Genomic DNA, 72,089 nt, shown 5'->3' with positions numbered 1-72,089 from the left:
GGACTGTCCCAGAGCCACCCTGGACTTGCAAAAGCAGGTTTTCCAAATCAAGATCCAGCCTTGCTGCTGTAGGAGCTTTGTTACATTTTCAGTATGTCCCTTACTGCTAAGCTTTTATTTGCTCTGTCTTAGTTTCCTTTCAAAGTTTCTCTTTCTAAAAGCTTGTGGTTTTTTTGGCGTTTTTTTTTTTTTTAACAAATAATGCTCAACAATAAGCCCTGTGAGCAAACCAATCAGAGGAAAATCCACCCAAGATCTCCAAAGATCTTACCAAGAAGTTTTTGCAAAGAGCTGACAAAAGGGGAGAAAGAACTTAAAATATATTTTATGAATTCAGGAGCCTATGAGATAAATATTTGAGCCTTTCTTCTCCAAAAAGAGGGGTTGAAAGTGTAAGGAAGATGGGGAAATGAAAAATATCATCTGTGTCAGGAATATGGCAAGTCACTAACCAAACACTTCCAAGATTTAATGTCTACCAGAGCCCTAAAAGCTTTCCTATCTATTACAGCTATTTTGAATTCCTTACTGTATTTTGCAAGAGGTTCCCTGGTTTAAAACACCATTCAGATCTTCTGTCACTTTTGTTGCCACTTGTCTTTCAACAGCTGGAGTAATACATGTAGAATAACATTTGCCCACTGCATTTCCTTAGTGCCACTGGGGCACAGACCAGGTCCAATGTTTTCATAATTCTGATGGTGGTGCCCCTGGATGGTGGCTTCTGTCAGAGTCATCACTTAGCCAACATTAACAGGACAAAAATGAATTCCAGGCTGAAGAAACTCAGTGAAATATTTTGTTTCCTGTGACTTTCAGGGTACTGGGAGCAAAGACAGCTGTCCCCACTGGTGCCATGCAGCAGAAGACCAGAGCTGACCACTGCCTGCATCTGCACACTGCAACAGCAAAGTGCAGAGAACTGAGGGGAGAAAAATATCTAGGCCTGAGGGTTCCAAATTATGGGAGTTGAGGAACACAGATTAGTTCTCCTCTGATAATTATACCTTCAAAAATTCTCCTATATTGATGATATTCACTATAATATTCACCCCATTCTTCTGTTGTAGCTTTGCTACTTTAATTTGACATTTCCCCACTTTGGCTTTTAACTCTCCATCCCTTTCTCCTAAAAAGACCTTTCTCAATTTGTTTGTTTGCTTGTTCTCTTCCACAAGATCCTTCAACAAAATCACAGGCTGTCAAAAGCAAAGGCGCTCGCATTTCTGAGCCCTCGCTGCTTTGCCGAGTAATTTATGAAAATGGAAGAGCCTGTTTCAGGCGTAATCCAATTTGTCCTCTCTCAGCATCATAAGCACATTTGGAGCCAGATAAGACAATTATCACATGGATCTTTAATACCTGCAATTTATAGCTAAAAGCTTCATTCTGATAACTTTGTTTCCACGTGTCGCGTGCTGAAGCACAGAGCCCTTCCCGCGCCGCTTCGCCCAGCACGGCCGTGCCGCGCCAGCACCAGGAATGTTTGGGAGAAAACACACTCAGGATGCAAGAGCAGGGATTGCTCTGCTCCTCGGGGAAAGGAGCACAGGGCAGGCAGAAGACAAGGCTCAGCTCCTTGCTGCGTGGTGCCAGGTGGATTCCCCAGGAACAGGTACGGAGATGCTCAGTGCTCCCAGCACCTCCAGTGTGAGGGAGGTTTGGAAAGCACACACACACAGAGATGTTACTGACACGTGTTTCCATAACCACCTCATTTTCTGTTGCCAAACGTGTCCTGAATATGTTACCTTGAGCGCCCTGCAGAGCAGGGACCCATGGCTTAACCAGAGACATTCTGGGCTGAGCCCCAAAAAGTCAATATTTTCCAGAGAGCTCAGTGTAGCTGCTAGCAAGCCTGCAAACATTTGCTTTTTAACATTATGCTTGAATACTGATATCATAATGCATAGCTGCTCATTAAAAAAATAATCTGCTTTCTAATTGAATTACTGGCTCTTTATCATTGTTTGTGACTCAGTGTGCAGAAATGAAGTATTCTAATTATTTCATTATAAGAAATAAGATGGGAACTTATGATTTCATCATGTGGAATGGACAGGGTCTATGTTCAAATGATAAGATCTGATAAGATCAGATAAATACTTAGCTTGTTTCACTCATATGAGTAGGAGTATTTTGAGAGCAAACATCAGACACATTTTAGATCAATTTAATGTGCAATCTTTGAGCATTATTAGTATTTGAACATTATTTGAGCATTATTTGCATTTGGTCAACAGTGAAAAATCAACTAAATTTGACCACACACTGTAGGTTTGCAAATTAAAAAGTGAGGATTTTTTGTCACAAAAAAAAAAAATTAATTAATTTCAAAATGGTTGTAATTCCATAAGACAAAGGCATAACAGTTTAAGGCCACACTACTCCTCATAGCTATGCATCTAGGGCACTACCCTACTTTCTTATCAATCCAAACATAGGAATATTTTATAGCAGTTACGAGTTAAGGCTCTTTGATGTTTATGTGCTTCTTTGGTGAATTTTACTAGGAAGATCTTATATCTAATGCTATTTTAGCTATCTCTTGATATATCCAAGCCATCATAATATCTCAGCTGAGAAGGTCTGTGGTGCATTTCTTCAGGGACTTCATTAGTGGAAGATATCCTGACTCAGTATATGGGCTACTTTTGATGCATCATTCATATATACACTATTCAGCTCTACATCACAGACTTGTTGGGGGTGTATTTTGTGCAGAAAATTATTACAGTTATCCAAACAGTGTTTTAAAATTAAAAGGTTTTATTTGCATATGTATAACACTAACTAAAGACTTTCAAACAATAAAAACCTTGCTATCAGCTCGTGCCCACATGACCAATTACCATTTTCTCTCTAGATAATTTGACCTGAAAATTACCCAGGATGTTCCAGAGCAAACAGTCAGGGTGAGTACAGGAAGCCAAGAGTGCACAGGGGTGGGAGATGAAAGAGGGGATGTTTTGAAGGAAGGAAGAACTGCTCAGATTTGGGATAAGTGAGGAATGGATTGAGCATGGTGCTTCTCTCCTGCACCTTTGCCTTTTCGAGGAACTGCAGCTGCTCAGAGTCAAAGCAGATAAAGCCCTTGTGTTAGCCTGCTCATCCCTGGGGAAATTGGTCACATTTAGCCAGAAATTAAAGTTTCAATGAGTAAATGATGAAATGGGAATTCTACCTTTTCTGGAAGGTGATATTTGGCCCTAGGACAGGCAGAGATTATCCATTCTCTATGCTTCTTATTTATAACTTGAGGAGCTGACAGCTCTTCTAAAAACAGACTGAGGGTTTTTAGACAGTCTGAGGTTTAAAATTAGGCACTGGAACTAATAGGCTGTTATTGTCTCATAATTATATTTGACATGATGCTCTTAACTCTTTTCTGAGACATCACCACGTGCCGAAGGGAGTCAGGATGCCGTAGCTTGGTCTGCAGCAGCAGAGATCAGCCACAGCACGGCCTGGGGTGCCCTGACTGCTGCTCTGCCCACCTCCCTCTGGCTGCCCCAGCGAGGCCCCAGCTCAACAGGAGCGGCCCATGGGGGAGGCTATTCCTTCAGCTGCAAACTGAAATCAAGGGATGCTGCTTGGATTGCCGCCTGCAGACCCTGCTGGGAGGTGCCGTTCCTGATCTGCTGCTGCCTTGCACTGGCAGCAGAGGAGGCAGTGTGCTGCTGGCTCATTTTAGCAGATCCTTACAGCGCTTCCAGCAGTGGTTCAGGTGCCCTGGAATGAGCAGCATGGCTCAGGAGCTGAGTCCTGCCAAAAAAAGGCTTGCTTTCCTTTGCCACCCTCCTGGTGGTGCAGGAAGCTCTAGAGACCTTTCCTTCATCTCTCCTCATGGCCTGGAGATCTGAGCAAGCACATTCTCACCACAGGAGTCAGGCAGGCACCAGCCTCCTGTCAGCAGAAGGAAGAATAAAGGGCTGTAACTCAAGTCCCTTTAGTTACAAGGCATTTAGAAGGTTCAGGTTTGAGGGTTTTTTGCCCAAGCTGCTGGAGCTGTGACCTTCAAGGCATCGCCTTGACAACTTGTGCTTTTTAACAAAGCACAGTCTGGTGGAAGGGAGTTCATTTACATGGGTTTTCATTCTCTGAGCTCTGTCATCAGTGCACCAGACTCGCTTATTGAACTCCCCTGTCGATAGAGCAACCAACTGCAGCACATTCACATCCAAGAGCCCAAATGAAGCACCTGTTCTCAGTTACTTGAGGATTAATTTCTCTTTTCCACTTACTTTCCTTTCTTTCTCTGCTTTTGGCTTCTGCTTCTCCTGGCACCAGCACAAGTACTAGGAGCTGCAGTTGGGGATGCAGCCACCTTAAACAGCCCTTTTATTTGCTTTGTGCCTTTTCTTTATTTCCCTTGCTCTGCTCTTTCAGCTGCCTCTCTGTCATTGCAAGTCCAGTTCAAAACAATCTGTGCAACCTCATGCGAGCCAACATGATTTTTTATGGTAGAGTTGCATAAAGCCAATAAATGAAAAGGAAAAATAATCACATTTCAGGCAGATCTCTTGGGCTTACCAGGTTAGGCCATCAGAAGTAGCATTGAACATGCAAAATGCCCGAGCATATGAGTACCCTAAAGAACCAAGAAGATCCCTCAAATCCACCCCTTCCCACCTGGGCCATGTGGTCCCCCTTAGCCACTTCCCAGAGGAAGAGTGGGGGACTCACTGCAGGCTTTTGCAGTACCAAACACACAGCTTGTGGTCTGACCCAGAACATTATTTTGTTTTTCCAGCTGCTGTGCTGGAATAGAGCGAGGAATGAGATCTTTTACAGTGTCTAGGGATGGATGTTATGGGTTAATTAATGCTTCAGCAGAGGTGATATATAAGGGAGAGTTATATGCATGTTTAAGGTGATTCATGCCGCCTCACTGGATTTCAGTCTAATGGGAAACTTATTTCCCTGTATTTATGGGTAACGTCCATCCATATCCCAGATATCTCTCCAGGGAGCCTTCTCTCCACGGCCATCCAGCTCCTCTGAAGAAATATGGACTCCTCAGTACCCATCTTGGCTGTAAATCTGCAATTAGGGGAACGGTCCATTTACTTCTCTGCCGTGCCAAGATGCTGATTCCTGGCAGGTTCCTGCAGCCCACAAACCCCTCTCCCCTCCCCTGCTGCAGCCCCACAGCCTGCCACCCCCACCCAGGGCAAAAATATCCTTTCACAGAGGATCTGCATGCCCCAAGCTGACTTTGCAGCTCTTCTTTCCCACTTCTCAGAGCCACTGGACACACGGATGGGACAGACCTGAGCCTGGGTTTTGGCTGGATCAGCTGCTCCCCACTCCCAGCACAGCCAGTGCTGCTCTCCCTCATCCTCATTTTCCTGGTCCTTCCCTTGAGGTTTGATTCACTCCTGCCCTCAGGCAGAGCCATTTTCACACTGGACCTTCAGGGCTATCTTTTTTACGTGACATTATGTGATTCATTTCCTGCTGACGTGGCAGGAATAAAACAGTGACCCGACAATCCGTTTAAATTCCTTTTTCTATCTTCTTTTTTTTCCCTTTTCTTTTATTGTTTCTTGGCTTATGCTAAACCTCAAGAAACTGCTGTCTAGTAACCCTCTGCCATCTGCTGTGCTGCTATCAAGGAGGAGCAGAGATGGTTTGTCTTCCTTCTTTTTCTCTTTCCCCTTTGCCAGGAGTTTGCATGCTCACAGCTCCCTTTGGGCATATTCTACCTCCACTGATTGAAGGGCCACAAAGGTCTGGGCTGCTAAATTAATGTGCAGGCACAACAACATCAAACTAGTCAGAGCTCGGCACCATCCTATTTATATTTATATCATATAAATATATTTGTTGTATAAAAACACAGGAATGTCTGCATGCAGTCATGTACAAGAGCATGTAAACAACCTGAGCACAGGTCTGGGGACAGAGAGAGGCAGAAGGGACAGGAGAAATGCAAACAGTTCCTGGAACAGTCCCAGATCAGAGCCCTGGGTACATCATGGCTGGGTCATGATTAAAACACAGAATTTCCTCACACTGAGACAGGAGTGAAAAGGCACCGATTCAGAAGACTTCCTTGTCTGAAATAAGCTTTCAAAAACAGAATTACAGGGAAAACTCAATAAGCTGAATGCCTCAATGAAACCACAGAGGGTTTTCATTGCGTTGAGCCACACCTTCAATCCCCATTTTTCCCACTGGGCAAGTACTGGGGTTGCAGCAGCAGTCTGGAGGTGTCAGTGGTGCTTTTGAAATAGGCTGGGGGCTGGTGCCTGTGAATGTGCCTGTGCCTTATGGAGCACAATAGGTTCCTGACCTATTTGGATGCTAGACATGAATATATAAATATTAAATAACGGTTAAACTGCTACATCAATTCAGTATCTTGACAAAAACCTTTGACTGAGGTTTTTTCGAACCAGAAGGGTTTAGGCTGTTTTCCCTTTGGGACAGTTTTGTCTGAGTGCAGCGCCAAGTTTACCCCATTAGACATCTTTGCTGAGCTGATCTTGTGTGCATGTTGAACAAGGGAAAGTGCAAATATTTCTTAAGGCAACAAAGACAAATCTGAGTCTCATCATGTCCCTGTCACTGCTCAGCCTGAGCTGCAGGAGGTGGCTGGGGCTGAGTGCAGCACCCCAGCATCACCCCACAGGCTACATCACCCCCACATTCACTACCAGATTTTTCTGAATTGGTCAAAGATTTAAGGTCTCTGTTAAAAGATTCTTGTGAGCTGAATTTTGTGGAATATATAGGTTTTCACAGATGTCTCCTGTATTCCGAATCCAAGAACTCACAGATACTACTAATTATAATTAGAGCCAACTTGTAGCTGAGATACCCTTAATAAATCACCCAGGGTGGCAGAATGGGGAATCTCCCTTGTACAGCAATTCAGAGGGATTAAGTGACTTGCCCAAGGTCACATAGGAAGCCAAAGCCAGAGCCAAGATTTCAATCCAGTTCTCCAGCAAATGCCTTAGCCTTTAAGTCTACCCTTTCCTCCTCAACAAAAAGTGAGAAAAAATATTGCAGAAATCTCAAGTTCAAACTATTTGCTACTTGGAGAGCAGCCCATGTCCTGGCTCTTTTATCAGTTTATGTGGAAAGACTCCAAGACATTACTTATATTGACTCAATATTAAATGGCAATAACCACCACAACAGATTTACTGTCTGGCAATGTCTTCCTGTCTGCTACGGTAACAGTAATGATAATTTTTTTCCTCATTAAAATATTTAGGTTCTTAGTCTCTCTAGCAACTTTTTGAATTTTCCTGTTCTTGGGAAGATTAAATCTTTATCCACAGTGTTTTATCAGGGAAAGATCACACCTGGTGCTATTCTGTTGCATGAGGCAGGTTTTGCCTGGGAGTGATTCTGTGTTTGAAGGCACCATTTGACTTTCATGCTGTCAGTGCCACGTGGCAGGAACCCCTGGGCAGGTTTGGGATGCTCTGGGAGGACACAGTTGGCAAACATCTGCTGTTTCCTGGGAAAGGTTCAGCTCCAGTGCTGAAAGAAGTGCCTGACAGTCGTGGTTAGAGGCAATGAGATGCTCTGACACTGCTGTGCTGGCTGAAAACCAGCACGATGTGCAACAAGAAAAAAATCTTAATTATGGACCTACAATGAAGCAATATATTTTATCTTTCTGCTACTTCAGAGGAAGGTCCAAAATGGATAAAATTTTGGGAACTTGGTTTCAGGCATTCATTCATTGCACCAAAACAGGACTTTAAAGCTGTGATGAAACCTGCCTTAGCACTTGGGTTCAGGGCTGAACAAGCCCTGCCCCATCCCAGCCCTGGGACTGCCGCGGGGCAGAAGATGGGCATTATTCCCATGGAAATCCTGCACCTCCTGAAGCTTGGTTGTTTGGTACTGATTGCAGCAGGGCCAGGCTTTCAAGCTGTGTTTGCTCCTTAACTTCTCCTGCTTTGCCTGCCCCAGCACAGTGCACGTGGCTGAAGTGATGAGCCCAGCTTAGTTGGTTCTGAACTGCAATTTGCTCTTGCCTATTGTTACCAAACCACACAAACTCTCATCCAGGCTGCTGCAAACATCAAAAACAGCCTGAGGAGCTCTGGTCCTCCCTTTTGCCCTACAGAAAACCAGCAAGAGGCAAGAAAGAAGCAGCATAAGGCAGCACTTGTTTGTGCTGGCTTCACGTGTGCAGCACCAGTGTGAGGGACCTCTCCCACCTGAGCCATATGCTGGGGGGAACAGTGGGAAACACAGATAAATGGTTTCTCTGACACCTCCCGCATCCAGGCAGGCTCTGTGAGGCTCACCTCGCTCACCACTGCTGTTGCTCTCTCATTAGGAGCAATCACCAGACAGTTTGTGTCCCAGGGGAGCGTGGTGGCCTCTGCTCTGCAGCACCAGGCTGCTCTTTCCCTGGGCTGCTCTTCTCCACTCACCTCCCTTTAAATCTTCATATATATTTGGTTTTTTCCCTCGCACATCAAAGGGGAAAAGAGAGAGAAATGTCAACAATTAATCTCAAGGTTGGTGCTGAAGTTTTGCTTTTCCATGGCAAATGTCAGAATCTGTATCCACCCCTTCAAGAGATGAAATAAGGCTAATGAGCTTGCAGTGCAGGAGGTGTGGTGCTGTGCCTGACCCTGCAGGGACAGGGAAACAGGCAGTAGAGGAAATATTAAAACTAAACACTTACTTCCAGGGTGTCTTTGTTCTTTAACCCCTCTTTGATAATGGGCTGTCTTGCTTCCCTGTGCTGAGCAAGCACAGCACTGGTTCAGGCTGATGCTTAAGTTCACGTTTAAAATTAAACTGTTTTTGCAGGAGTTCAAGTACATGCAGGAGCTCCATCCTGAATAACAACACACTGCAAGGTGGGGAGGAGAAAGAGGAGCACCTATGTTACATGAGGCAGAATCTCATTAAAGGGAATCTCGGTCCAGGCTTTTCCTTCTTTCTTGGCCTTGATTACCCCATTTGGCACCCAAATGTCACCCATTAAATCTAACAAGTTTTGCAGGTGATTAACATCCGTGGGAGTTCTTGGGGAGAGGCTCCAGAGCAAGCAGCAGGGATGCTTGGGCTCAGGCAGTGATTCCAGCCTGGGCACACAGAGGACACTCCCAGTGAGACCCTCCAGCCTTGTCATTACCACAGGATTTTTTTTTTTTTCCTGCATAGTACCACAGGGCGACTTTCCTCCTGTTGCATGTTGTATATGTATAAATGCTATGCAAGCTGGTAACTCTGAGGAACTTTGCAGCACACAATGCACCAGGCTGTGAGAATAACCCCAAAATGCCCCTCCGTGGTGGCAGCACTAAGACGGGCACCACCACACTCCTGTGCCTGGGAAGTGAGTAAATATTTGTACAGTATTTAGAAGAAGTAAGGTAGGACTGAATTATTCATTCCAATTAGATACTTTGCAAATGTTTCCCTTTTCATCTCATCTTAATTCATTTCTGAATGAGTTTGAATTTCATTTGGTGCATTTCTTATAATTGACCAGATGCTGTTTGGGCACAGAGTTTCCAAACAGCCCGGGCTGTCTCACAGGCAGCTCTGTCTGACTCTTTCTCTCCCCACCCCCCTGCTGTTCTTGATTATTATTCCAGCTATATGGCTGGCCATATGTATTCTTTCTGCTTCCTAATTACTTTGAAAATTTTCCAGGGGAAAACTGAACCAGCATACTCCTGCTTGATTGATTTTTTTGATGGAAGATCTGAGGATTATTCTGAATAGGAAAAAAACCAAATCAATTCACCCAAGGAGCTGTGAGGAGTGAACTGCAAGGGGCCAAATCCAGACTGGGCTGCTTTACTGGGTGGAGAGACTCAGAGCTACTCCTCTTTCTTCTTGTCCTCTCCTCTTGATTTTCACATGCTCAACCTTGTAAAAGCCAGATCATCACCAAGCTCTGGGCAGCGCAGGACCCCTGGGTTTCCAGGCGGTTTTGGATTTGCAGGGAAGCTTGTGGGTGGTGCTGGCGAGGGAGGTGCAGCCCCTGCAGCCAGGCAGGGTCAGGCGAGGCGAGGCAGGGCTGGTGCCAGCTGCAGTGTCCTTGGAGCCAGGTTTCACCTTCTCCATGAGCTCTGCTCCTCCAGCGCCGAGCGACGCCGGCTGCATCCCACCTGGGACCCTGCCCTGGGTGTTCCCAGACTTTGATGGGAATTTGCTGTGAATCTACAGTGAGGGCAGCTTTTCTGCTTGATGGTAATGATGGCAGCGTTGCAGGCACTTGCTTGGGACTGGAGAACTTTTAGCTGCTGACTGTGTCTATTCTTAGTTTCCTCTTCCAGCAGTAGAAAATAATGATCCATCAGCTCCAGTGGAGCACTGCTGATTTACACCTGCTGAGCACCCAGCCTTAGGTGTTTAGTTTATCCCACCATTAAAAAAAATAAATCATAGAATCATTCAGGTTTAGATTATGATAATGTGTTTTTTCTGATGGAGCATCTGGGCAGCACATTTAGCAGAGTTTCTCCTCTCCCGCACAGAACCAAGTACTGGCATCATTTTGTACCATGTGATGATTTTTAAAAATGTATTCAGCTTTCGCCTTCTATTATCTTGGATCATTAGCCAGCATCCTGTTATGCAATGTGATCAGTGAAGCTTGGTGCAGTACCTCACAATGTGATATCATTTCTCAAACAGAGCATGCAGTGGGGAAGAAATTAATTTCTCAAAGCTGCGGCATCGTTACTGACACAGGAAAATCAGATGGTTTCCCTGGTTGTTTTAAAGGGTTTAAATGCTCAGGCTGAACACTGAACTGGAGAACACTGGAGAGTTATTTAATAGATCCATTTCCAGGACAAGAGGTCTATTTTCTTTTAGGACATGATTACATTAATGAATGAAACTTTGCTGTGCTCTCCAAGGTTTCCTTTTTGTTTGGAGCTGTCAGAGTAAACTCCAGTTTGTGGACATACCCCAGAGAGAAGGGAGAGGAAGGCAAAGGGAAGAGCAGACCTCCACCCACAGGATCTCTGATAACCTCCTGCAAAACAATAATTTAATTAATGCCTCCAAGGCAGCTGCACTGTTCCTGGGCAGAGTGCAAGCTGGGGATCTGATTAGCCATGGATTCATCAGAGCAGTCAGTGTGCTGCATTCATGGCACAGGGTCCCAGAGCATCCCTTTGCACAGCACAAGCAAGAGGTGCAGTCCCCCAGCCTGCCTGTTCTGCAGGGCACAACACTCTGCAGTCCAAGACAGTCTTTGTCCCAGGGGAGGATGAAAACAGTTGTGTCATTTTCTCCTGAGCAAAAGATAAACTGACCATCCCCAGATAAGCTGCTGGGAACAGAAGAAAATTGCCACACTTTTTTGTTCAAATGCCTGGACCCCTTTTGTACATCCACATTTTAGAAGTATGAATCACTCGTGCAGAGGCATTCCTGCAGATAAAGTGCTGTGCAACACTTTGAAAAATTACCTCCAGAAATATGGTTCAAATGATGCAAATCCAAGGGATGTGCTATGGTGTTGAGAACTCATTAAAACTTTCACTTCAAGAAGTTTCCTTAAAAATTGTTGGCTGTGCTGGAACCAGGCGCACAGCCTAAGCCTGGAAGCAAAATTAGTTTGTTTCTTCCTTGGGAATGGAGTAATCAAAGTTCATTTCAGATAATGTCTTTCACTTTTTCATCCCAAAAATGTTATGCACAAATAAATAAAGTAAATAAGATGTTTGTCCTTGCCTACCAGCCCAAAAGGTGTGAGAGGACATCAGGGTATCTGCTCAAGCTGTGACCTGCTGTGTGTGCCAGCAGCTGGTGGAATTGTCTCTCAGGGGTGAAGAGGACACCTCCCCATCTGCTTTGCATTTATTAGCCTTGACTTTAAATAACAGACACACATTTTGCAGCAGTGCAGCTGAAAAACTCATTTTTTTGCTAGGAGACACGTGAAGCAGGAATCCAGATCAGTGCCCTAATGTCATTACAGCCTCAAAACCTGAGCACAGACACTGCCCCAGCCCAGGGGAGGATCCCTCAACCCCAACGTACCAAACACACACAAGGAGCTCCCACAGAGCTAACCACAGCAAATCTCTAATTATTCCTCATCTAGCCAGGATCACCATAACCTGCTCTCTCTGCTCTGGGGCCAGCAGAGCCACAGGATTTCCGAGGATCGCTCATGGAAGGAGATGAAATGACCCCTAGGGCTCCCCATGCCACTGCTGGGCTGAGCCTGGGTGCCTGGTCCTGGTGGGATGTTTTCCTCACACACCCTGGGCTCCAGGTCACACACAGCCAGCAGAGTGACCCATCAGCACAGCCCTGCTGCTGGCCACGGCTCCAGCTCTGACACCCTCCAGGGGCACAAGGCAGCTGCTCCACCACCACCCCACCCTCCAGCCCTGTTAGTCATTGAAACTTTCTCCAAGGGCCTCTGCAATCTCGTTTTTCCCCCTCATTTGTTCCCTGCTCCTTCAGGGATGCAGCATTTGTGAGCATGTGCCTGCACTGGGCAGTGCTGCACACTCTGAGCACCAGCTTCTGCATTGAGCTCTGCCTTTCTAATGCACACATTAGGGATGCAAATTTTTGCAAATGAGAAATGTTCTCTAACATTATGTATACAGTTTATTTTTGTGGAGATCAGAGAATCTGGCAATGTTACACAGCGATGACATTATTCCAACTCTGAAAATTTAAAAACTCATTGAAATACTGTCAGTTTTGTATTTAGTTTTTCTGCTGCCAGTTGGTGAGAGGAAGAGCAGAGATTACAGGTACATTCCAAATGTTTGTCTTTCCCCTGCAATTTTTCAAAGGGAAGAAACATGTAACAAAAGCAAGCAGGAGATTTCCCTTTTTTCTTCTAATATTCAAGGCCAACCAGACCTTCAGCTGCTTTAAGAAGAATTTGCAATGAAAGCAGCAAAGCACAGATTGCAGATATACCAAAATTTTGCCTTTCTTCCTCTGTCTCCCTGCTAATGTTGGGCAAACTTTACAAATGGTGCAGTTACCAGGTGTCTAAGCAATATGGCATTGCTACTTTGTGCTCCTGGCTGCCCAAAGCTGGGCTTGATGGACACATAACTCAGTGCTAAAAGGAGAGTGGCACCACCTGGGTCTTTAACTCATTTTTCTATAAAATGGAACCCATTTCTATTATGCTGAATAAAACCCCTGCAGCAGAGAGCAGCAGGGAAGGCAGGTATTTATCCTGCAGCTTTACAAAAGAAGAAATCAGCGCAGGAAGTTTAAATTATGTGCCCAAGGCTACACAGAACAGGAGTGCCAAACTGTAGGTGGAAACCAGCAGCCCCTCCCTTCACTTCATGCTGTTGAGGAGTTGAAAGAGGCATTGCTGCCCCAGGCTAGGAAGGCTGGCATTTCCTTGCCTGCAGCCGCTGTTAGAAATACTAATTTAAGTTTCAGTTATTTAGTTTACGAAGAGAAATACTAAAGGGAATGTTTGCAAGTGGTTTCCTGAAGCAGGCATGCAAAGCAACAAAGACTTTACACTGGCATATTTCATGTCTGCATGAAGGACCCAGGGAGTGGCCTAATGAAGAATGATAATTCATTTCCATTCCTTTTACTTATTTTTGCCTGTTTACCCATAAATCTGTTCTTTGTTTAACATAAAAAATAGAAACACTTAGGATGACAGCCTCAGACATGAGAGATTGATGAGCTGATGGGGAGGAGGCTGAACATTTACTCCTTCATTCCCAGGGAGTAGCTCACAGAGGAACTTGCATCTCTTCTGCTTCTAATTAATAGGGTTTGCAGATTGTTAATGATTTTGGAGTGCAGTGTTGTGTCTTCTTTGTGTGCACATCAGACCTATGAGTGCCCTATGGGTAGCTCAGTCTGGTTTTGCAGTAGCTGGGAAGATTTTGGAAGGAACAAAGGTTCTGGCTTAGAGGTGAGATGCACAGGCATGAGGACACATCACTGTCATCACACTGTGGAGGAGGTTTTTCATATTCACCCTGCTGGTAAATCTCCAATGGTTCAATTTACATGGGAGCATCCAGGCTTCCTCTGCAGCTCTTGTATTGTGTGTGGTGGGTGTTTAACACAGCAGAGAAAGGAGTGAAGAAACCTGGCTTGGGAGCACGTGGAACATTTCAGAGAATTTCTCCCTCAGTGAGTAGCCTTTGTTCACCTCTGCTGTCTCTGTGGAGGAAAGCAGCCTCTGGAGGAAGGACAGTCCCTTTGCCACTAAAACCAGCTTGGCTGACAAAAAGTTTGCAGAATCCAGTTCAGAATCAGGCAGATGTTAGCAAACGAAATCCTACTGATATCAGTAAAAATTCCATTGATTTCAGGGGTTGTAGACCTCTTGTCTAGGGCTGGAGTTCAACAAAATCCATTGAAAAGATGTCCTTTTTGGATGCTGTGCTGCACTTTGTTTATAGGCAGACTAAACAGGTGAAATGCTTGTCAAGTCCCTGAAATTCATGATGAGATTCCAGCGACATGAAGTGATGTGGACTTTTGCATCACCCACAACCAGTGTTACCTTTTTTCTCTTTAAAGGCTTTCTTCTCTTTCCTATGATGTAGGAAGAGGATGTAAACAATGTTGCTCTAGGAAAGAGTGAAAGGAATTTGCCAAGAGCCTTTTCTGTACTCAGAATTCACAGATGGTCAAAGAAATAACCTCTGCCAGAAGGATGCACTAGAAAAGCTTTGAAAACCAGGGCCTGTATATCCCGTCTTCTGAGTTCATGAGCTTATTAAGCTTTTAAAACCAATTCTGTAATTCCCTTTAATTCCAATAACCTTTGCATGGACTGTTGACACTTCTATTGAAACTGCCAGATGCAGTTAACAGGAGTTGCCACTCAGTTTTACATGTGCAGGTGCTGCTGTTGTGAGTGGTTTTGTGCAATTAATTCAGCTGTCACAGGGACTTTGTGAAGCCTGTTGTGGATCAGATTGTATCTATCTATTTTAGGGCTGATCAAGAATCCTCCCCAACCCCAGGTAATCCCTGGATGCACCACTTAGCCATTAAATCCCACCCCATTTCCAAGCACAGGGGCCGCTCCCTTTCTTCCCCAACAGTGGCCAGAGCAGCCAGGTTGAGAGAAGGACAGCAGCTGCTCCAAGGGCTGGAGGAATTTCCTTTCCTAGACAGTGGCTGTGGTAAAACTGACCCAGGGCAGAAAGATTCAGGCTGCTTGGGGGTTATCCAAAGTTTATAACACATAATTATTGAGCTCTGGATTCATCTCACCCAGCGTGAAACCTCTGCAGATGCCACTCAAAGAGAGACGACCAGATGTGCAAAAATGCCACTGGGTACACCCACCTGGCCAGCCAGACTACAAAATCTCAGCATCTACACTGTGCCAAGTGCCCAAAACCTCTCTGCAGTAAATCTCCAGAGCCAGTTTGACTTGTCTGAAGTTTCTTCTGCTTTTTGCCCTCTGTTTCAGAGGCAGACTGTGAGCCCAGACCCCGTTTAACTCTGCCAAACCCCCCTGGTCTGACTGCCTGCATCCAAGCAATGTCCTGCTCCGTGGTAGTTTCAAATAGAGATTATTGCCCAAATGCTTTTGCACTCTGATAAATTCCCAGACTGATACATGAGGGTATCCAATATCAATAAGCACTGAGGATCAGCCCAGCGCTTCCCACCGCGGGACAACACCGGATAAAAGCCGAGTTATTATTATCATCACTGTCTCTGGAGTTAAGCCTTGCTCCACTTTTTAAAGCCTTAGATAATTAGGTGGGAAGATAAAAATGCGTAATGGGAAAGAGAGACTGTGGGTCTTAAGCAAACACCTAGGAGGAACAGGAAAGGTGGCTCCAAAACTCTGTCACTGACCTTGAATTACTCTTTGCTGCTCATTGTGGGGGTGACTCATCCTCTCCATGGGTTCCCTTAGGATCATCTACTCCTTGCAGCCCATCAGGGGTCAAGTTTCCACTGACAGCCCTGGATGTGATGGCACTGGCTGTCAGCAGGGCTGAAAGCATGGAGGGCTGACCACCTTAAGCTCCTAGCTTTTATTAATCTCCTGTCATTAATTGCAAGGGAATTTCTCCTGCTGTAATACACTTATCCAATACCATTAACTCTCCAGACATGAACTGTTTCAGAGCAAGGAAGACTCAGGGGTCTCATTGCCATCATGAGAATGCACTTCTAAAGTGAATTAATATATTAACCCTTCCACAGCCCATCTTTTAAATATGTGTCACTTGGAATTTTGCACTGAGGCCAGTGCTATTTTAGCTCTGCAGTGCAACATGGATGAGAAAAAACATCTCAAGGAACAAGTCATTGTGAGTGGGGCAGCCCTGTAGGATTATGGGCTCCTTATGCATTTGAGGAATTAGGGACTCCTCTTGATTTTTCTGAACAAGCCGTGCTCAGACCTGGGCTCCAAGTTTGTTTTCAGCACCAGCTCTGTGACCTTGGGCTAAACACTTTCCTGTGCCTCCACTTCTTCCGTTTGAGGATGATGGTGGGGGTGATACAGATCTCCCTCATTAAGTCCCCCATAAATGTCAAGTATCTTTACATTATTTTCTGAAACCAACCTCCTCCCGGATTCTGGCCTGGCTGTGACCCAGCTCTCCGTGGTTCCACAGCAGCTCTGACCAGGTGAGGATCCAGTCCTGCTGGTGCCTCCAGCAGGCAGATCCCCTCCTCGCGGGGGGATGCTGAGCACAACTGACAGGTGGGTGGGCAGTGCTGCCCCTGTGCTGCAGCCAGGGGTGGTTTGTGTATCTCTCTCCTCCTCTTAATAATTGTAGAATATTGTGAAACAATGTAAGATTTCTCACCTAATGTCTGCTCTTCATTAAAGTCTGTTTAGACAGATGGTTGATAGTAGAGGGGTGAGTCCTCCTACCCTGCAACCAGCATAACTTAAACAATGACTCCTATTCCTGAGTGAAACATTGGAAAACCATGAGCAATGAAACCCTGGAATAACATTTAGTCAGGCACAGCAGGAGTAAGGAGCAAAGCAGCAGAATCAGCATATTTTCCTTTGTTTCTCTACAAACTCTCATGTCAACAGTCTCAGCAGTTGTTCTTTGGAGGGCGTTTATACTGTTGCACATGGCATTACACTGTTATTTATTCTTTCCTGGCATTGTGAGAGGAAAGCAGAACAGCAGACAAAAGCTTCTGGAAGTAATACATCCAAGAGAGCACTTCAGGGAGTGAATATTAAAGCAGGTGAGCTGTGCAACACATCATCTCCCTGAAGCTGTAGATTTTTGTGTAGAAGTAGCAGTGCTGCTGCCTGCATGGAGCTCATCCACTGGCAATAACCTGGTGCTGGTGGCAGGTTAATTTGGGGATTGTCTCCCTGTCTGTCTACACTGTGAAATTAAGAACAGACTCAAGACAAGCTTTATGAACACTGATCACTGGCTGTGCTGGCACAGGCACACCACACACAGCCACAGTGAAAGCTTTCAGCCTGCATTCCCATCACTTATCCTGTCAGGGATGGCATCCACCTTCATCATCAATTAAGTAATGTTTACACACGTTTGGCCTCCAACGCTGGCTTTCACATGAGCACGGCAAAGTTTGGAGGCTCCTCCTCTAGAAATCTTTGTTCTGTTTTCCAGACCCACACAATACAGCCCGTACTGTTTTTGTCAGCTCCCAGCTGGCCCAGTACTGCCCAGCTTGTCCCTGTTTGGCTGACAAATTAGGCAATTTCTTTCCTTCTCCCAGCAAAGCTTCAGTGCCTGCCACCACACAGCCAAGCACTGCTACTCCTGGTCACAAAAGCAGGAGAAGCATCTCCCTGGAGCCCATCTCCCACACCAGTGCTGTGGGATGTTGGGAATCACAGTCCTCAGCTCACTTCACTCTGGATCTGTGATTTTGTACAAGTCACTTGTCTTCCCTCATGCTCTCTTCTCTCCCAAGTGAGATCCAGTCTCTCCTCATAAAGCTGAAGTGCATTACCCTCAATTATTTTGCACTACTCATTTTCCCCCTGTGATAGACTCTTTGGACACAGGTACAGAGTCAAGCCCAAGGACAGAAACTGCCATGATTTCAGTCCCAAATCAGTATCCCTGCAGGTTGGCACCCAACCTGACAGGACACATGCATGACCTACAGCAATGACAGCATCCACATGAGTGGGCTGTCAGTTTAAAGAAAAATTTGCAAATCTTTACAAGTTTCCAACACCCTGCTGACCTCAAAGCGCTCCTCTTCTCCTCAGACCTGTGACTAACACAGATTTACCCACAAAGTGCCATTCTCCAGGTGAAATAAGATCCGGATGAGAAGCAGTTGGCTCCAAATCAACTGAGAGAAGAGCAACAGCCATTGGTGAGCAGCTGGGACCACGGCAAAGTAATGGAAAAAACCCAGTTACCTCACCCTGTGCTCACAGCATCTCTGCTGTTCAAGAAGATGGATGGTCTTGGGGTCATAGAAGCCTCATCTGCTCTGGTAACAGCCATTGCCAAAAGCAAGTGCTGATTGCTGAGTGAATTTCCACAGGCTCATTTTGTGCCAGCTCCCTGAAAACAAGCCACCTCATACATTCATGGAGGGGAGTGCTCAGTGAGTGGAATTTGGGCTCTCTGTACCGTGGGGTGCATCCTCATCCTGCCACCCACACCTCGGATACGAGGCTGTGGAGTGAAAATCAGCATCTCCCCCTGCCTGGAAATGGTTCTCCCTGCAGGAAGCAGAGGTTTAGCTCCTTCCCTCACAGGCAGCAGATGGCCCCGCTGCCCCAGAGAGCTGGGGGAACGTGTGCTGGACCAGCTGCTGGCTCTGCCCTCCCAGGACAGGGAGGCAGATTGAGATGTCAAGGGTACATCTCTGGTTGTTCCTGAGGCAGCCCAATGGGTTCCCCTCTTTTGTTGTCTTCCCAGAACCCATTTCTACATAGTAATATGACTTTTGGAAATATAAAAGATGCTTTATAGCTTTGATACCATTCTCAATCTCAGATTTATTGGCCAGGCAAAGCACATGAACTACCCATGCAAAATACAAAATGGGGCTACTGTGACAAGGACAGTGTGAGCAGACCAAGGGGGTGTGTATAAGACTTATAATAACCAAAGCAGGAAGTTTTAAATGCAAAGAGAAGCAAAAGGTAAATTCAGCAAATAACTGTCAACTAAGTTTCCTAAGGATAACTTCAATCATCCCAGAAAATTAAGGTAACATCTGAAAAACCTATGAGCACATGAAGACAAATATCAGAACTTCTGCTCCCTTTCAGTGCCCTGTTGCTGGGTTTAGGGCAGTAAAGACATTCAGAAAGTGCAGCTGATCCACTGTGTAACATCACAGCTGCTGACTTGTACTGGCTGGGAAAGCAGATTCTGTCCTGTTCTCTTCTGCTCAGCTCACATTTCCTGGCACAGGTAATTCATATCCTGACTCTGTGCCCTACAGCAGCAGCATGAGCAGCACAAGTGGAAGATTTTATTTATATGAAAATTTTCTTGCCTGCTTCATAGAATCAAAAGACTGGAAAGAACCTCAGCAGCTCAGCAGTTTACTCTCTCTACTCCTTTCCCCCACAAAAGCTCAGCCATGGCTATGGCACTTTTGATAAATATTTATCCAGCCTCTGCTTGGAGGCCTCCAGCTGTGGAATTCCTGCAGCCTCCCCAGGAAACCCTCAGCCTTGCCATTGGAAGGTTTTACTCTTATTTAGTCTGAATCTTCCTTGCTGAAGTTTAAGCCATTACTTTATCTGGAGAGAAGAAAAGATTATTTTCGTCCTCTTCACAGCAAACTTTATGTCTCTCACGTTAAGCAGAAGATCAGGGAGGCAAGTCAAAGGCAGAAGCAAAGGTGAAGCAAAGGCTGAAGCTGTTTCTGCCCCTTTTGGCAGTTCTCCTCATTGAAGGGAATTAAGTGTAAAGAGGTACTTTCTCCCAGTGCAAGAGACATGTTGCTGACATGCAAGTAAGGCTTTGTGCCATTGAGCAGATGCCTATGTATGTAGGCAAGGAGAGGCATGTCTGGGCATCAGGCATGAAAAAGGAATTTAAATCTAGACAGAAACAATCAGGCTACTTCTAGTATCATAGTTTTGCCAGAGATGAGCAAAAATTTATGTGGGTACAACATCCTATCAAACCATGCTGTTTCATTTTTTCCTCTTCTCCATCATTCATCTCTTTGAGACCAGAATTCTGTAAGGTGCTACCAGCACTCAAACGCCAGGGCTGGAGGTGCAGCATTGAGTGGCACCAATATTCCTGCAGAGGTGGGAGATGCCCGTCTCCGGGACTACCAGGCAGTGACAAATCACCCAAAATCTAAAAGTCACAGCTGGCAAGAACCCCTTTCAGAGCACCAAAGGGCATGGCTCTGGCTGCCCTCCTCAGGAGCATGGCAGCAGTCTCTGACTACAATCAGGTCTGTCCAGGTCTCTGACTATAACCAGCTTCCCTGCTCCCAGGAGCAGCAGCCCAGTCCAGTTCTGAGAGCTGTGTGGAGATAACTGGAACCAAAGAGGCAGCAGGTGGTTCCAGCTGACTTCATCACATCTTTCCCCAAAATAATCTGCTGGACAGCTGTGAGGAGGAGAATCTCATCTGGCTGCAAATCAACATGAGCAGGGGAGATGGGATGTGGAGTCAGGCAGAGAGGCTGTCGTGGGTTATTTATGGTTCTCAGTGGATGGACAACTTTTCTAAGTTAATAACCCTGCAGCCAGAGCTTTTTTTTGCTACCTCAAGTGCAACAAAGCACATCTGGTCTTGCTTCCCAGGCTGGTAAGTACTGAATTGCCAGGGAGATAGTGTCCTTGATGCTAAGAGGACTTTTTATCTCATTTTGGAGTATATACCAATATAATCAACAGCCAACACTGGGGAAAGAGAGTTTGTCTCTGCCAGACCCTGGCATGTTACAAGGCTTAGAGGATGCTCTTCTCTGCAGGGCTTTGCAAGAAGAGAATTTCTGTCTGTCTTAGCCTGAGAGCTGCAGGTGTATGCCAGATAAGGACTACAGAAAGCAGAGAGCAGTTCTGATTGAAATGTTTTTACCTGATGTCACACACAACAGCTTTTCCTTTTGTCATCCCATATTTCTGAGGTGGTCACTCCCCTTTGGTGTTTTCCTTGCAAAATCTCTTCACAGAGTGGATCTTTAGCCTGCATGACTCCTGAAAATAATTATTTTTCTAATTTCAGGAAGAGATAAAGGAGATTTTGAGTTTCAAAATCACTCCCAAGGGCCACAGCCAAAGTACTGAGGCTTCCCAGAGTTTGGTTTGTGGGTTGGAAGCAGAACCCAGCAATTATCTGCTGTGTTGAATAAGCTGTTCCTATCACATAACATTTCAGTGCATTAAGCTGATCTGTGTTGACATAAGTGGGATATTGGGGAGTGTGTACTGGGACTCCTGATACTTTGCACGGAGCAGACATGGATAATTGAAAGAGATGTTCCCTTCCACAAAGCACTGCAGGCCACCTCATCATCCCTCTCGTTCTGTTCCTCTGCATGGCTGAATGGAAAGTGAGTGCACTGCTTGCCTCCTGCTGCTCTTCCCATGTCTCCCTTTCATGCCACTGGCAGCAAAGCTCACTGGTCAAGTGGGAGATGTGCATTTTGCCTCTGCCATCAAACCATGTCACAGTGGCTGGGACCTGGGTGGTCAAACGGGGCAAACCTCTGATCAAACCCAAGTGAAGACCACCAGGAATCACATCCTGTTCCTCAAGGCAGCTTCGCTTCCTTCTGGCTTCTAAATGTTTCTGCATTTTCATTTAGATTAAACAGTTCTCATTGCACACCAGGCCAGGTAAGAAAACAATCCCAAAAATCACGGCCAGAGGTCAGGGATGCAGGACAAGAGCTTGGAGTCCCATGGGGTGGCTCCAGCCCACTGGACCATCATGCACAGCCACATTCCCATCCTCTGCTCAGCGACCAGAGCAACTGTGCTAAAAGAGGGAGAGGAAAGCAGCAGCACAGAGTCCAGCAGCAGGCTGCTCCCACCAGGCACAGGGATAAGCAGGGCAGCAGCTGTGCTGCCTGCACCAGGGTTTCCCAGGGATGCTGTGAAGCTGGTACCATTGAAGTGCCATAATCTACAGCATCAGCCCAGCCCTGGCTCTGCCTGGCCCCTATCGATCCCCAGCCCGGGCTCAGGGGAGCTGCAGCTCTCTTCCAAGACAGTTCTGTGCTGCGTATTTTGACTGGAAGGTATGATTAACTCTGAATGTCAAAATGTACTTAGGGGTTGAGGAATAAACTCAGGGGAGATGAATGTAGTGAGACATGCTATTATTTAAAAATACCCAGAATGATTTATGCACCCTCTGCAGCCCTCATGCACCCCCTCACTAATGCTTATGCATTTATGGACTTCAGTTTTCAGCTGGCAGTGAGGTGTTTCTGCCTTGAGGAGCAGGAAAAACGGTTCCTGACATTGAACTGAAGCTCATAACCCACTATAAACCCAGCACTGCATGTTCCTGGCCTTCTTCCCCACTTCAGGAACTCAGAAGCACCCAGCAAAATGATCAGGCCATGGGTTTACAGCAGTCAGGAGGAAATATTTTTCCCCTGCCCTGCATATTGAGAGACTCTCTGCCATGGAATTACGGAGACTAAAAGATAAATAAATTGACAGATTAGACAAATGTATAGAAGACAGGACCAAGTAATGGCTATTAAATGAGATGATCAAGGTGAAATCACTGTCTAGAAAATCACCAAATTCTGGTTGCAAGGAGAGGCAGAGGAGCTGGATGCTTAGGGAAATGCTGCTCTGCACGTTCCCCAGCTCATACTCTTGTTTAAGCACCTTGTTTGAGGCATGAGCTGGAGATGGAAGGATGGCTGCTCTGATTCAGAATTACTATTGAAGTTCCTCCCCCAGCCTGGTGACCTCCCCACAGGCACCATCCAGTCCTGACTGTGACACCCCCAAACCTGGTGCTGGAACTGCAGTGGAGTCACCTGGCATCAGAGCCAGGGTGTGCATCACTACCAGCAAGAGTCTCTTAGGCAGCAGTGAGCCTTAACTCTGTGAGGAAAATAAATTATAGTATTCATTTTGGGGGGTTATAAAACCAGTTCATTCTACAGATATAAACATTATAAAATAAAGTGTAAAATAAATCATTAAAAATGGGAACACGGCAGGAGAAGAAAAGTAAGGAGAAAGGAAAGGAGAGGTAATGAATCTGGAAGGACAGATAAGGAGCTGAAAGATGAAAGAGGAAAATAAAATCAGAAAACAGACCTGCAGTGAAAGGAGAGTATCACAGAAATAGGCATTTGAGGGGCAAGTTCATTTGGTGACTAAAGTCAGTGAAATTTAATGTTACCTGCAGATTTACAGCTTAAACTTTCAAGGAAGTAAACTCCTGAGTGGTTACAATGTCATCTAACCTTCCAGAAACATCACCAAGTGGTTAATGTACACATACACACATAATAGGTAATTTTACTGAGGTGTACATACACATGCTATTTTAATATGCACACATAATTTTATAGGACTTTTTTTCCAGAGGGGAAAAAAATAAGCTTTTTGTGAAAAGTATCAATGTTTGCTGCTGTCAAAGAGGGAAAGCTACATGCATTTCATCTGCTGTTACTTCCCAGCCATGCCGGAGGTATATCACCAACAAAATGTTACCCAACAAAGCCTGGGAATGTGACAACTGAGTGAAAGCTCTGCAAAAACAGACTGAGCGATTTGTAAATTAATCTGGAATGAGACAAGTATGTCAAACATACCCTTCCAAAAGCACAACACATTTTAAAATTCAATGCTATGTCACCAGTGATGGCAGTTTCTTGAGAGGCACAGCCATGGGGGGATGTTCCAAAGCTCCAGTTCTCTGCACACAGCTCCTGCCTGCACCTGGGCTGGAGCTTGGGGTACAGAGAGTAAATTCTTGTACTCACACACTCTGTAAGAGCATAAGCCATTGCTTTATAGCAGCAAGGCTTTCTCTGACCTTTAGAAATTGCACATCAGAAAATGGCACCTCATTATGCAGCTGCAAGAAGTTGGAGTAAATGGGCTCTTTCCACTGTTAAAAAAAAAAAAAAAAAAAAAAAGAACAAAAGTAAAACCCACAAAACAAACAAACAAATCCAAACCTGTCCTGCAGCCAAAATGCATTTGTGTCCTGTGCTCGGTACAAATCCTTCTCTGTGGAGTAATAGAGCTCAGTGAATAAAACCTGCCCCTCCCTCCTAATTCACTCCAAAGTGGAGATGATTAAAATGAACCATTTATCTTGGTCCCCTCTGCACAGGGCCGAGTGCTCCGAGCTGTGAGGAGAAGGTGTAGTATTGCTTAGCAAGGAAATTCCAACAAGGACATGGCACAGTTTCTTAGGACCAAATCCAATTAAAACATTTCCATTTTCATCTCCTGACCACCCAAAGTAAAGCAGAGAGCATCTAGCTCTGGAGCACTTCAAAGCGCTGTTTAATTGTATGAATATTTTAAATGTAACACAAGAGGCAGATGCTCTGCTGCTTTCAATTAGCACAGCTTCCCAAAGTCAGAGCAATGCACACCAGTGAGGAGACTGGCCCCAAATGGGGTTTAGGGAAAAAAAATTCCACTGAAAAGCACAGTAGCGCAGTACTAAAATTCAGCTTTTGCAGAACATTTGAATATTTCCAGTGTTGCTCCTCTGAGTGATGCTCTACATAGTGCTAAATTTACAGATATCTGATTTTAGCCATTATCGTGGCTAACCTTGCTTGTAGCTGGTGAGGGTACAGCCTAAACATCTCCTGAGTCCTGCAGAGCTGGACATCACTGTGTCCTGCCTTAGAACCCCTGGCTGTAAGGGAAGGTGCATCCCCACCGACACGAGATTAACCACTTTGGAAAGTCTTAATTCTCCACGCTTTAGCAGGAAAAAAGAATTCAAATGCCGTTTGAAATGTGGCACAGAGTGCTGGGTGTTGGAAGGCAGCCTCGCCTGCAGCATGTCGTGTATTTCTCTGGGGCTCTGCGCAGTGTTTCTGGTACAGCAGCTCTTGGAGTTGTCCCATTCAGGGGAAAAAATACAGCCTGAAAAGAGCCTTCTGCTGCAGAGCCCACCTCAGAACACCCTGAGTCTGAAAGATCAAGGAGATTATGAATAAAATACTTGTGTTTCCTTTTATGTGGAACAGGGCAGAATTTCAGGATCTCAACAGGAGAAGCTACAATTTACAGGAAAATATTCCTGGTGGAGTTTGATATTTACATTCCCACAAGAGACCGATTTTAGATCGTTACACTCCCCACAGACAGAGTCCAATTATCTGGGGTTTTTCAGCCATTTATGTAGAACCCTGTTAAATTTTTATAGAATCCTCAGAATTCCCACTCTGGTGGATCCTCCGAGGTTTTGTCATTAAGGCAGTTCCTGGAAGAGCGCTCTGTGTTAGAGGGAGGAAGAAATAAAGTACGAGTTGCATCCCCAAAGAGCCCAGATACACACAGAGCATATTCACAGGGGCTGCAACAAGCAACCCAAAATTGTAAAAGCTGATGGCACATCCCTAAGTTGCTCTTCAGAGAACTTTGCAAAGTCTTGTGCTTGTATCAGTGATAATGAAAGCGATTAGCACAGTACGATTAAACTCCCCCTAGGACATTTTTTTTTTATTTTAAATTAAAGGTTGGAAGTTAGATTTATCCCCTTCTATAATGACTTTTGGATTATACTGTCTGAACTGCACAGTTTTAACTTGTATAAAAATATTAACCCATGAGAGAACTCACAGAGGGTGAAGGTGTTATCAAGTCATAGAATTCCGTCTAAAAACTTCCCTTCACCACCTTTTTTTTCCCCTTTATAGGTCTTTAACTCATAAATCCTCATTTTATATGTTTCTTAACCTCAAGATATTCAAAGTGCAACTGATCCCTGCAAGTTTCAGCTCCCCCAGCTGCAGAAAAATGCCATGGAGCTAATCTGAGAAGGGAAGGAAGAGAACCTTGTACTTTAAACAAACAAAAAAAGAAAACACATAAAACCAAACACCACACACAACCACCTCAACCCCGAGTAACAGCTTTCTCAAGGTGAAAATGAAAACCATCCCCCTGGCACTGGTCACTTCCCTGCATGGGAAAGAGCTGGAGCTGGACAGGGATTCTGAGATCCCCACGGTGCCCGGTGGAAGGGGCTCTTGGCTCAGGCTGGGCAGCTCCCAGCCCTCCTCCTGCCAGCCTGAACCCCTCACAGCTCAGAGCTCTAGGACAAATCCTGCTCCAGCATCATGCTGACAACCTCTAAAAATCTGCAGGATCCCCACAGGGCACTTTGCTCCCCAAGAAAAGGGTTTCCCACCCCCCCAGCCTTGCTGGCTGCTCAAAGAGCTGCTCGACAGCACGAGCTGCAGTGTGTGGATGCTGCAGGGCTTCACCACATCCATCTTTCCAACAGTTTCACATGTCACTGACAGAGTAGCCTATTTAGTTTCAAGGTCTTTGAAGAATTAGCGTGTGCCAGACCCACAGCGCTAAACAGACTCTCTGAAAGTTAATGGGTGACAAACTGCATATATTAAGTGCTCGGAAAATTGATCGGATGTCAGGTGAAGGAAATTTTTCCACAGATCCTCTCTTTGGGCAAACAGCTCGAAGAAAGGACCTCAGACATCTCCCATTTTATGTGTGAGGGATCTTCTCAATCCCCTTTTAAGCTGAGCTCCCCTGCAGCAGTGTCCCAAGGATTCCTGCTGCCATCAGGCCAAAAGCAGAGCCCCAGAATGAGGCTGTAGAGCCCAGCAACTGCATCCCATGGATATACACCCAGTAAACCCATGTTTCTTCCCACCCCAGACTAATTTTCTATGTATTTCCCTTCCAAGAAAAATACATTTGCTGTTTTTGTACCCAGATCTGAACATTTTTAATGTTCAGATCAATTTCCAATTTCTGACAAATTTCAGGATCAAGTGAACTTTTAAAATTAAAATAAAACAAAATTCTACTGGCCAGTGCTTCTCCCCTATATTTAATATTAAGATCTAATCTACTTACCTGCCCATTGAATTCTAAAGCACAGAGATAATGTCCAATATTTGCTACTCAAGACAGTGAGAAGTCTGTGTCTCTTGCTGAATAAATTCTGTCTCTGAGTTTGAAAACAAGTGATTTACTCTTTAAATATTTGTGTAACATTTTGCTACTATGAAAATAGTCTTTAGATATCACACTTTCATAATACTTTTTTTGAGAGTTCATGTTTTCTTTACTGTTAGTCATCAAATCTGCCATTTTCTACTCTCTTGACTTCCACTGTGCAATGCCTCTCCTAGGAGGCAATTATAGATGCTTTTTTACTATTCTTAAATGTTATCACATGCCTCTGAAAAACAGTTGTCAGATCTCTTACAAAAATCTAAGGGATTGTTGTTTTGCTTGGAGTGCCTTTGCTTACAATAAATCAGATAAACAAGGCTAACTAAGTGCAGCTTAACTCTTCCCACTGTGACTTGAGACTTTCCTGAACTACACGTGCTGCACTTTTCAAGCTGTGCCAGCTATTTTTACCCATTAACTGAAAATGAATTAGGGAAGAAGCACTCCGTAATATCCTTTTTTTTTTCCCCCCTCAAATCAGCATGAGGGATGAGCAGGGTGCCTGGCAGTTGTCTCAGCACATACCTCTTCCCTTGTTAGACCAACCAAAGGGGTTGACAGCCCAAAGCAGTGAGTGAGGACAGTTTGGTGCTTGAATTCCAAGTGCTGTTCTCAAAGCTGCCCTCAATACACACACCAAGTTCCTTTGTGCCCTATGTTTTGCCCCTGCTTTTGTTGCAGGATGCTGGGATCCTGGCAGGAGGCTCGGAGCCTTCCTCCCATCTGGGAGGCTCCTCCTGGGCAGTGTCCCTGTGTCCCCCCAGCCCTGTGCCATGGAAGGGAACACCAGCAGTCCCCTCACCTTGAACTGAGTGCACCACAGCTACTGAAAATTGACACCAGAGATCTCTGTGTCACCAGAAAGGGGGCTGGGTCAGGGGGGGTTGGTCCCCTCGGGCACTCAGGGACCTGTCCCCTGGGCTTTGCCATCCCCAGCTGAGGTTCAGATCACAGCAGTGAGCAAAACCAAGAGGACACCTCTGCCTCCAGCCTCAGCACCAGGCAGGTCCATCCTCCAGGATCTGGGACTGGAAGGAGAACCCAAAGAGAGCAAGAGAAGCTCCTGAGATGAGGATCTCAAGGCACCAGCAAGCAAAGAGGGTGCAGACACATCTCTCTCCAGCATTTCCTATTGGACCACCCAGGCAAGTCTCTGGCAGGCTGCAGACAGCCCTCAAGGGAACCCCTCCTCATCCATCCTCATTCAGGGACAACAGGAGCTTCAGAGAGCGCCGAGGATCCCAGCTTGTCGACAACAGCCTTATTAACCCAGCAATTAAATTTGACCAGCCCTTTACCAAGAAACCACTTGCACACAATGCTTGGGGTATTTAACATTCCCTGATCACTGCATAGCTCAATTAACTTGTACCACTAATTTCCTGAGTTTATAAAAACAATAAATAAATCAATATGCAGCTATCACTTCTCATCTGAGAAAATGAGTGGCATCATCCCTGCATTTGGTGTCCTGAGATGGAAAAGAGCAGAGGAACAGATCACAGAGAAGGTGCAATAAACATAATACTGTTACCAGCAAAACAGAGAAAAGACAGTGGAAATAAAGTAGAAACACTTATCAGCAAGATTCTCACGACTTGAAAGGGACCTGGATTCCATCCTGCCCCTTTCAGAGCATGGAGCTCAGACAGGGGACACAAAAACACCTCTCCAGAGAAGCATTGCCTTTTCACACACATGAGAATGTGCATTTGTAAGGAGACAGATGTACAAAACTTAGAGCTACTGCTTTCCAAACAAGTCACTCTCATTGAAATTCCTGATGGATTTGTGTTCCCAGGTATTCTCCCAAAAAACCATGTCACTGTCAGCAGGGGAGTGACTGGGAGGAGAATGCACAATCTATATCCTAAATCAGAAGGATCTCAGCAAATGAGCTAGCCAAGGAACAGCACAAGAGAAATGGGGCATGTGATGAAAACACATAAATCTGTCCTCCAGCAACCTTGATGCCACAATTTCCTGACACCCTCTCAGAGGGCTGGACCTCTTTTTTCCAATTATTTTTCATGAGTAATTCAAATTCCTGAAGTGGACTGAAAACTTCAACCAAACTTGTATCACCACACACTGTCCCAAATACATGTAGGACCTCTGCAGTGTGAATCCCCGTGCAAACTGGTGTGTCCATGGGTGATCTCTGGCTCTGGAGCTCAGCCCAGAGATGCTCAGGTGATTCAAAAACCACACAGAAAATCTATTAACCCCTCTGACCAATGACAAGTGGAGCAGTAATTTTAAGACTGAGCAATCCAATGGCAGACACATTTTCAGCAGATCTGAGCCACCAGCAGATCTCTCCTCGACTTTGCAAGGTCACAGCCCTGTGACATCTCCTGTGCTCAGGTGGGAGGTGCTGCAGGACCCCAGGCCACTGCTCTGAGCTGATGTCTGAGGGCTCCCCAGCCCACATCCCACCCCCAAGGTGGCACACAGCACCTCCATCCTCCTGTGGCTTGCCAGCATGGATAGGAACAACCACTCACCTCCTAAACTGCTTGACCCCAAGCAGGAAAAATAAGGATGAGAACAGAGCAACAGAAACCTTTTAATGCACTTTTCCAATGTAAAACCCACCAGCTCATTCACCACCATCAGAGAAACTTGCACCAGCTGCAAAGTCTCTTTCAGGTACAGCAACCCACTGAAAAGGTTAACTCAGAAAAACTCACTGTACTAAATAAGCTTGCAAGGCTTTTCCTGTGATCCTTGTTTCTCATTGGGATATTTCCTAATTGCTTCATGACAGCTCAGCCACCAGTGCTGCAATGGGTGCCGTGTTTCCATAAATGCTCTGGGCTGAGCCTGGCCACAGAGAAGCTCACTGAGAACAGCAGTCAAACCAGCTGTTCGTTTGACCTATGTATTTTTTTTTTAATATGCAATTGTAAATCTTATCTCTTCTACACATATGGCTGTTCTACAGAAAATGCTTTTTCTGCTTAGAGACCCTCCAGGGGCATAGCATTAGCTGCAAGCAAGCAATGCAAATACTGAAATGCTTTATCACCATACAGAATAGAAATGCAAAAGCAATATTGGACCCAGACCTAATTTCCAAATTATTTTTTAAAAACCAAAAAAAATAAAAACAACACCACACAAAAAACCCAGGTGACCAAAGTCCTCTGTAGGTACATCCAATAACAAACAGTACAATTTAAAAAGCCAACTGCTTAATACTTCCAGTGAGACACAGTATTTAAAAACTTCATTCCCTTTATTGTGACTCTTCAGATGACCTGCACCCATAAGTAAGCCAGGCAGAAATCAAGGACAGGGGAAAACTGAGGCACTTTGTCTGCTATGGAAAACTGCAGGCAGGAGGCTTCTGGGCAATAAACATCCTGCTGTGTAACTTGCACACATCAGAGCAGAGAAACAAGTTTTCAAGGAAAAGTTGCGTTTTTTACCTGAACACAAGGCTACTCATGCAGCCTTTCCCCAGGAGACTAAATTATTGCACTGCTTGGGAAAAAAATAGATCAAGTTTAGTGCAAGTAGGAACTCCGCGGAGCAGTTTGGAGCAGGAAGCAATTACTGCTGCCATGTGGGCTGCTGGAAGCCAGAGGCAGGGACAGGGACAGAGAGCTGGGTCATGTCAGAAGCACCATAGATATTCAACACCTTCCTCTGGGCAGCTGCTCAAGATACCACCTCAACATTTCTGAGAATTATTTTGTTGGGGTTTGGGCTGCCATGTGAATTCCCAATAGGTTTTTCATGGTAAGTTTCTGAGTTCATATAGATGATGATTTGATTGAACCCATAAACTCAGCTGAAACTGCTGAGCTTCATCCAATTATGAGGTAAACCAATGTAAAATCCAAGCAGTGTCTGGGCAGCTGAGTCAAAGGTCAAAATTTATAGGAGCAAACCTGAGGTAGCTTCCTGCATTTTCAGGTTTCTGACACTGCAGAGATAGGTGTTGAGCTATTTGTATAGATTCACAACTTTTTAAACAAATATTTTAACATCATTTCAAATGTCTAGACATCCCTGAGTACTTTAGCACCTTTTTGGCACCTGCCATTACCCAGCTAGTTTTGCAGGAGACACTTATGTGTTTCTCTGGAGTCTGGGTCCAGCTGGGTTTATGTGAACCCAGCCTCACACCCGGAGAAGTCTGCCAGCTCTGTGGTTATCACCAGCACTGCTGCCTTGTCATTCTTGGCTGGAATTCCCTGTGTTTGGTGACTGAGAATGAACCACAGACCGTGACATTTACAGAGCCAAGATTAATCAGAGAAAGGAGAGCAATGCATTTACAGGTGAGCAAACCTTTACAGAGTGAAACATTTTCCCTCTACTGCATGTGCTTTTTATTTTCCCTCTCAATTTATTCCTCCTCACACCCCTCCTGATTTGAAATATAATACTGTGGTTTTGCCAAGACTCACTTTGAGAGATGAACCTCACCTACTGGAGCACCTTTGCCAGGCAATGGGTTATTGCTGGTCTCTTCCCAGGCCTCTCCTTTCACTGCAGCCATCATTATGTGCACAGGAGAAGTCCACAAACCTCCAAAAAATCATCCTGTGCAGAGGCTCCAAGAAGCACAGGATGCTGCCTAAGCAAACCTCTTCAGTACATCTATATTTATTTTTTCTAAACCACTGAGGAGATTCCAACAAAATGCAAAACCCTCACAAGTGATTTTCTAAGATAAGTGAGTTGTCAGCTTTGCTGTTCACATCAGGTTTGACAATCTCAGGTACAGGCTGAGCTTTTGCTCTGCTTTTAGATTATTTCTGAAAACCACGAGCAGCCTGCCAGCGAGCCTGACTTTGATAGGTAGTGAGCCTGGGTCACCTCACTGGCAAGTTTTCACTTGGGTATCCTTCCTAGGATGAAACATCCCTATTTGTCATGCAGGAAATGACATTTTCATGTTACTGCAGTAGTTGGCTGATTTGGTACCATCAGAGGAACAACTGAGGTACAAGCTACCTCTCCTTTTAACTACAAGGAAGAACAGAGAGATTCATGCTCTTGTCAGTTTTTTTCTGATCTGCAGAGACAGTTCCTCAGCATTCACCAAGGTGGGAAATGCAGAAATTCTTTTCCTCGTGGTAAAGACTGCACCATCACTGATGATCACTGAGGCTCTGGTTTCATCATCAGCCAAACTCAGTTCCCTGACCAGAAAATGGTCTCATTCCTGGAGGGGCAGCAAGATTGCTGCACTCTTGGATGGGTCTACATACACAGGAATGAGGGATCTGCTCATATCTTTATCTTTCTGTGCAAGAAAACAAAAACACTTAAAGCCTGGCCAGAGCAGGGTCTTACCCAGCACTTGGTCTCCCTCATCCTGGTCCAACCACCAGAAAAACACAGCTGACCACATTAAGGTAGTAGAAAGCACTTTGAAGTTTCTATCTCAAATAAAACTGCAATTAAGTGAGTGATTTCTTGCTTCAATCCCTCATGGGAGCAGGGTGTGAGAACATTAGGGGCTGCCCCACACCGAAGAGAAAAAAATCCTGGCCCATCTGTGTGTGTCTGGTCAGACATGTGTGCATCAGGGAGAGAACATCAACCAACAAATAATGATGCTAATCCTTCTGTTAGTATTTAAAAATTGGAAAAGCTGTGTACATCTTCAGGGAATACTTGGAGCAAGATCATGGAGTATGGCACATCTGGAGTGCAGCTGTAATGAATGTAATGGTGTAAGGTGCCAAAGGAAAAAGTGTCATTTGGAGCTGGGAGTTCTGAGCACAGCACCAGCTCTGCAGAGCCTCACCAGGGGCAGGCAGCAGATCCAAACACGGCCCTGAAGTCTGGATATTATTAATATTTTGCAAACTGAGGGTGCCCCTGCTCCCCATGTTCCCACAGCCACAGGGAGATGGAAAGAGGAACGTCCTGTTCTCCCCCTCCCAAGGGAGAGATGTGCCCATTCCTCCTCTGTGTTACAAATCTCATGGACAGAATCTGCTTGTCTAAGGTTTTCCAGGGAATCTTAAGGACAGACTAAAGCTGAATCTAAAGACACATGATTGATTACGAGCCTGAAGGTGCTGAGCCAAGCACCAGGCCAGCAGGACCCATTTCTCACTGCTGGAGAGGGTGGGGGTGATAGCCGGAGTCTGCTGAAGTTCTTGGTAAAACGTCCTTGGCGAGCAGGATTTCACTTCCCAAGCCTTCCTGGGAGTTTCATGCTAACAAACCAGGCTGTTGTCCTGCTGCTGTGCTGCACAGCAGCTTCTGGCTGAGGGAAAATCCATAACCTCTATCAGCTTCTTTTCACACTGCTCTGCAAGGGGCAACCAGAGGGGATCCTGGCTTCTTCCTGGCTTCGTGCAGGGCTTCAGATAACCTCTTAGAAGAGCAGGGATGAAGCTGTTCAGAGATGTTTCCAGCAGCCACTCAGCAGCATTCAGGTTTGACAGAAAGAAAAATTATCAGTGGAGGGAATTAGAAAGTGTTTCTCTGTTTTCTGGCCTGACAAAAGCAAACAAGGTCAGTGTTTAAAAAAGACATTTCCTGACTGTAATCACATGAGTCAGAGATTCATAAGATTTTATTAAAGGCTCAGACAAGAAATCTGAAGTAGGTGGTCAGGGAATGCTACAAAGCCAAATTGGAATTGTCCTCTCTTTCCAATAACACGTGAGCATGTGAAGCTAAATCAGCTGTTTGTGATTTTGGAGCTGCAGTGGGATAAAATATGTTTCAAAAGGAATTAACATGGCCAAACTAATGCATCAGAATGAATGAACTGTATGTATGGCTGGAGAGCAAAAACTGGGGTTTACTTTAAAGGGAACCAAGGCCTCACTTTTTCCTACTGTGCTCCATAAATCCTCTTATTTAAACACAGGGGTAGTGAAGTGTTCACTTCTGTTTTCTAGCTCTTTGGATTGGGGCACTTTCCCCCTCATAGTCCAGCACATGAATCACTCAATAAAAAAACCACTACTGTACAGAGCAAAAAAAGTCGTTATCAGTGATTTAGTCACAACCATTGGAGTAAAAATTTGCTCTCTTCTCTTTCCTCCCTTTTAGCCTCCAGATGTGGGTAGAAGGAAAATTCACTTGAAAAATGCTGCTGCTCTTTGTGTGGTGAGCTGATTGAAATAAACCTTACCTGCCTTTGCATATGTTTGCAGTTTAAAATGGATCTGTATTTACACTAGATGAAATATTTACCAAAAAGATTATGCACATTTTTCATTTGCATAAGTCAATGAATTATATCTCTAATGCTGTTTGAAGGATTGGAGTATTTTTTGCAATGAGAAGCAATGCTTTGGCAATATTCTTTTTTCATATTGTTAAAGAATTGGCTATTTTTGGCAGGACATTTGCTATCAAACAAATATTCTAAGCAGTTATGAAGGTTTCTCATTATCCATAAATATTAGAGTCTCAGCTTTTAAGTCCTTGCCACTTATTAGGAAACTCAAGCAGACAGCTCTGCACATTTAAGCTCAGGCCCACTTCTTAATGCAGTGGGGAAAAAATAAATTCTGAGAGAAACCTGTTGCTGTCAGCAGAGTCACCAGAGGAGAGGAAAAAGGGAAGGAGAGCAAACACATTTAAAAAACTGAAATACCCACAGCAAAGCCAGGCTCCCAACAGCTATAATTTGCTGTATGCCTCCAAAGGCAGTGGAACATCACTGTGTCCCAGCAGCCAAGGCTTTGCCCACACTGCCATGCTCATACAACTCAGCAACAGTATTTCTTCTCTGGCAGAGACTCCATCTGTCGTGCTGTTGCAGCATCTGAATTTGCTGGGGTACTGCCAGAAAGGATGTTTTCTTCTCTCTTTGGAGAAACAGCCATCTTCCAGATGATCCTTGCTCTGCTGAGCATTAGGAAGCCACACTGAGGTGTCCTCCAAAAAGATCCCTTGGGAAAGTGCTTTGCCAGCCTTTACCTGAAAAGGTGGCTTGAACTCTCCAATACAGTTTTGGTTAGTCCCAAATATTCTGTTCTTGTGCTCATTTGAATGGGAGGCTCACAGAGACCTGATGTATTTACACTGTCCAAGTGTTGTTCTTTGCTGTAGAAACTTGCGGTGGTAATAGGATCATAAATGCTTTATTACACATTATTGTCAAATTCCTTACCTTAGTCTTCCAAAGGGAAGAGGAGCTTAACAGTACAACAGCAGCCTGGAAGCATTAGGGATGCTGGAATAATCTTTCTAATTGATCTTGGAAGGGGTGAGCAGTGATTTCCTTTGAATGATTTTCATTAACTGAGCTCCTTCTTATTGCTTGGGTGTGGGTTATGAATATAACAGTTTTCACATGAGTGTGCCTTCAGTTCAAACACAGTTCAAACACAATATAATCTGCTTCAGTAAACAGGTGAAAGAATGCAGTTTTCAGCAGCATTTTTATTAAGTACTGGCAAACCTTTGTGCATGTTAATGCTTGATAAAAATACAGCCAGCCCAGATGCAAAACACTGTGAGGAGTTAAAGCATAAGGTTAAGCAAAGTATACCCAGTACCAAATGACACCAACCATCCCTGCAAACTCAGGTCACAAGCACTGGGAAGAGGAAGGGGTTTCTGTGCTCCTCAATGTGTTAAATTTCAACCATCCACTTTCTAAAAAACTGTAATTTATCCCAGGGAGGCTGTCTAAACAACCTCCACAGAATAACCTGGTGAGACATTTGCAAGTGGATTGCATCTTGTACTGTTGCTGAACTCATTCTGTGGGAGAGCATTGACAGCGTGTCACTTACTCCATATTCACATTTACAAACACAGTGAGAAGAATGGGAAATTAGATGTTCTTATACCCTCTAGATACTAAACCCTACAATTTCCTGTTATTTGCTATTAGGTTTTTTTATTCACTTTTGGTTATGCACGTAGCCTACACAAAATGAGCTGAGGAAATCACTTGGTTAAGCAACCAGAGAATGGTGTGTCCTTGACCACAAGCAGTTGAGAACATGAGCCATCACCTATTTTATATGAGAGCTCTGTGATCCCTTTAAATCATTGTAAGCTGGCTCTGCCACCAAAACAGCTGTTCCTGTCCTGCCTTGCTTCATCCTGTCCCACCCCTGCATTTCAGTCAAACATCTCTACAGCTGCATGGCAAAACAGAGAAGGGATCTGAGGCAGATTCAAATTACCCTGATGAAAACCAACAACTGTGTCTTATGGTGGCCCTAAGGCATTAAGAAAGGCATTATTCCATCCTGGAACAAAATCTTACAGGATGTTTCCAAGTATATTGCAGCACAGCATTTTCCTTGCCTGTGAGAATAAGGTATTTCTATTTAAGCAGTAAATACCAATCCTTCTGCAAAACCAGCTCTGCTTCCCAATTGTGCTTGTTCCAAATTTTGCACCACCGTGCTGATTTCAGAGCTCTGGGGCAGATCTGATTTAGTGTGACCACGTGCAACCCCCCTGGGCCCTCAGGGCTGCTGCTGATTTCATTTGGGATGAACAGTTTGCAGCAAATGTGAGGCTGTGCCCATCATCCACGGCATTCACTTGAAAGACTGCAGCCACCCTGGGATAAAATCCATGGATTTCACCAGGGGGTTACACCAAGAAATGCCCTTAGCCCTGGAGTTCAATGAAAATACAAGTAGCCTGAGCTGTAAGAGCAACCAGAATTGGTGAGCAGTTCAGAGATGCTCTTTCAGAGAGTTGTTTTTGCTACATTACCTCATTGCCATTTTTCTTCTCCATTAGACTGTGCTGTTATGACTCTCTCATTTAGGGTCATCTCAGGTCTGCAGGACATAGCATTAGAAAGGAGAGAGGGGGATATTTTTAGGTCTGCTGTAGAAAAACATGAGTAAGCATGGATGTTTACAGTAAGGCTAGAGAATGGTACAAGGAAGAAATACGAAAATAAAAAGATTTTGCTACACATCACCCTTCCCTGAGCAGTAGTCACAAATGAAGCTCATTTAGGCAGGAAGATCTGAGAGCTAGGGTAGAGTTGAATCCAACTACACCATGCATGACTGGGAATGACTGGCATGGCAGGACTGCCTTCAGTCAGCTATCCAGTTGAGGCTAATGTGAATCTGTGCCCTGCTTACACACAAACTTCCTTCCCAGTATAGGGAATCCATAGAAAAATCAGCACCAGGTCAGTATCTATCACAGCTCTACTGCAAACACGTGCTCTGCCCGTGTCGGGGAGCTCAGTGGTTTCTTGGGGCAGTGAACAAGCCAGTGCTTGTTGTTTCTTGCTCCTGTGTCAAGTTCTCACTGTGCTGCTTAATCAGTACTGCTGCAAGCAGGGAGTGAGGGCTGTGCTAGTGTTTTTGCTGCATTCCTGCTGCAGGGAAATTGTGCTGTTTATAAGCTGAAGTCTTCACCACAATGACGGCGAGAAACAAGGAATTTAATGCTTGATGGTATTTTCACAGTGTCACTGAGAGAATGTGCAAGAGCAAAAGCAGCTCAGATCAGTTTGGGTTATTTAGGAACTACTTGAAACAGTGCTAAAGGATTTTGTGATGTAATTAGGCACCAGGTCAGAAGAGCTCCCAATACAATTAATAACTTAGTTTTGGAAACATCTTTTCCTGTTCGTTAGGAAAAGCAAGTGTTAGGCGAGTAATCTGTCTCTTCGTTGCAATTTCAACACAATATATGTCATGACTTTTCTTACAAAATGAATTGCAGGGCTCTCTGATAAGTCTTCATTTTACTAATAGTAAAGTGGCTCCATACACCCAACAGGGCTTTGTTAAGATGGAAGCATATTGTAGCACTAATGAAGCATGAGTTCAGCCTAATTAAAGGATGGCAACAGCAATCATACAGCCTTTTCATTCACTTTTATACATTCTGTCAGAGTAACAAAGTTGTGTTTCGACTCTGCTGGAACCCTCTGGCTTTGCTCCCTCTTTGCAGGCCTGCTAATCCCACTCTTTGTTCCAACGGGCTAGGATCCAGCCGAGCACTAAGCCCATATAATCAGGGATAAAAAGGCAGGACCCCTGGGCAGTGGCCCTGCCCAACCACCCACCTGCCAGCTCCCACTCCTCACATTTAACTTCAGGCACGAGAGCTGATCCCTTGCAATCAGCGGGGCCACTCACAAATTTCCACTTAAGCACATATTAAAGTGCTTTACTGGATTATGGCCACGGTTTGTATTGTATGAGGAAAAGTCACAGCAGAATTCATTTTCCTGAATAAGCTATTCTGGCCATGTTGGAAAACAATAGCATTCTCATTACCCACTTCGCAACTCACCTCAATGAACAGGAGAGGCTCCTTGCCTCCAGCTGCTCTTTCATTGGGGCTTGTAAGATGAGTCTTTGAAGGGCAGTCCAGGGCAGGTGAGTTGTGTCTGATGTGGGTATGATGGAGGAGATATCCAGAGAAAAACTAACTTTGTTTCATTAATTTCAACATGTTCTGTCGAAATCCCTCATTTGAAGTGCTGAAAATAAGCCTGCAGATGGGGAGCCACAGATCCTCTGCCTTGGCCCAGCTCCAGCTAGGGTAATTACATGCTGTCTGCCTGAATCCCCTCATATGGCTTCACATGGAAAAGTCATCCTCCACTTCTCCTCCTGAAATACTGCCATGTAGCACAGCAGTCACAGAGTGGCAACTGAGCAGTGTCTGCAGTTCAGCAGTGGTGGAAACAGTCTCTCATGGACTAAATAAAGGCTGAATTCCTTCAGTAACCACTACAGCTCCCCTGGAGAAGATTTTTGTGATTCAAGGTATGGTTCCTGGCCCATGAGAGCTTCCAGATGGCTCAAAATGTGCACAGATAGGGCTGGTGGAAGGATTAGCACAGAGACACCCCTGTACCACACAATCTTGGGGATGAATCATCTCCAACTCTGCAATAATGAAACCTGACTGCTGAAGATCACCTTTCCACTTCATTGTAGTCAATGGTGTGGCCCTGCTGTCAGTCACTTGGGACATCCTCACCAGAACAACTGCTCCAAAGTCATTCAAGATCCACACACAAACTCAAGCTCAGAGACTGACCATCTCCTGCCTTCAGAACGAATTTGTCTTTCCCTGGTTGAAGTAAATCACACACTACATTTTTACATAGAGTAACTTTGTAAGCAGCACGAAAAGAGATGAAGGGAGCTGTGATCAAAGCCTCCGGTAAGACTACAGTCATTGAGGGCATCTAACAAGATGCCAGATTTCGCTCTGCATCTCGCACTTGTTCTAAAGTGTTCTTCAGAAGCTGCATTTTCGTTTGATCACATATTTAAGTAAATCAGATCACTGCAGCAGAACTTTCACTGGAAGAATTTTATTCTCTTCTACCAGTTACAATGTATGCCAGACAGATAGGAGCAGGAAAGATTAGGAGCAGCACTGTTATTGGGGGAGACTTGAATAAAACAAAATTCAGATGGAAAGGCTGGGCAGCTTCCATAGGCTGACAATGTGTGGGGAAGTCCCTCTTGGTTAATGCATTTCAGGTCTCACAGTGGCTACTATTTTTTACTACAAGGAAGCTGGGTTAGGACAAGAAGAGGGGTAGGATGTTTGGATATCAAGTGACATCCCTCATGCCCTGTCCTTTGCTGGACTGCTTCTTGCTCTACATTGCCATATTGCTCCAGAACACAAAAATGGTTGCATCTTCCGTCTTTGCAGTGTTCCTGGATGGTTATATTTTGTCTGCACCTTTTCTGAAACATAAAGGATTCCTGTAACCTTGGCATTTTACATCCTTGAAGAGTTTTAGCAATACCACCTCAGCTTCCTGCAAACATCAACAGAGTGAACAGATCTCTTCCCATTGATCTCATCAGACAAGCTAAATACTGAATAAACCCAAGCACTAGATTATCCTCTTATTCCTAAAGGTTTGTAGAGGAGTTCTTCCAGATTAGAGGTACATGATGATAAAATCATAAATGCAATGCTGTCCTTTACTTGACCTGAATACAGCTTTTCAGTTCCCAAGAGATTCTTCCCCTTCCAGGAATCTAATTTACCTAAAAAAGATACAGCTCATTTGTAAGTAGTGAAAAATAATTCTTGTGTACTAGTTTATCATAGAATCAGATTAAAATCCCATTCTCTGGCTATTTTTTGTCACTTTTATTGAACAGCAGAAATGCCTGCAGTGAGAGTAAGATGAAAAGCTCCAAAAGTATTACTCCCTTAAGGGGTTGAAAACATAGAAAGAACAATTTCTTTCCAATGTTTCGGTTCATACTAATCTTGCAGGAAAGGAGCATGACAAGCTTTTGCTAAGTATGGCATCAAAGCAGAACTCAGGAATGCTCAGGATATTTTCAGTAACAGGCCCTGGTACAACACACACTTTTATTTTCAGGTATCTTCTCCTATCTGGCTGACAAAGCGTTACTGGGGAACTCCTGAGAACTGAAGAAACTGGTTTGGGAACAGAATGTAATAATACATTACAATGAAGCCTTTTACAAGTGGGTGTCAAACCATTTTTGTTGATCTGAGGAAAAGATTATAATAGGAAATGAAATTATGAAATTATTAGAAATTTAAAAGTTTGAGACAAAATGTTGGCAAGCTCAAGACACAGACAAATAGTTACAAGATGGCTTTATTCTCCCAGGGAACATAGCACCATCAGCAACAAATATGCTGCTTGTCTGTATTTATATTCCAAACAGTCTTGTTTCCCATAAATCATTTATTCTACATTTGCCTGGGTTTTGTTCTAGTTTTTTGTTGGCCTTTTTTCTGAAATAAATCATATCCATTAACACATAATGGCATGGGACATATTCCCACTCATAGGCAGAAGTGTTTCTCTCAAATCTGTCCAGATACCCCAACTCCTGGGACATTTTGAGTTGTGTGACAGTGACATTCTCCCAGCACAGTCATCAAAGCAGATGCAAAAGAACTGATTTTCTCAACAAATGCTGCCTCTGCAGATGGAGCTGGCAGCTCCATGGCTGAGGGAAGAAGAACATGAGCCATCGTGGGTGCCCTGGAAGAAACAGGGTGTTAAGCAGAGGGGAATGAAGATGTAAGAAAGGGATGAAGCCCAGCACTGGATCTGAGACAGTCTCTGCTCAGGGAGTGCTGACCCCCATGGCACTGAGTGAGGTTAAACTGCAGGGCCTGGTGGTGAGATGCTGCCTCTTCAGAAAAACCTGGGAAGCAGGAGTTCAATGACTCCAGGATCTCACCCTCGCTACTGAAAAGGCATTGATTTTCCTGTTATAATCTATTTCTTCCAAAAAATAAGGCAGTTTGGACTCTCTCTTATTTGAAAATAAATTTTTTTAAAAGTCTCCCCCACTTATTTGAGAGGATGCAGGGTCAAAAATAAATACTACTGAAAATACTGCTAGAAAAATACTGGGAGTAGGAATGGGAAAGGTCATGCTTTGATAAGAAGATCTCCAGCTGTAGACATGCACTTACAGCTCAGCAGATGGCAAAACACTGCAATTCACCAAACTTTCTTTTGTCTAAGCTGGGGCAGGAGCTCACATGCTGTGAGTTGAGGATTCCCATCTCTCCATCCAAGCGGGTCCTCTGCTGAACTCCTCTCCTGCTTTACACCGACCCAGCCCCTCCAGAGCCAGGAGGCCACCAAGGGCAGCAATGGACACACAGCCTTCAAAACCACTGCTTGTTCTCTCAGCTCTTTTGCTTTGAACCCGAATTTCAGGTGGCAGCAGCCAGGGAGGAGAGGAGCAGGAGACATTTCTGCAAGGACAAGCCCTGCTGCAGTGTGCAGCACTGAGCAAGTGACCCATCCCATCTCACCAGCATGAACAGGAGCTCCTGCAAGGAAAATGACAGGGGGAAAAGCATTCAAGGTCTTTTTTTAAAATGTTCTTCCAATTTTCTGAATTTTGTTCTCTATTTCAGGTAGCTGATTGAGGAGTTTTCCCCTTTACCCACAGCTGGAAATAAGAAACCCACGAGGAGAGCCCTCATTGCCAATAAATGGCTCAAGAACTTCCCCAGCTGGGACCTGCCAGGGCAGGCGGATTACAGCAACCAGCACCAACAGATCTGCATATTCAAAGCCCGTAATTGAGGAATAAGCAGTAATGCCATTATGCAAATCCCCGGGCGCTGAGTGGCCGGAGCCAGAGCTCAGTTTACACATCCCTACCAAAATAAACCCACGAGAGGCAGCGCAGGGCAGGCACAGCCAGGGAGCAGGGATTGCTGAACGGCAGGAAAAGGCACCGTAATTCATCGGGAACTAGCCCTGAACTCCGGCAGCTGAGACACCTCCTTCCCCCCTCTATATCAGATATATTTGAGCTCACAGTGCTCTTCTGGGTCCATGGTGAGTTAGAGGGCAAAATTATTGCCTGCAACAGGAGAAAGGCCATAGAAGTATATCAATAAAACAACATCCTTTCATGTGCTACCGGTGAGCTAAGCAGCCACTATCATGGTTCCTTTCTTATTTTTTTCTTAACCCTTTTCCACCTCCTCATCAGGCAGAATTGGATCTGAGAAGGTGTATTTCATCTGGAGGGAAATTCTTCATCAACTCCACTTGTGAACTTGTGCTTCAAGGTCAGCAAAGGTTATGGAGAAATGAGTGGTTCAATTGGCACATTTAAAAGCAAGTAGTAATTACAGGAACTTTTTTTTTTTTTACTTAAAACACCTGAAATACAGGCATGCCTTCAAAAGGATTCTGTTGAAGTTGTCACATACTCTTTTCCACAATACATGGCTGACTCTGCACCAGTAATTCACTGCACCTTGATTCATGAATAACTATCCCTCACTTCCTACTGTAAATACAATTCTAAACATATGGGAGAGAAATTATAGTGAATTAGGGTTGTACATTATCACTGTGATTAGCTGCATTTCTTACCCAGCAGATGTCTGGGTAGTAAAAATCCCCCATGAGGAGAGTATCCTGGAGTTTCCCAATTCCTTGATAACTGGTCCAAGAATTTCTCAGTCCTGCTGTGCTCTGATCCTGGTGGCCCAGAGCAGATGCTCACTGTCTGCCTGTCTTCTGCAGCACTAATCCCACTCTCCCCATGCTCCCAGCAGGGTATCACGCTTCCCCTGCTTTTCTCTCTCATGTTATCTTCCCCCAAAAGCTTTTCCAGGGACATTCATCATTCTCACAATACCAAAACACTTTGACAAACTGAGCCAAACACCTCCCTGGTGTCGTATCACTGATTACCACCACAGTTACAAATCTGATGACTGATCTGGCTGTAAATATTTATGATACTGGCAACGCCATCATGAGCATCAAGGTGGTGCTTGTAAGATTTCTCAGCCCCCATTTGGCCCCTCTTTTCTTGGGCATCTCAGGACCCCACAGCAAGGGACAAGCTCTATTCCAAGCACATTCCTGAAGAGAGACACAATGAGTAACTGGCACAAAATGAAAGCCCACAGAGATCAAGCAACTAGTCCCAAAACATGGAAGACATACGGTACTGCCTTGAGAGCTTTCACATGGAATTATCTTTCCCACTGCACTGCTTTTTTCCATCCCACAGGTGCCTTACTTTTGGCAGCTCAGCTCTTCCAGCAGAGAAAAAATAAGTGTCACTGTCCCCCACCCCTCCCACTGCACCCAATGTCTCTTGTTCCAGAGGCTACAAGAATGTAAATGGGTATTTTTGTCCTCTTTGCAGGTGCTGCCACTGGTCACTTTGTCTGCTGTGGTTGGAGCCACCTTTGGGGCCAGTGGGCTCAGGCATGGTGTGACTTGGACATACCCAGACATTTGCCTGCCCTAGAGCTCCAGTACATCTCAGCTCCTCAACACTTCATGCTTCTCAATCCCAAGGGAGCAGCTCCACCTCTAACAGCAGTGATCTTGCACAAACCACATCCCAAACATCAGCACCAAGATCACAAGCACCAAGCTTTCTTCTGGGTGTCAGACAAAGCTTTGAAGAAGTAAAAAGTGCTGTCAGATACCTTCTAAATTCCTGCCTCAGCATCCTGAAAATATTTTTCCAACCTCTTTTCTCCAACATGAGCAAGCCCTCATCATCGGTCCTTTGTCTTATGTCATGTCTCCAACCTTGAATATCAGATTAGCAACTATCTTTAAACTGGTAAAAAGGCTACAAACACTAATTCATCCTTCTAGCAGAAAGTCACTTTTCTACATAGTAAAAAAAAATGAAAGTTTAAATATAACTAATGTCCATTAATTTATCATTTACTGAACAGTTATTGTTCACTGACTCCAAAACAGCACGAGGTGTAGCCCTCAGGCAACACTAACACCCAGTTCAGTCTCTCCAGAGCAGAATCATGGTTAAAAGACCCATTTTTAATATTCTGCATCCAGAGACATCTGCTTTTGAAACCTGGAACTAAAAGCCATGCAAAGCGGCAGAAACCCAACTGAACCAACTCACTGGACAAAAATTTTCAAAGCTTAATTGCATAAACAAAAATATATAAAAAATACATATTTGTGTGTTGTGCATGTAACATTTTTTAACTTTTACCTGGAGAACTCTTCAAGGCAGCACTGTTTCAAGGAATTAGGAGCTGTAAGGTGAGCAAAACATGAGCCCTGCTTTATTGAACAGCCATTAGCCATACTTAGAAACTCCACCATAGCATTAATTGTGCAGCTACAAGATATTGGCCTTGAACAGAATTAATGCATATGCACATATTTGCTTCACAGTCATAAATTTTACTAATGCAATTTTATGAGCCTCTTAAATGGTAACCATTGCAAAAAGAAAAAAAAAATAAATAACCAAAAAAAACAACTAGTAACAGGAAAAGCAGGGTAAAGTTCAACACCAATATTTCATTACCAAGACAAGCAAAGACAAATGACTCAGCTTCTTTGGTTCTCTTCTCTCCCCCCAGCATTACATGAGGAAAAACATGCTGCACAACATGAATCTCTGTTATTGTTGGAAGTGTGGCAGTCTGGCAGGACAGCAGATCAGGAGGATTTTTCAATTCAGAGATACGTCTGTCACTAAAGCAGAGTTTACAGCAAAGCTGTTCAAAAAGAAGCAGATTTCACATAATTTTGCAGGGACAGACAAAACAATTAACATTTCTCTAGTCCCTCTTTTTTACTGTACGTAATTCCCTCTTTTCCCCTTCTTCCAGGGGGACACCTGCTGTTGTGGGCACAGGCTGGAGCCCCACCACATGCTGGGGAACAGCATACACGCAGCACACAGGCTCAAAATGAGCAGGGAAAACAGAGAAATTCTGCTGTGAATAGCAGGATTTTCCATTTTTCTTGAAGAACCAGCAATCAGAACTGCGTGTTCCTACCCGAGGAGTTCACCCATATATTTCCATCCTTAATAAATGAAATCAGTTTTCAGCTCTCTGGTTGCAGAGACTGGCAGGAAATGTGGCTCCCACAAAGCCCAACGTGAAAGCAAATGGGACTTGTTTTGTAGCCCTGCCATTTCCAGGGCTGACTCATGATATTTTGGGGGTGATGAGAAGAGGGGACAGGTCACATTCCCTTAGTGCTGTCAGCCTCTCCAGTGGGACAAGGAGATCACAGACCCCAGGATTTTTTTCTTTAGCTGAGTCCAAAGCATGAATGTCTGGCAGAAATTTCCCTCTTTTTACTGAGGAAGTCTGGTTAACTTTGAGGAAAGGCAAGATCTGAGCCTTCACTGTATGTCCAGAGACCTGCTTAGTGCCTCAGAGGAATATCCCAGATTCCACAGGTCTAGGGTGCAGGAGGGCAGGGAGGAGCAGGACTGGGGATGGATAACTGCTGCAATGATGCTTTTAATTTCTAAAAGCCTCCAGCCTCAGCAGCAACCATGTCTCCAGACACCCACCATTTCCTCAACCCTGCACTGTGCTGTGCCTTGTAGAAAACTTCCCTGATCCAGAAAGTGCTTTAGACATCTCCCCACCAGGACCAGCAGTGCCTTGTGGTGCCATGCACAGTCCAAGCACGGCTGCTTTCTTGTGCTGGGCTCATCCAAGGCCATGATCTGGTCTCCCTTGAAAATCTCAGTCTGCTGCTGCTGGGAAACTGTGGATGTAATGTTGCTTCTGGAAGAGCTTCATGCCCCCCCTGCACACAGTTTGTACTGTATTGAAGAACATAAATAAAACCATAGGCTACTTACTCATGGGAGTAAGCTCATGGCTGACAGCCCACTTCTTCCTTGTTTGAAGATTTTGTTCCAGTATCTAAGTGAATGCTGTAGACTCAGATAACAGCCTGCAAGATACCAAGCTATCCAGTGTCTCAGAAGTCATCCCAAGTAGCCAAGTTGTCTGGAGAACCACTAGCAGAGCAGCACTTTACAAGATAGAGTGTCCTTTCCTGAAAAGACAGCAAGGAAAAAATGAAATTTAAAAAATTACTTCATCTCCACAATTAGTTCCCCAGGTGCTTGGCTTTTCCCAAAGTGCACACCAACACAACTGACCTTTCTTTCAGTAGGAGTGCACTGCTATGGACAGGGCACTGCCTGCTTTCCCTTCTTCTGTTTGCAGATGCAATTGGATGGAGACACAGGAGCTCCTCAAAAGGAAATGTATGGCCCTGAGATCCAATATTCTGCTTGTGATTTGTTTGTGCAATAGCCAGAGCCATTCACCTGAGCCTGATCTGAAATCAAGGATTTATTCAACCAGGACAATCGATTGCTGTGATACATTCAAAGCAGCACTGAGCTCGTGGGGCTGGGCCTTGGTTGCCAATACAACATTGTGTGTAGGAGTTTCCTTCTACCTGGAGACTCAGTGACTCCATCCAGCAGACAGAAACCTGGCAGCTGCTCCATCTTCCAGCACAGCGATGACCCAGATGAGATCTATATATCCAATATACGCAGCTTCATGGCTGAGGAATGCTGTGCCAGAGTGCTTAGGATTTTTTGGCATGAGCCTGGTTCCACTTAGCATTTTTATGAATGTTCCTGCTCCTGGACTCATGCTGTAATGTAAAAATCAAAAGGGTACTCCTATTGGTAAGCTTCTGGACTTGATGGGTACAAAAGAAAAACCTGAAATTGATGCAAACCCATGATAAACCAGTGGTGCAAATGAATGCACAACTATCTCCAAAAGTGAAACCAACACCAAATTGTGAGTGACAATCCCTCCACGGGGACCTGTGGTGCTTGCAGCCTGACTCACAACACGTGAGCAGCCAAGGTTGGAGCTGCTGGTCTGCCCCTGCAGAGAGCACTCAGCATCGCCCATCCAACCAAAACTACTAAAGCAACAGCAGAGGGAAGGAAACCTGGATCTCACATCACTGTGTTTTCGTGTCATTGCCCACTGTTGATGTGTCCTCTTCCACAGCTGCCCTCTGTAACCTCTGACAGTGGTAGGTTCAGCTCTACCTGTGTTTCGACACCTGGAATTTTAAGACAACCTGATTTTGCAATTAACAACTCGCAAGCAGCAAATTAAATTCATACAGGAACCCTAAGTAAACTGGCTGCCTGTTCACAGGTGATTATAAACACTTATCTGTAGTACAGACATAAAAGGGCCAGAGGTTGCATAAACATGTAAGTTAAAGAGGTACCAAAATATTACTCATGACCTTGTTAAAACAGTTGATATGGCAAAACTCAGGCATGAAATAACCTATAAAATGAAATATGATTAGTGTCAAGAGCTAATCTTCCAGAAGCCCAAACAATGTGATGCAAAGGAGCTTTTAAAAGAAACCAAACAAACTCATTTTTCATTATCTTCTGCCATCTTATTATTTCACAATTTAGAAATCCATTAGCAATTCTGCCAAGAACTAGATAGGCTGCTTAGTTATCTAACACTGAGACACTCACATCCCATGGCTATCTTGATGTCCCTGGGGAAAAAAAAAACAGGAAAAGCAATGGAGTAATAAATTATTATAACTGTTTCATTAAAACTTAGGACACTGTAATTTTCAAGTTTATTTGGCGTTATATTTAAATGAACCAAAAGGCAACATTGTACAGTAACATTATAAAATAAAATTATTACATAGTACATTAACCAAAGCCCCATTTAAAAAAAAAAATCCTAAAAAGTCATTTGGGGACATATCCTACTCTTGCTCTTCAGCACACATGATTTATTAAGCTCATTTAAAGCAGCACTCTTATTTTTAGGAAAAGCAAAATGGAATTTGCCCCCAAAATGGAGTATCTTTTCTTATACTTTTTGCAGTTTCATTTTATCATGTGTAATATATCAAGTTTATAAGGCATAAATACGAAAAACAGTTCAATATGCTCATCATAATTTTAATTAAGTAATACAATCTAGGACACTTTTTCAATCACACCAAGGATTACAATGTACCTATAGCTTTAATTTCTTTTTTTTTTTTTTAATACAAAAGTCTATCATATGGTATACAGTGTATTCTAGTTGGTAACTGGTTCACAAGGTGGATCACAATATTCTTGCAGGTTAATATGTCAGGATTTCACCTAGTTTGGGCACTCTGTGCAGGCTTGCTCCTTCCCTGGCTGCTCTCCTCCGGCAGCAGCATCCCAACGCTCCATCTCCTTGCCTGTTTTCAGAAGGGCTGTGTGCCAGATGCAAATCCCACTGGGAATGGCTCGGGATGCACATCCCAGGGGTGCCAAGGGAGCCAGGGGCAGCCAGGGAGCGGAGGAGACAGCAGGGCAGTGGCTCACAGAGGTGTTTGTGGAACAGGGAGCCAGGCTCTGCTCCCCCAGCGCCCCTCAGGCTCCTGGAGAGAACCCTTGACAAACAGTCTGGTGTGTAAGGAAACCACTGACCAATGGAGTGGGGGCCACTGGCTGCTTGTGCAAAGTCAGGAGGGGCAAGAGCACCTCAATAAATTAGGAGGCAGCATGGATGTTTGGGATGTTGAGTGCTTGGGTTGGGCCAGCCTCACATCACCCACAGCTCCATCACCTGCAAAGCCTTCCCAGGATTTTGGGCATCTCTGATGCAAAGGCTCATCTGGTGCCAGCTGGATGAGTTGCACAGATAAACCCTGTGATCACTAACACCTCCCACACCCATCTCCTGCCTCCCCTTAGGCTGATATTTTCTAAAATCAGATTACTGAGATGCCCCAGTGAAAGCACTGCTGATTTGGGGCTGGGGGCAGCAGGGCCAGACCATTCATGGTAGTGCAGAGGGGCTGGAGAGGGCAGGGGGTCTGTCCCCACTCCCCCTGCCCCTCCAAGGGTCCTGTCACTGCTGGTGTGGGCAGATGGGGGACTGACACTGTGCCCCCACAGGACCACACTGCTCCCCAAGCAGCCACGGAGGGGTGTCAGAGGGTTCCTGACATTCCCTGAAACCAGGAATAGCTTTTTCTACACAGACAATCAACCTAAATTGTGCATGAGGCAAACTGCGGAGCAGTGTCCTCCAGAGTGTTTTTCCCATGTCTAATATTAGATATCTTCTTGGCAGCTCTCAATTGTCCCCAGAGGTTTCTCTACCTGCCTATATTTACTACGCACGGATCCTGAGCTCCTGTGCTCAGGTGCTCTGAATCACACCATAACCAAAGGCAGCCTAAAATAGACAGTGTCAATTGCTCCCTCCCTGCTGTGACTCCATCCTGCAGCATCTGGGAGGAAAGAGAAATTATCTTAGTATTATGAATGGGCCAAAGTCACAGAATTTGGGTCAGGATTCAGGCCAGGCAGGCACAGGTTTTGTCTGTGGGCCTATTCTTGTTCTCTGTTTGCGGATGGGACATCCAGCCCTGTGCTTACACTTATTTTTCTGATAGATTAACAGTCTCAGGAATCACCTATCCCTAAATAAAGCACAGCACGTGAGCAGCACACAAACAGCTCTCCAACTGCAGGAAAGAACTGACACACGTGTAAAGTCACAACAAAGCCTTCACCTCCCACACACCCTTCCCTCAATACTTTTTTTAAACCAGTCAGAAACAAACAGTGAGTGCAGCACATCCCAGAGAGCCAGAGGAAGGAGCATCCATAGCTGCTGTGTCATTGTGTAGGGAGGCTGATTCTGAAGAAACCAAAATTACCCTACATAAAGAGCATTCACTAAAAGAATCTCCTTCTCCCTGGAGGACCAGCAAGACCACACTATTTCCTGAAAATCCTTTTTTTTTTTTTTTCTATACTTGACAGAAAAGTAATACTGTCTGGGTTTTTTGCTTTCACTAACCATGACAGGCAATTTCTGTCCCAGCTTGAGAATTCCATCAAACCTGCTATTTGCATTTGGGATAAAGCATCAAGTGGACATTTCCCATGGGATACAGACTGCTTGCTGTCCAGTAGATTCATCTTTCTTAAGTACATTAGCAAAAGGGAAGCAAAAGATGTCCCTGTGCTGAATGCATTGCACCAGCAGCAAGTTTCTACCAGTGCTGAGAAATTGTGCCCTTAATATAAGTGCTGAGTAACCACCAGCCCTGCTGCTTGAGGAGCACTTGGAACTGTATAGAAGGCTTGCAGGAAAAGGACTTCCATTAGTATCCATTATGCTGTGATTTATGTTATGGGCTTAAAATAGCAAAAAATTAAACAGTTCTATTTAACCTAAAGTCTAAAAAAAGGCACAAAGACTTTGTGGGAAAAAAAAAATTGTAACTGTTCAGATTACATTTCCAAGAACTTTAACAGAGTGTTGCTTTGATTTGCCAGCTTTGCTTGCTGGCAGAAGTGAAATTGAGACAATTTCACTGTCTGCAGAGGTAAAGAATACCCTTTTGGCAAGGCAAGTTTTCCAGCTCTATGCAAATGTTATTCAACAGAAGTAACTAAACCTCTTGTGATTGCTTTAAAACATAATCTTTTTGGTCTGCAGCACATTGCACTTAACTAAGTACTCAGTGATGATAGAGTGGGTCTTAGGGCAAGACCAAAGAGCCCTTTTTAATCTGAACGTAGGAATGAATTCTCTTCACAGCTACACAGTCTGCTTTCAAACAAATGATCATGAAGCACACAAATACTATAAAATAAATACAATACATTCAGAGTTTTCAACACTGTAGAGAGCTGTTAAGACTTCCCTAGCTCCTCAATGTAATGCATATAGAACATTCCCTTCTATACAGTGCTACCTCCATGTACCCACACCTCCTTTAAATGCAACATAGCTCAGACAACTTTCCTCTCTTGCCTGGATTCTCATCAGTCTCTGATTCTGTAAAACATTATATCGTTTCTTTAGGAAAAAAATATTGCACTTCTAAAAATGCATAAAAATCGAACCGAGTTCCCATTAACTCCACCACACAGTCTGTTATTTAAAATAGGACTTTTCCAAAACTGTATCTCTAGTTCTTCTGCGTTCTGCCTCCATTCTCCACCGGGATATCCTCAGAACATCGTCCCTTAGCGAGCTCCTTACGGTTTTGCCAGCAGCCATTTGACACACAGCGCGAGCTATCCGAGACACCGGTGGCTGGGAGTCACAGGTGTGTGCCCAGGCTCAGGATTTCATGGTGCAGATGGGAACCACGATGACCAGGATAACCGTGCAAGCGGCCGCTGCGATCAGGGCAGCGATCTTGCAAACCTTTGCCCTCCTGAACTCGGCTTCTTTCCGTTTCAGCAAGGAATCGTAGCCAGGAGTATAAATGTCTTCCATCCAGTACTCTAAGTTGTTTGGGTTTAAAGATTCTTGAGTCTAAAAATTGAAAGGAAATGGTTGTTAATTGTCTGGGGTCCGCCATTAATAAAAAAAGTGAACAAAGCAGATGTATCCAACCGCACCTGGATCTGCTGTCAGGATAAGTGGGTTATTGCCACTTCTCACACCCCTTCATCTCCTGGTCCCAATTCCACAAAGCTGATGAAAGTGGTAAAAAAATACAGCAAAAAATAGACTCCTGCAACAGTAATATTCTGCTCCAAAATCCCTCACGTACCTCTGATTTACCGGAAACTTCGTCATCTCGGATGGCATTTAAATAAGATCTCTTTAATCTGCTCGACAGCAGAGGTGTCAGCAAGTGCTGGCCTGTTACTGCTAATAATTTTTAAATTATTAAAGCTCAGCTGATGGGAAAGGTTCTTAATATATGCTCCTCATGCACTACATTTCATAAAACTAACCCTAATTTTGTCACCATGACTTGCTTGCAGGGCATGATAACCCAGCCCCATCCAGCATCCAGCCCTGCTGTAGGGGCAATTTACAGACCCCTCCTCTGGAATGGCATTGCCTGGGGACACAGGCAACCTGCAGAACTTCATCAGTATTTTCATCTGAATTGCTTATTTTTTATGCCTTACAGCTTTTAATTCCTAAGTATTTATGAGCTCTTAAAGCTTTCCATTTCAACCTTGCTTGTTTTTTCCCCCTTTAACCCCTGCGTTAGAGGAAAATAAGGGGAAAACTGGGGAAACCCAAACACTACGCATTATATTGAACTTATCAGCAGAAAGGAATAAAGCAAAAAGAACATTTTGAAAAATGACAGTATTTCCCCAAAGCTGTCTCCTTTATCTGAGGCTCCAAAAGCCCATTTCTTTAAAAAAAATGAAAGAGATTCCATATAAAAATATTACAGTGAGAATACCCTAACACACACCATTTCTGTGCTTGTAACAGTCCTGATCCAAAGCTTGTTGGACTCTGCAAAGAAACTCCAGCTGACTTGAGAAGGATTTGACTAATCCTTTAGCCTTTAATTGACTAATTCAGATTTTGTGGCCATGAGCTACTGGCTGAAACTTTGCTTTTCCTGATACCCACATTTGTTTTATGTAAAGAACTACTAAAAGAAGTAGTTCTATAGCTATCTCAGAAATAAACAATGAAAATTGAGCAATGATTTTATGACCATTTTATGGACACCTCTATGATAGTGTTAGGATGCTAAAACAGAGGCCATCAGCCACATCTGTGATTGTATCTTTAGGGCTTTGAATGACCTGTTTCAGCCTTGTGAAAAAAGGCAGCAATCTCATCTCTAAAGGCTTCAGAAAATAGCCTGATACTGTTTCATCCCAGTGGATCATCATACACAAAGCAAAGCAATGAATCTCACACAGAGCCCACACCTGGGACAAGCTTTGGGCCTGACTAGTTTTGCAATTTCTTTTTTTGGAGGAAAACCGAGCAGACTTGTCAGGCTCCAGGAGAAATTTTAAGTAAACAAAGGTAGAAAAACCCCAAAGACAGGCATAGTATGCTTCAAGGAAATTGCAGTTTTGGACCTGTCTGCCTTGGCATTGACCTTTTAACCACTTCAGAAGGAAGATGCATTATTAAAAAGGCCCATTACTGTTAATCAGCTTCCTTTCCCATTTCATTGCCAGACGTAGGAATGTTCATTAAGGCATAATGTATTTACTTTCAGTTCTAATAAACTTAATCACTGGGAAGAAAGCCCCCACTCATCAGTCTGTGTCTATTTTTTAAGTTCGTCAGTAAGCTCCATTACAAAGTCTAGACATGGGCTTTGTGGGATAGATGCAATTCTGACAATCTTTTTGGAGGGAGAGAATCAAACCAGTAAACTTCTATCACCTTTATCCTAAAGATAAATGATGGCAATAAGCCGATTTCTCTGGTTTGCTCACAGTCATGCAGAGCTGCTTACAGGGAACAAAACAGCCCAACGAGGAGCAGATGGAGAACACTTCTCCCAGAGGGGCTTTGCTTCCAAATATCACCTCCCTTATTGCCTCACCCAGCAGGTAAGTGATGCTTTGTGACTGCCTGCGGCAGAGGAACTTCTTCCAGCCCATTCCTCCTCTAGCATACAGCCTGCAATGCCAGGGTTAGGAATTTAGTAAGCCCTCTAAAGCTTTTAAGACCCAAAAAGCAGCAGGGAGCTGAGGCAAGATGCAGCCTGCTCCCTGTGCTGCTTGGTTTCTCTCTGAGTGCACATTAGTGACAGCAAGGAGCAGGGGCTGGTGAGGACAGGGAAGTTTGCACGTGCCAAGCAGGGAGGTGAATTTGTTGTGCACAAATTCCTGCACCAACACTCATGGGAGTTGCACTACAACTGTGTGGGCGATAGTTTCAAATCCAAATCAGCCAGCTCAGGGTCCTGAGGCACAGCATCCTGATGCTTTCCTAGGGATGAGTCTGATGGGTTTGGAGCTGGCTTAGGTACCTCAGCACTGAGCCACTGAGGGCTGGCACGGAGCAGCAAAGTCTCAGACACTTCCCAAGCAGACAAGCTGTGGAGACAAGCAGAATCCCTCCTGGAGCACAGCTGTACCCCACAGACTGCTGCCCACAGATCCCAAAATGCCTGAGGTCAGCACCAGACCTCCCCACTGGTCCTACATTCTACTGTCAAAGTGCATATAAAGGATACACAGTTATTTGTACATCAGTGTGCATTTCATTGTGCGACATATTCTGGGTTTTGAGACCAAGAAATGCAACATTTCTTTGGTCTTCAACTCATTTTGGATATCATTCTTCAGGTCTCCTCTTTAAGCCTCTGCTCAGATATTTTCCTTCCTAAAAGATGTGTTGTGTTTATCAGACTACATAGGGTATCCAATGTGTGTGCTCATTTTATGTCAGGTTTGTGATTTTATGTCGGGAAAACGTTAATGCAAAATTTGAATGTGTCTCCTCTGCTTGTTGCACAAGAGCCTGCACACTTACAAGCTGAACCAAAATGCAAACTAGACACAGCATTAGTTGCCTGGCTGGTTTCCAACAGCCACTTCAAAGCTTCCACAGTGACGTGTTTCAAAACCAGGCGTGGTATTGAACATCTTCTACAAGCATTTGATGTCTCGTGTTCCTAGTAAAATGGAAGAAAACCCCAACCTTAACACTGCAATTCCCTGTGAATAATTCAGAGACGGAGGAAAAGGCAGCAGCCCCAGCTCCTGCACCACTCTGCCTTGCTGCAGTTAGGCTTAGAAGACATCTCTCCATTGCAGAATAAGCTGGGAGCATCAGCCTGTCAAGGATCACCATTCAGCAATGAAACATTCACATTCTTCATTGTCCCTGGCCAGGATGGATAGGGATCAGCAAGATTAGAGGCTCAACAATCCACAGCTCTTTCCTGAGCTATCCAAATCCCTTCTTAAATGCATATTCTGGCAACATCCATTTGCAATCAAGCTATTCAAATTAAACAAATGAGACTCACTTGTAGATCCAAGGCTGCAATCTTGCCTTTATCCCCCGAATTCCTCGTGTATTCCTCTATGGTCCATGATGGCTGGGCACGTTTCACTTCAGCCAGCTCTGTCAACCTCATGTCTGTGTAGAGAGGGTTGCTTTTCATGTGTGACTTGAGTGATGCAGGGTAGGGATGAGGACTAAAGACTTGTTCAATCAAGAAAGCATCTTTTGGTTGTTTAGAGAGTCTATGTGGCTGTGGGATTTCATATTGCCTGTCTGCCTGCAATAGGGTTTAAAAGAATTTGAGAGAAAAAACAAGACTATGAGGGAGTTAAACACAAAAGACAGAGATATTCCTTTCAGAAGCACCACATAATAAAAAATAGACCAGCTAGGATAAAGTTTTTGGATGGCCTTCATCCATTTGCCCACCTTCTTCTCACAAACAAACCAAAGAGGTATTGAGGTATTTCACAGACACAACTCCAACACGAACACAATGCTGACAGAGCAGAAGAAATTTAGGGTTTGTGCTGTTCAGAGATCAAAAAATATTCTGAAAATGACCCTGACATCCAGAGAAGCCCAGCTGATCTGCAAAAGCTGAGAGACACAAGCAGGCTTCCAGGTTTCTGTTCAGGCTTCCAGATCAAATCCTAATGTGAAGTATTCTTCAGGGATGCCCCCAGCCTGACACTGCAGCATCCATGGCACCATCCAGTGTCAGCCACAGGCCACTGAAGGAGTCTGGGAGGACTCTCAAAATCAGCATGTCATCCTAAGCAAAGCAATGTGCACAAAAGCCAAGGTTTGGGCTGACTGAGGACGGCCTTCCTCCCCCTCTGCAGTCTAGCAATAACCCATGTTTTGTGGTTTCCTGTTCACCCAAACACACTTCTTTCCACCAAACCTCTTCCTCTCTGTTCTCAACCCTTCTCTGCCCTCAGACCCCACTGCAGAAGGCACAGCATGCCTGTTGTGTGGTCACAACTGACCAGGGGCTGCAGGACCCCCTCCCCAAACAGGAACAAGCACCCACCCTGTGCAGCTTCACAGAGCAGCACCCAGAGCCCCAAGGACATCCCTGGGGTCAGTGAAGGGGGCACAGGGAAGCTGCTGGGAGGATGGGCAGAGTTTTTCTGCCCAGCCAAACCAAGAGCACAGCTATGCTGCAGCTCCACAACAGGAGGCTTAGGGCTCATTTAAATGACCATGAAAGTCAGATAGAGAGAACATAACTACAATGAACATCTCACAGCACACATACAAGGTTTTTTTCCTTGAGGGGTTTGAATCCATGAATCTATTTTATAGAAGTACATACTTCTCTGATAAAAGCCATCACAATTCAATTTCAAAATATCCCTTCTAAAACAATCACCAGACAATTTCAATTTTCCCCACACCCTTTTCACTAAGGTAATTGCCAGGCCTCCTTATATTGCTGCAGATGATGGAGAATACCATTACCTTCCCAAGATGTCACCCACATTACCACCCTTTCTTTGCAAAAAAGCAAAGCTTTTGAGAAGCAACTTGGCCATTTTGCAGCTGCCAAGCAAGAATCTACAGGTACAAAACCACTCAATTATGATAACAATAAAGGCAGGCATAACATGGCAGGGCAAAGCATTGTCATACCCCGAGGCTTGTGATGACTACGGAAAGCATTCATAACCGCATTATTTTTAAGCATTTATTGTGTGAGTTAAAGTTGAAATTACCTCTTTAGATTTCCTGTGCCAGTCCTTATTTTCTCCTCCATCTCTCTCTTTCACCTCCTCCTCTGTAATGCCAACTTGGTTGGTGTAAGTAATAGCTCTCCAGTCTCGGGGAGAGTTTGAAATACTTGCTATTTTGGATTCGGTTGCACTGTTTTCTTCTGTTAGTGATCTTGATGATCTCCTAGTAAACAAACTTTTTTTTAAGGCTTTTACTCGAAGACTCTCACTATTACTTCCACTGGCATCTGAACAGCACCATTCTGGATTATTCTCCAGTTTGCCTCCATGAGGAGTATTGTGGCACTGAAATATCTGCGGGGAGTTGCTCTCATCTGACGCGGCATCGCTTGTCAAAGAGTTGAGATCTATTTGTACACTGACCTTCTCTGGCTGCTGGATTTTTTGATCCAGCTTGCTTAGTTTTCCCAGGACTTGAGAGATTTCTTCTCGGACACCTGAGAGAGATTCCAGTTTCTTCTCTATTTCACCAATCCTCAAGACTAATTTGCAGACACTGGTTTTCAGTTCATCATCTGTGTTACTGACATCTGTCCTGACCACTTTATCCAGTTTGTTACAGGCACTCCCATTGGAGATCTTAGTCAAATTGTGCTCAGGTGAGCTCTCACAGTCTGATTTATGCACCTGAGACAAGGAGCCAGTGCTGTTGTAGCATGAGGACTGCATCACTCCCGTGGATCCACTGATGCTCATGTCATCCAAGAACCGGAAAATGTCACTGATGTCATCACTCACGATTTCAGAGTCGTCATCCGACTGCTTCAGAGAGTGCCGCTCGCCGTACTTGGCTTGGCCTGCTGCACACAAATCCTTGCATTTCTTGTGCTCCAGAACCTGCTGCTCCGTTTGCGTCCCAACACTCATGGTCCTGTCAATGCTTAAGATCTGGACAGAAGTACAGTTAATGCTTTTATCCTTAAACTTTTTGACTGGCTCATGTTTCTCCACATCCAGAATGGAAGGAATTTCCTTAGGTTTATGCCCGTTGGGTTTCACAGCATAGCTTGCCTGCATAATTGGTTGCTGATCTTTTGCATTTAGGTAGGACTGATGCCTGTCAACTGAAGGAAAGTTTGGAGATGGGTTGCTCGAATTCTGGTATCGTGGTTTCTCTTCAGACTGCTTCCTATTAAAAAATGAACGCTCAAAGTCAGGGACCTCCTCAGTATTTAAACTCCAGCTTTTAGCTGGCCAGGCAGTTTGCTTGGTTGGCTTTCCAGTCCATTTTTTGGTTTCCTGTGGTCCAAGAACAGTAGTTGGGCCAAAATATGTTGAAGCTTGAAGATCATCTAAACTTTCATGCTTCACTCGCCTTTTGTCCGGTATAGGAGAATAAATTGGATTCAAGTACTGGCTGCTGTATGGCATTTCAAAGCTGTGGTTGAAGAAAGTCTGCTTAGAGCTTTCTTTCCTGTTCTGAGGCTCTCTGTGTCCATCTTCTGGTGTTTTGTTGGATGGTATTAAGTTGGGAGATATTGTAATCAGATTATGAAAATCTTCTTTGAATATATTTCTTTTCTGGACACATGACTGCATCATGAACGGCTCATCATTTGAAATGAAAGTTTCTTTTATGCCTGCACTTATAGGCAAGGAATCCTGGTCTGAAATAGATTCATTTTCAATGTTCATGGGGAAGTACGTACTCTGCATCTCACAGGGTGGGGATGTGGCGATGGAGTAGGACGCCAGGGCCTGCAGCCTGTCCAGAGAGGCAGCCCGGCCCTTCATGTCCTTATTAACGCCAAGCAAGAAGTTGGGTTCTGATGAGGGGACAAACTGCTGGCAGTCTTTGCAGTCCATCTTTCTGCATTTCGAAGACCTTCTGACAGGAAAGCCCCGGCTGAAGTCCTGCTCGTTGAGCTCACAGTTGGGCACGCAGTCAGGCACACAGTCTGCCATATTGCAGATCTCTGTGTCAGACCTGCAGGACTCGAAGGACTCCTTCTTCTTCACTTTGTGCCTTGCAACTGGAAGCTTCTCCTTGGCCACTCCCCCGTTCATTTGTATGAGGTTGAATATTGTTACTATATCTGCTGCAACCATGATTTTCTTTGATTGCTGATTGTTTACAGTGCATCTCATTTTGTCTTTGAACAAAGTCGCTGGGAAATTAGGATCCAGGCAAGCAGTATAAAACAGCACGCTTCTGAGCTTGGCCAGCTGGGATAAATCAAACCTTGCACACAGGGACTTGCAGAGATCCTGGTAAGAAACAGTATTCTGTTTTGTGTCCAGCTCCTCCAATATCTTCACCAGGAAGAGTGAGGATTCCTGGTTGGACTCCATGGCTTAAGCGTATTTTCCCGTTTAGCCTGGAAACCACGTTCCACTTCTACAGCAACACAAAAGAGATTGTAAGTCACCCATAGGTAATACCCAGGGCCTTGCAACTCAGCCAGAGGTGGGGCCTGACTCCCTAACCATGCCATCCAGGGCTTGCTTTTATAACCCATCCTCATGCTCTGAACTTCAGGCTGCAATCCTAGCATCCAATAAATCAATACTTAAATGGAATTGGGGTTTTATCCAAGAAGGCTCCTTTATGCCAATGTCTACTGAAGCAACCAAGTAAATAAACAGAAGAAGCTTTGGAGAGGCTGAACTAATGGCAGATACACAAAAGCCTGCACAGAATTCCAGCACAGAATTTCTTACCAACTTATGAGAGGTTCAAAGCACAGTTTGAGCATCAAATTGTCTGCAATAATTCCAGTCCTAGCCTAACCAGGGCTGAACTACTGTACCATGACATGTTTTCATATCTGAATGCAAATGGCTCTGAAGAAGATTTTCTGTCAATAAACTTCTGATATGTTTTTAGAAGTTATCTGAGAACATAATTGCCATCTTGCTTACTTTAAATTATTTTCTCCTCTGCTCTGAATTATTTCCTTTGGATACTTTGACATATTTTTTTCCCAGAAATACCTTTTCTTAAGTATAAAATTCAGGAATGGAAAATTTGCCAGGTCCCACGTGAAAAGTCTGTGTGGGCCCCATTTCAGCTCTAAAGTCCAAAATCTAGCAAAGAACAGGAGGAGTTAAAGAAAGAAATCTCACTGAACCTTGAAACCAATCCAGCAGATGCTAGAAGGCTGGCTGCCAATCAGGATGGATTTGAAGACAGAGAAATATCAAGGACAGAGAACATCCTCTTCAGTGATGTGCTCCCAGTGAAGTCTAGGAGTGTATTTCCATTCACCATCGAAATGACAGGGCAGAGGTGAAGAGCAAAAGCTTCACATTTATGTGGATAACAGGAATAGCTCAAACAAGCACAGCTAACACTAGCAAACATCTTGGAGAGAATATAAACCCCTGCACTTTCAGAATTGAAAACAACCTTCAGTTATTATGGATTAGGAAAGGATGGTGACAATTTTTCATCCATCTATTGTGAATATCCTTGTCGGTGTCTCTGCTGTTGGCTACTAGGAAAGACAGAGCACAGGCTGATGCAGTCTGCCAATTGCTATGGTTGGTCACTCTGTCTTTGTTATTCTTACTGATAGGAATGACAAAAATCTTCTCAGTTTCCAAAAAAAAGTATGTTATCTTCCCCCATTCACTGTCACCCTCAGATGACCCCTGGAACTGGCCTCTCCTCCATCAAGTGCAGAATATCCACCCAAATGGCAAAGCACTGAAGTTAACATTGCAAGGTTTATTATTACTCATTCTAAAAGGCACCTTCTGGCCAAAAACCTCAGGACTCCTGAGCACCACTCCAGAATCCAGGGCTCCTGTTTCATCTCCTGCCCTGACATTACACATCAGTGATTGTTATCAGTGTCAGAAGCCAGAGTACTTCAGTTTTCATAACAAATAGTTACCCAAAGGAATACAGAACAAGTGTCCATATGAACTCGGTTGCTTATTTAAATGACATCTTTCTACTGTGTGTGATCAGGAGCTGAGCAGCAGCAATATGAATGTATTTCTGTGATTATAAACACAACTCTCGGAAAGCAATGGCTACAGGGATTTTCCAACACCTCTGCTGCATGCATGTTTGCTTTTAAAGCTCCTGTATTATGCATAGCAGCACAACTCTTCTGCCAGCTGACAAAGGAGAAAAAATGTTTTACTGTTCTGTGCTCAGCTCCAAGAAGTAATGCAAAAGGCTGGAGGAGGGTGCTTGTATCCTTTTTCTCTCAGCAGTGTGTGCTTGGAGGCACAGCCTCTTTCACAGCCTGCCTTTGTATTTCTCTGTCATGTCACCATTAATGATGCTCCCATGCTAGGTCCAAGCTCTGTTAATTACCACCAAGGCTACCAAGTTCTCACAGAATAAACTTCTTGTGTGGAGCTCAGAGACATTCCCAGCTGACAGGGGACTGGCATTCCAAGTCAATTTTCTGCATGTTATAAATCTGCCACTTGGGACAGGAGTAAAAATATGTCTTTTTGTCACCTCCAAGCTGAATACCAGCAAAAGCAACTATCTCCTCCTATTTGTAAATTCACAGCTTCTTGCCAACCCCTCACCTGGATATACATTTTCACAGCCTGATGCACACCCTGCACTGGCCTGCCAGCAGCCTGCCTTCTCCCCACTCACACTCCTGCTAAAACACCCAAGTAGCCAGTTTGCACTAATGTATTTTTGAAAAGTGCCAACCCATTTTGTTCCCCACCTTTCTGTGTTTATTCCCTCATCCCAGTGAGGATATCCTACGTACAGCTTCTTGAAAATTTCTGCTTTGCACCAAGTCATTCTTTGCGTCATCAGAGGTTTTAACTTCAATTCAGGTTTCTAAACCTATGAATCTGGTAAAACTCAGCTGCAGCCTGATTTGCAAGGCTGCTGAGTGATGACAAGCTCAGTAAGTTGAGTGGAGACCCTGCTGCATACCCCCAGTCTCATGTTGCTCGTACTTAGCACCAACAAGGACCCTTGTTTTGGAGACTCCTATCCATACACAAGCAGTAAGGCAGAGGCACTGAAGCCCAGACCCAAAGCAGAGAGCTCAGCTAGGCTGGGTTAGCTCAGTCCCACCCCTGTGCTCCCAGACCCAAGCCTGGCAGGTGACAGTCAGCTATAAAGCAGTGAGAGGTCAGGGGTGTGACAGAGGCTTTGAGACAAGGGGGACCAGCAGAGAGCTGAACCTGCTCAGGTGGGAATTCAGCCAGTTCATTCAACTGAGACTCAGCTATGGGAGGTGGAAGCTGAAAAGGCAGGTAGCAAACTCAGATATAGGCCTTGAGGAAAAGAAAGCAAGCTAGGAGCTCGAATAATTTCTTCTTCACCCCTTGGCTGTTCACAAACAGCTTTTTGGTGTGAGAGAATTTTAGGTGTGAAAGATATCTCTGGGCTTCAGCCTGAGCGTGGAAATTGGTGCTCCCTTGTGCCAGAGCATCAGAAACATTGCTGCTAGTGGAGCATCAGCAGACTGGGGCTATGAAGAACAGGAGGTACTACCCCTAAGGATAATATATAAGAGCCTTGGAATCTTGTTTCCTGGTTCAGGGATGTAAAAACCTGGTGCCAGAATTTTTAGTGGCACATTAAGCTCCTCTGCCTCTTGTCAAGCCTCCTAACAGCCTGCGACAAAGACAGGTGCTTCTTGGCAGGCCACCCCAGGAGCTGCCACATCCCGGGTGCCAAGCACTTGGCCGTGCACCATCTCAGCCATTATGTCCACGTTCATTCAGCATCTCTCAAAGCAGGACTAGAATAGAGCTAGATGTGGCACATAAATGCAGAGCTCTGAAATAAGCTCAGGAAGGCCTTTTAAAGAGGATACAGGGTCACGAATCAGTCAAAAGCAGCAAAGCAAATGGAAGCACCCACAGCAAGAGCAGCAGCACAGGGTCTCCTCAGATGGCCTCAATTCCACCAAAGTCTTCGTGCCTTACCCTCACTGCCACCAGCCACACACACCCTCCAAACCCCCCCTCAAACTGACTTTGGTCTCCAGACACATGGAGCTCCCCAGACAAAAGGATGGGATCTGGCTTATTTATCTTCACCAAGGCCATCTCTGACCAAAGGAGCCACTTAACATTTCATCCTTAATGATTTTGTTATATTAACATTGGAAGGGTCGCTTTGACTCAGCTCCCTGAGATTTGACATTTGCTGCTCTAATAGCACAATTATATCCCAGCATGGGCTTGTAGAGCATCAGATTGCACAGCCAGTCGATGGGGGCTGGCTCTCCTTGCACGCAGATGAGCTCCAGACTTACCACAAATCGATGTCTTCTTGCCCTGCACCAGGAGCAATGAACTGAGCTCTCATCTTACCACTAACCCACTGTCTCAGCCTCTGGAGGAGAAGTCCAAGAATATTACAATTGCAAGCTCCATCCCCAGAGGAGCTCTCTGCTGCACAAAGGGAATATACTGTTCTATTTTCTGGTGTCTTTAGGAACCAAGCCTCCATGAAACTTCTCCCCTGTGGTTCTCCAGACCAGGGGAATCTGCAGACTCTTTCATGCATCTTGCTTCCTTGCAGGAAAGCCAGAATGCACTTCCCATCCTCACTACCTTCCAAATCAGCAATGGGGTGGGGGTGCTCCCCTCATCTCCTGCCTACCCTATAAATTTGCCATCCACAGAAATTCACGGAATTAGTACTGCTTCCCAGTTGCCCTGGCTGCTTTCCTGTGACTCCTTCAGCCCAAACCCTCCCCTGCCAAAGGGTCTAAGGGCAGCACACATCGGGGCAGATAAACCCCAGCACAGGATTCAAGAGAACAGTCCCACCACTCGACTTCCCTGAGCATCTGCAGGGTGGCAAGGTGCCCTGCACGAGTCTGAATCATGGCCACTGGCATACAGACCACGTTATCTCCCTCTCTTACTTCCTCCTTCATTTCCTTCCCTGCTCTTTGTGCCACTGACATTTGCTCTCCCCATTTCCCAATCTCCACAGCAGGTGCAGCTAACACACAGATGTGACTGCTGGAGTCGTCGTTTCCCCTCTCCCTTTGATTTGCCAGCCAAGAGGGAAACAGCATCCTCGTTTTGTTCCCCCCACGGTGACTAACGGGCCACCCCGGAACGCCACTACGGCAATGCAAAGGCACAGTGAGCCTTGCATAAATCCCCTCAGAAAGAGCCACCTACTTCAGCCCAGCAGAACATTAATACAGAGCCAGTGATATGCTGTTTTACTATTAACTTCAGCTCATAAATCATTCAGCCTGCCTTCCCAACACCAGATACTATAAAACAAGGCAGGCAACGCTTGCCTCACAGGAAATGTAACCCACCGAGACGGAATTCAGTTTTTGTTTTCTCCCTCACTCATAAATCCATTTCTCTGTCACAATATTAAAAAATTTCTGATAAAGGAATAGAGACCTCGAGCCCCATCTGGCTTCCAATGCACACAGACACGGGAGCTGGCACTCAGGGAAACAATGCCCATTTCCACACACCTTACTCCTCCTCCTCCCTCCAGCCTTCTGCTGCTCATTAAAAAGAAAACTAAAACACACACTTTGGAGCCCTGCCCGCGCAATGGCAACTGCTCCTCTCCACCTTTCATTGAAGAGAAAAGTCCTCCTGACCAGTCTGACACAGGCTGTCTCCTCCGGACTCTCCTCGGCTGCGCAGGAGCGGGGTGGGCTCAGTCCCTGGGGCAGGCGGAGGTGGGCGCTGGCTCCCTGGTGTGGTTTTTATTCTCTCCTTCAGAGCCGAAGGGAAGGATCACCTGCATGCCGGGAGCTCACGGTGCCTGTGCACCCGCTCTGGCCAGCGGCTCGCTGCTGCTGTGCACGGGAAGGATGCACAGCCTGCACCCTCCCGGGCATCCCGCTGCCAGCCGCCTCCGAGGGTCACCGGGGGTCGCTGGGAATAGCACGGGAAGAAGCTGCTGTTTTCTGGCTCTTATCTTGCGTGAATGAGCCCTGGAAAACCGCGCTTTACAAACCCAGCTCCTTAGCAGAGGCAGGCTCTGCTTTAAAGGACTCTGCACAACACTTCAGCTTCCCCAACAACCCAGAATTCAGCAGTTTTTAAAGGGTCTGAGTGCCTAAATTAATAGGGAACTTGTGGATAAAAGCAGCGGACCCTCACAGCTGTGCAAGAGCTCAAGTCGAACAGGGTTTGCCATTGATTTTTCTTGCACGGTAACATTAGGCTGATTATTTGCATAGTTCAGTTATGCAATCCAGGTTAAGGTATTCCTACGATCTGGGAAAGTACAAACAATCATTCTAAAACTGTGAAATAAATTACTTGAATTATTACTGCATCATATACTCTTGGTTATTCTTTGCCAACTCTTGGCCCATTCAGACACACACAAATACTGTCCTCCCAATATGTTATTAGAGCACATCCAAGCCACATTTTTACCGGAATTTTTTTATAAGGAGACATCATTAAAAATACTGACAGACAAACACAAAAAAGTCTAATTGAATTAAATGTGAGCAATTTATCCCATCTATGGGCAACCTGGATTTTTTGCACAGCAAGTCTATAACAATCTCACAGCCACCCTGCTCCCTTGCCCTGGTGGGTCCAGTTTCCCTGATCCCCATCCCTTCAGACTCCGTTTGAGGGTTGGGGTCCCCGGGGCTCAGCCCAAGGGTCACCCACTTGCTCCTCTTGGGCAGATCCGGATGTGCGGGACTAAAGTGGAGCTGCCGAAGTCCCAGACGGAGTTTCACGATTTCGGAGCACCCCGTTTCCTAGAGAGCTTAACCAAGAGGCAGGACCCCGGGGCACCGGTGGGGACCACAGGGGCTGCGGGGTCTCTTACCTGCACTTACTCCTCCTCCTCCCAGCCCGGCGGGGGGAGCCGGTGCTGAGCGGCTCCCCGGCACCCCCGGGTGCTCAGCGCATCCCCGGGCTGGGGAGCATGGGGGGCTTGTCCTCGGCGCCCCTTTCCCCAGCGCACCGCCCCGCGCCCCTCCCGCACCTGGGGCTCACCTGCGGGCTCCGCCTGCCGCTGGCGCGGGGAGCGCGGCCGTCAGGGCTGCCCCTGCCGCTGCAGCAGCCGCTTCCCGGCCAGGAGGAGGAAGAGGAGGAGGAGGAGGAAGAGCCCGAGCCTGAAGCCCCAGCAGGATGCCATAGCGCCGGGCTGCGCTGACAAAGGCGGCAGCAGGTTGGCATGGGAGGAGGGAGAGAGGGGAGGAGAGAGGAAAGAGAAGGAGGGGAGACGGGAGGGAGGGAGGGAGGGAGGGGGCTGCACAGGCCGAGCCTCCCCGCACCGCCCCCGGTCCCGCTGCCCCGGCCGGCCCCGGGCGCTGCCGCAGCGGCTCCGCAGGGACGGGGCGCGGAGAGAGGCGAGGGGCCGAGACTCCGCTTCCCTAAACCATTATATCCCTATTATTTGTATTATTAGGGTGAGTCCCGGCGCTCCTCGGGGCGGGGGAGAGCGCTCGGCTCCGGCCGCAGCTCTGTCCGGGCAGGGGACAGCGCCCGGCGCAGAGACGGGCAGGAAAGGGGGTGCCCAGCGGGAAAGGGGACATGGACAGCCCCTCTTCCCAGCCGGGGACATGCACAGCAGCACTCTGAGGAGGAGCGGCTGATGGAGCTGGGGCTGTTTAGCTGCGGGAAAGGCGAGGCAAGGGTGACTTTATCGCTCTTTACAACTCCCTGAAAACAGCTGCTAGCCAGGTTGGGGTCAGTCTCTTCTCTCAGGTAACAGGCGATAGGGCAAGAGGAAACGGCCCCAGGTTGCACCAGGGGAGGCTGAGGTTGGATGCTAGGAAATACTTCTTCACTGAGAAGTGAAAGCTGGAACAGACTGCCCCGGGAAGTGGTGGAGTCACCATCCCTGGAGGTGTCACCATCACTGGAGGCACTTGTAGACATGTAGATGTGGCACTTAGGAACACGGTTTTGAGGTGGACTTGCCTATAAGTGACTTCACACTTGGACTTGATGATCTTAGAGGTCTTTCCTCACCTAAACAATTCTGTGATTCTGTGACAGCATCCAGTGCCCACCCTGCATGCCCAACCCCCCCGGGGCACCAATGCCACCAAAGCACATCCCTGCAGTGCACAGCTGCCCTCAGGCAGGTGGTCCTCGCAGGGATGGGGTCTGGCAGTGCAGGAAGGGGCTGCACGGTGCGGGAGTCCCCACCCCAGGTGTGCTGTGGCACACGTGCAGTGCCCACGACACGCACGCTCTCGGTCTGGGCGGGCGAGCTCTGACCTCAGTCACAGCACTGCCTCTTCCCCTGCTGCTGGCTGGCTCGCCACAGAAATACTGCAGAGAGTTTTTAATAGAGGTGTTGCTGGGTGAAATAAAGCAGTAAGATGTCAAAGGCTCGACTTCTCCTCTCACTTGCGCTGTTTGGGGAGTGGACTATGGGCTTTCCTTTCTCAGATGAACTAATTTGAAGGGTTGTATGCACAAGCACACCACAGCCCTCAGACCCCTATGGACAAACTGGCTTAAAACTATGTGGTTTACTTATTCTGACAACCTTGGGAATAGAGCTCTCTGCTTTCCTGAGAGAAAGAAGGAGTCAGGAGGGGGTTTTTGTTTAAAACCCACTGATGTGCAAGTACTTCCACTGACTTTGAAGAATAATGTGTGTGATTCAGTGTATACATAATATCTGTAAAGACACTTAATGCACACAGCAGCTAATACAAGAGGAGAGGGCAAACATACATCCTTGGAAATGGAAGAAAAACATGTTTATACTACATTATTCTTACCACTGCTTAACAGCATAAAAAGAGGGAGTGTCCTTGGGCCCCATTTTCCATGCTTTTGTCAGATTTTTTTTTTTTTTGTCTATAAGTATCCATTTACTTGCAAATTTCACGGCTGGATGATTTCAGCCCTACACCACTTCCTAGAGTACATGCCTTCAGGTCATCAGAATAGTCAGAACTCTCTGTACCCTTCGGAACTGCACACGCCAGAGAATAAATAGAAAACATTTCTTACCCCTAGTTCAGCTCTAGCTGATCTTACTTGATTTTGCGCAGGTTTCCAGAGCTGGCTCCCATAGCTGCCACCAGAGGAAAGTTTGGTGACTTCGCCTTTTGCCTTCCTTGCTTGCATTTCAGCATGCAGAAATTACATTTAATTGATGCCAAGGGTTTCGTTATCTTTTTGTGCACTGTGACTGGCAGCATATAATTAGGAATCACCTGCAAAAATTGGTTTGAAACAGTTAAACACGGTGCAGACTCATATACACAAGATGTTGATTTTACACTGGGAGGTGTGTCCCAAGGGCAGCAGGGCTGGCTTCCCTTGGGGCTGAGGAAATCCTCTCTGAGCATTTGGGGTGCTGCAGGTCTGCAGGGACACCTGCCCCCCTCCATTTCCCCTGCTTTCCAATCTGGACTCCAGCTCTCCTCCTTCCCCAGGCCAGATTTGACAGCAGCTTCAGTGGGAATTTTGTCCAAAAGGAGAGCATCGGATCAGCTCTCCCTGTCCCCATTCTCCATCTAATTTTAGCACCATCAACTCCTGTCTCCCCTCGCCACCTTTCCTTGACATTTCTGCTTTGTTCTTCACTCTTCTTTTCCCTTTCATCTTCTCTTTCCTTCAGCAGCTGGCACATTTACCTTGTCTGGCTCCCCCATAGCCTCCACCTTCCCTCCAGGCCTCCCCAGCTTCCTTTCCCTCTGCTTCAGCAACTCCCTCCAAACTAAACAGGTGACCCAAGGATGTAGATGTCTCCTCGAGCAGGGGTGTCCAGGACTGAGCACCAGTCCCAGTTTGATTGGCACCAGTCCCAGTTTGATGTAGATGCTCTCCTCGAGCAGGGGTGTCCAGGACTGAGCACCAGTCCCAGTTTGATTGGCACCACTGTGCTGCAGAAATAGTGCCCAGTTCCTCACAATCTCTGCCCTATGTAGCACAGCCCTAACATAAAGATATTTCAGCCCAATTAGGTTGCCAGGGCCAGAACATATTCCTCATTCATACGTGATGCCAATTCCAGCCACACAAAAATGAATGCACTGCCACTGTCCTCTCTCACAGCAGCAATGGTGCTTTTTATTTGTGCACAGGAATAGTTCCACAGGGCTGGAAACACTGAAGCTGATGGATGCAGAAGGGGAAACTGATGTTAAGGATAAGGTCTAGGAAAGAAAATATACCTTTCATCACTTCAACACTCACTAGATATTTCTCTGAAACTTTTTGGCTCCCTTTCCATGTGAACAACTCCCTGTGGAGGAGCAGATTTTTTCCACTCATGTCTTATCCACAGTCTCCTGCAAAATTTCCTCTCTGTTGCAAGCCCTCTAGAGCAGTGTGCATCCAAGGAGCCAGCACAAACATCAGCAAGCCTGGGCTTAGAGCTCTCATTTTGCCTTGCCTCGTGCCAGTGGCTGCAGCAGCACACAGCTGCTGTGTGCTCCTCCTTGCAGAGACTCATACAAGTATTTATAAATTCAACCCAAGCTGCTTGTCCCACTGACAGCAAAGGGACTGGCCCAAGATCTCATCTAAAAGCACTAACAAGTGTTCATGCAGCAAATCTTTTCTTCACCCTCTTTATTGTGATCTCTGGGCAAATTTGTGCCTTTAGAAAAGCGAGACCAAAAATCCATCAGTCAGCTTGGTGTTTTAGCTGCTTTCAGGAGACCCCAAACCATTTGCTTGTGAATTTCTTTCACTAAGAGGTAAAAGAAAACAAATTTGATTAAATGGGACATGATTTTACTTCACACCTTCTTCAGCACAGACATTTCTTAAACAGCTAGCAGCATTCTAATGGTATTAAACTGTAGGGAAAAAACAGTGCTTTGCCAATTTCCCCTTTAGTGCAGAGACTAGTGTATATTTTCCAGTGTTCCAGTAGCAAGTCCTTAATCTCTTCTGGGTTTACTTTTAAGAGAAAGAGAATATCTGAAGCCCAAAGCATAGCCTGTGCTGGGAGTACAGTTAGTTACACTCCAAGCAGACAAGTCTTTCTGAGCCTGCTGTGCTCCCTGAAGTCTTTAACCAGGATTTGGGAGCGCAAGGCAACCTCTGGGGGAAGAGCCAGACAACCCAGGGCACTGCTTTCTTCCTCTCTGTCTCGGTCTGGGCGAAACACTGAATCCTTTCCTAGCTTAAAGACAAATACTAAAACTTTCTGCATCGTTAAATAGCACTTAGCAGTACGGAGCCTGCAGATTGCTATTTTTATCGAGTATTCCGTATTTGCACTTCCTCTGAAATCTCAGCAGGGTCTCAATATTGCTGAAGCTGACTCCTGCAGCCAGCATGCACACAGGCTGTGCCTGGAAAAATGCATCTTGGAGCTGGCAGCAGTTATCAGTGAGTGATTGATAATGGGCAAACTTCTTGTTCAGCTAAACGGGCTTTGGCACAGGATCACTTGAAATATAACAACAACCAGAAAAAAAAATAAAAAATCAGTCTGTTGAAGAGCATCCACCCATACCAGATGTGCTGACTGGAGAATATGCCAAATTCCTCAAAGCAGTACAACTTGACAGCAGTTATAGGCAGAAGTGATATTTTTCCCCCGATGTATTTACAAACAAAAAGAACAGTAACTGTAGAGTAGGATAGATAAGATATTTTTGTAAATATTATATCGGTCTAAATTTTTTAATGAGTTTCCCTCTGCTAAATTTAATTTCTTTTCAGTGGGTGTGGCAACAACTGGCTTTTGCTGGCACAAACACCTATGAAAAATATATACACCCCCCCCCCACCATGCTGCATGTTTGAGCATTTGTAAAGTTCACTTTTAAAACCATGCAGAAAAATGCTGATGATTAAAGTGGCCGTGGGCTAATCCATCAGAGAGAAGAAATGTTAGATTTAGGTTTGTTTAACCAACTTAAACTCAAAACCAGAACAGTTTCATTATTTATATTCATGACCAATACTTTTCTAAACGAGCCTTCACTTCTCAGTTCTGGTCTTTGTGAATGCATTGCTAACCATGAGCAAAAAGGGTAAGATTCAGACATTTCTCATGATAGCACAGACAAGCTCCCTTCTGGAGTGAACATGCACAAAAGCACAGGTGCAACAGATTTTAGGTCAAAAGTGAAGGAAAAGCTAATGAAGGGGTTGCTTTGGAGTGCAGCCCCCAGGAGGGAGCGAGTGCTGAGGCTGGGCAGATGGAGCCACTGTGGCTCCCGTTTATCCGTGCCCTGCCGTCACTCCGGCTCTCTGGGCTCCATCTCACAGCTGAAGGCAGCAGCAAGTGTGACAGGTAAGCACCTGCTACTTTGCAGGGCTCCCTGGAGCACAGCCCCACAACAGGCAGTGTGGGATCTCAGCTCAGGGCTGGAGAGGTGTTTGTTCCCTGGGAGCTCTTGGGAAGGCGTTACCTTCCACAGCGAGTGACAGAGAGGTGAAGGTGCTTCCAAGCTGTGTGAACTACGTGCAGGATTCTTGCACGTTCAGGTGAATTTTCTGTGCAATCTGTCTCTCTGTTGGTTACTGGCTCATCCCCAAGCCCATCAAGGTTTTCTAAAGGAAAATCAAAATAATCTTCCCAAGAGAGTCAAAACCTGAAGGAAATCTCTGTCATGCAGCGATGCTCTGTGATGGAGGGTGGCACAGCTCTGTCTCCCTGCTGGCTTCAGCCCTCACACAATTTCCACAGCTGTGACCTGACCAAAGGACCACTGAGGCCAGAGGAGACTTTCCAGTCGTACCGATGGATGTCTTATTGTGCTTGCTGGCACTTAGTGATACACCAAACAGTCTCCAGATTTCTTGTGGTCACCTAGGAATTCACAAATGCCTTAGCTTTTACTGCCCTGAGTAATTATTTATTGGGATGGCCTTTTTATAGAATCTCCTTAAAATGTCCATCCAGGTTTTAAGGCCAGTAGAGACTATTAGCTCATCAGTCTGCAAAATAACATATCCCATAGCATTTCACTCAATAACCACCACTGTGTTTAGCTCAGCAGTTAGCATTTGATTAAAAAGCATCTTCCAGAAAAGCCTGCAGTCTCCGCTGAAGAAATAAAGAAATTAAAAACTACCATTGCTTTCAGTGGTTTATCTGGTGCTTCATCTCCTCTTGGGTTTAAAAGTAAAATGTATTTAATACAGAATATCCCCCCACCTTTAAACACCTCTGGACACTTGGCTGGGGATCACCAATCTCTCTAGCCCAGCATCCTCACATTTGCATCCCCCACAGCAATGTGACAGAGTGTGTCTTGCAGAGAAATGCCTGGAATTGGTGTAGGGGATTGAGCTCTTCATCCTAATTCCAGCCTTGCAGTCTGGAAAATGAAGGAAGAATCTTTGCAAATTATTATTGAGGAAAAGGACAAGTTCCCATTTCTTCCAGGTGGGTTGGAGGAAAGCAACTATTGCTGTGATGGAGTGGTTTCATTCTGACTCCTTCTCCAGCTGAACCAGAAGTTGCATTGTTTTGCCTTTTTCTCCCTCAGTATTCCTGTCTTGCTTGTTCT

The 72,089-nt window shown here is 45.2% G+C and overlaps 1 protein-coding gene across 1 annotated transcript; it reads right to left on the bottom strand.

The window, feature by feature from the left end:
• Window positions 1–47,838: 47,838 nt before the first annotated feature.
• MINAR1 (membrane integral NOTCH2 associated receptor 1) lies at window positions 47,839–65,816 on the bottom strand. Its single transcript, XM_041469309.1, has 4 exons — window positions 65,468–65,816; window positions 56,725–59,080; window positions 55,026–55,280; window positions 47,839–51,580 (listed from the first exon to the last, which is right to left on the bottom strand). Exons 2-4 carry the CDS (start codon window positions 59,032–59,034, stop codon window positions 51,383–51,385), a joined length of 2,763 nt encoding a protein of 920 aa, XP_041325243.1. The 5' UTR covers window positions 59,035–59,080; window positions 65,468–65,816; the 3' UTR covers window positions 47,839–51,382.
• Between the last annotated feature and the right edge of the window lie 6,273 nt (window positions 65,817–72,089).

Source organism: Pyrgilauda ruficollis, unplaced genomic scaffold (genome assembly GCF_017590135.1).
Source record: "Pyrgilauda ruficollis isolate IOZ18807 unplaced genomic scaffold, ASM1759013v1 scaffold23, whole genome shotgun sequence".
Taxonomy (NCBI): domain Eukaryota; kingdom Metazoa; phylum Chordata; class Aves; order Passeriformes; family Passeridae; genus Pyrgilauda; species Pyrgilauda ruficollis.
Note: the sequence above shows the minus strand (reverse complement) of the source record. Positions and strands in the feature narration are given on the sequence as shown.

Coding starts and splice junctions, on each gene's coding strand:
- MINAR1 (XM_041469309.1), bottom strand. CDS start 59,034: ATGGAGTCCAACCAGGAATCCTCACTCTTCCTGGTGAAGATATTGGAG. Junction 55,281..56,724: donor GGCACAGGAAATCTAAAGAG/GTAATTTCAACT, acceptor ACCCTATTGCAG/GCAGACAGGCAATATGAAAT. Junction 51,581..55,025: donor TTGCAGCCTTGGATCTACAA/GTGAGTCTCATT, acceptor TTCAATTTTTAG/ACTCAAGAATCTTTAAACCC.